The sequence below is a fragment of the Vidua macroura genome, chromosome 1 (assembly GCF_024509145.1).
Source record: "Vidua macroura isolate BioBank_ID:100142 chromosome 1, ASM2450914v1, whole genome shotgun sequence".
Classification (NCBI taxonomy): Eukaryota; Metazoa; Chordata; class Aves; order Passeriformes; family Viduidae; genus Vidua; species Vidua macroura.
In genome coordinates, this window is record NC_071571.1 from 88,264,770 (window position 1) to 88,336,858 (window position 72,089).

General features: G+C 40.7%; 1 protein-coding gene across 2 annotated transcripts; it reads left to right on the top strand.

Moving 5' to 3' along the window:
• The first annotated feature begins 369 nt into the window (after window positions 1-369).
• INO80C (INO80 complex subunit C) lies at window positions 370-30,473 on the top strand. Of its 2 annotated transcripts, XM_053994073.1 has the most exons (5): window positions 370-540; window positions 20,490-20,600; window positions 23,543-23,654; window positions 25,347-25,414; window positions 29,749-30,473. In XM_053994073.1, exons 1-5 carry the CDS (start codon window positions 406-408, stop codon window positions 29,878-29,880), a joined length of 558 nt encoding a protein of 185 aa, XP_053850048.1. In that variant the 5' UTR covers window positions 370-405; the 3' UTR covers window positions 29,881-30,473. The 2 variants fall into 2 exon arrangements, with proteins under 2 accessions (XP_053850048.1, XP_053850056.1); XM_053994081.1 differs by lacking the exon at window positions 20,490-20,600.
• Window positions 30,474-72,089: the final 41,616 nt, after the last annotated feature.

Genomic DNA, 72,089 nt, shown 5'->3' on the forward strand with positions numbered 1-72,089 from the left:
TAATATCATTAAGTCCAACTGCAAAGGCCTCTGTGCTATAAACGACTCAGACGAAGCGGCTTTTCCAGCCCCGCTCACCCTCTACGGGGAGAAACCCCTCACCTCGGCACATTTTGCAACCTCCCACGCACAGGGGCTACCCCGGGGCCGAGGCTGCCACCGCAGCCAGGTCTATGAGCAGGGGCCTGCGACACTGCAAGGCAAGGAGGAGGCGGCAGAGCCGCTTCCCTTCGAGCTCGAGGCCTCACAAGCGCCGGCCAAGCCCCGCTCGCCCTCGGCCTCCCCAGCCAGGCCCGGCCCGCGGTGGCGGAGCCGCGCTGCCGCCACTGCGCATGCGCGGCCGTAGCGCCGCCACAGCTGCCGAGGAACGGGAGGGCTGCCGGCCCGGGCACGGACCAGGGCGGCATGGCGAGCCTGGTCCCCGCCGCCGCCTCGTCTCCCGCCGGAGCCGCGTCCCGCAGCAAGAAACGCCCGGCGAGCCCGGGCACCGGCGGCGGCCCTGCCAAGAAAAAGAAGGCGACGGCGCCTGGCGGCTCACAGGTAATGGTGAGAAGGGGGCGGCCGGCGCGCATGCGCGGTAGCGACCTGCCTTTCCCCGCCCTTTGCCGCCGCGCTGGGAGCGTGTCCCGCAGCCCCCTCTCGCCGGGCTGTCCCCGCTCCCGGTAGCCGCGGGTATCCCGGCACACGCCCGCCTTCCCCGGCACGCCTGCCTACTCCTCTTCCGTCCCGCCCGTGGCGGCGCTGGAAGCTGCCGAGCCTGCTGCGGTGTCCCTCGGGCCGGCGGGGCCCTTCAGAGGTCGGGACGCCGACTGTCGGGCCTTCCTTCACGCCGCTGTAGCGTGGAGGTTGTGTCCCCTCCCCGCCGTGTGCACAGCTGGACCGGTGGCGTCGTTCTCCCCTCTTCCCCGGCCGGGTGTGCGGCCGGATGAGGCAAAGCTTAACCGGGATGCCGTGTAAGCTGCGTTTGTGACCACCGAGATACCGTGTGTGGTGACACTTCTTGACCAAGCCGGCCCGCAGCTCGCTGTTCCCCGCGCTCGCCTCCAGTAGCAGCTCTGTGCGCGGGGTTGTGCCGCGCCTGAGCTCCGTGCGTACCCCCAGATTCACAAATCTCCGACCCTGCGTGATGCTGATTTTAGTGTGAGGCAGCTGAGCTGTCGCGGAGGAGGGACTAGTGCTGGACAGAGCACAGTTCAGCAGCTGCTGGATCTGCTGCGTGCAGTGCACGTGGCCTTCTCTCAGCTGGACAGAGCGGATAGAAGATTTACGTGTGAAATGAAAATGTAACCTCAGAGCCTGAGTTTTGGGGAACAGGGTCAATCAGGGAGGGAGAAGGGCTATTAATGTCAGTTTGTCCTAAACTCCAAACTTCAATCCTAGTGGGTGGTGCAGCCTCATTTTCTGCATTGTGCCACACCAGCACTCATCCCCAGTTGATGTCATCTGCCTCTTGATGATGAGGTGTAGATCACACCATTATAGAAATAAGCAATCACTCCAAAACGTTCTGTTCTTCATCTGCCTCTTGATGATGAGGTGGCATCTCATGCTCCAGAATTAAGTCTTAGAAGAGTTTCAGAGTCAGCATGTATAGACTTTAGATACTGTTATGTCTTGGATTATTTCTAGAAAGATTTTGGTAGCTACAGTGGTCAAAAGAGGATTGGAAAAAATGGCAGACTCCTTTCTTCCACCTAGAAATGATTCCTCTCAGTAATATGTAATGTGCTTTAACAGTAGCATAGCTACAAAGTCTGCCCTACTGCCAGTTAGGTTGCTTGTTTTCACATCAGGAAAAATGCTTATGCATTTTTCAGCAATCTTCTCTCCAGGCAAATAAAAGCCATTTTGCACGCACGAGAGCAGAGACGCAAACTCTTTCTCCTTTGACTGATGCTCTTGTTTCACCCCGTGGCAGTTACATGGCTTCATTCCTGGTGGGCTTATCTTAGGACAGGGAGCACACACCACAGTGCTTAATGTTGCCAACAAACTGCATCACAACTGTGAAAAATTACTGCCTGACATGATCATATTTGACAACTTTTTCAAGGTGTGATAAAGATGATGATCTGAATTTTCCAGTGTGGAGAGGTCCGTTCTGTGTGTGTGTGTGTGCAGATATAAAGCATTATATATTGATATATAACTTAACTGTGTATAAATAATTTATGCTTAAGATTTCCCCACACCCTTCAGCCTCTAAAACTGTTTTCCAAAGTTCACACCAAACTTAATCTTGTGGACAGCTTCCAGTGTTATGAGACAATCCATGATTTCTTACTCAAGCTGGGTTTCAATAGCGTGTGATAAACAGTTTTTGTAATTCTTCTCACAAGTCATTTCAGTGGAGAAAAAAGTAATTTCTCAACACAACATCCAAGTCATCCTACGCATTCATCGACCTCAGCAGTGCAGATCAATCCCACAAGGAAAATAAAAAAATGTCTCAGAAAATGTGTAACCTTAGGAATGGGACATGAAACAGCTCATTCTAGCAGTCTCATTCAGTGTTGCTGGCTAGCTCTGGAGTAGGCCAGTTCAAACAGAAATGAAATGGGGGCTCTGCATGTTTTGAGTTAAAAATAGCTCACCAAAACATGTCATGCCATAGCTCAGCATTAAATGATTTGTATTATAAGTAAACTGACATTATTTCCTTGGTTAACTAGCAAACTGCAGGTAAGATAATCCCTACTGGAAGGTTTAAAATTACCTGCAAGGGTCAACTTAGATCTGGGGTCCCCCTTTGTATTAAGTAGTAACTTCTACTGAGAGCCTTGTGCTGGCCTATATGAAAATACACTTCACATTGTGCCAGCTGTGAACATCCCCATGTCTCTGATCCAGTCTTTGTGAAATTAAACAAAAAGGGATTTTTGTTAGTTCTGCAAATTGTATACTTCATGGGCTCTATGTCACAAGCAGCTGTCACCATGCTCACCGTGAAAGACACGCTGGTCTGGTAAAATGGTAAATTTTAGAAATGTGTTCATTTATTAGATAACAAATTTACTTAAGAATAGCAGTGTAATCAACTAGTTTGAGTAACTGTGTATATCCTACAAGAAGGCACAATTACCTCACAGCATACAGATCTTTATAAACCACATTTTGATTTTTTTTCTTCAACATGTGAATTGCTACTTTCTCTAAGATACACCTTAGGAACATTACCAAAAACATTCTTCATCTTTTTTTTTAGAGCATTGTGCTAATAACACCAAGGTTGTGGGTTCAATTCCCATATGGACCATTCACTTGAGAGCTGGAATTGATGATCCTTGTCGGTCCCTTCCAGCTCAGAACATTCTGTGTGATTTGTGTGAGTTACCGACCCAAAGGTATTGAGTCATATTTGTTTTGGAAGCACATTGCTCACAGGGCTTGTCAGTCATGTCTACAGAAGGAGACACATGCTTTTTGGACATAATGCTGGTATTTACCAAACGTAATATTAAAAGTGAGTTTACAGGAAAGCATGATTGTAAATTGATTACTCCACTTTCATCAGCATTACACAATTATTCCTCCCATGTCGTTGTGCCACTGCATAATATCTCAGTCTTTGCTGCAGCCATGTTGAGGATTATTATGTATATTAAATGGTAACATTAATGTGTCAAAACCAGTGCTGTGTAGTGATTTATACAGCACTATTCCCTTAGATATCCCTGCCCAGTGGTTCCCAGTAGCTGCTGATTCAGCTCCATCCCTGGCTCCTGTGCAGACTTGTTTCCAGGTCTCCTGTCTCATTAATTATTATCACTTAACCTGGGATAGAATCTTTGATACTGATCTCAAAATGCCACCAGTTGCTCTATCTTAATGTTCACATCATTATTTTTACAAATTACACTGCAACAGGAAGCTTTTAAAAGAGTATATTCTAGATCAAGATGTAACTAATGAAGTAAAATGCTTTACTGTGACAGCTTACAATCTTTAAAGATAGAATTTGCAGTAAGATAGGAGAATGATTTGGAAAAAAGTTTCTGATTTTATTATAGGAAAAATTAAAGAGAAAAATTATACTAAATAATATGGTAAATTAAATTGGCTTACATTATTTGTGAAATAACTTCAGACAAACCAGTGAAATATTTATATTGATTTTATCTATAATTATTATTATTGCAGCAGTACTACTGTATGTCTGCTTAATGCTTTCTGTATTTCTCATTCTATCCTTAAAAGCAAAAACTCTACAACAATGTTAGAAAATAAAATCAAAATTATTTAGTTACTATCCTGCTAAATAAGCTCATCTAATGTACCACACAAAAATAAATGGAGTGACTCTGATACAATTAGAACTCCATTTTTATTTTAGATGTATCTGTATTATGATGTTTTTATCTCATAAACTGAAGATCATCAGATTTCACAGTTCTGATAGACCCGTGTAAGTCCAATAAGTGGACTTAAATAGATACATATTAAGGTGGTTACTGTTGTGTACTAAAAAGCTGCCCACTAAAGGCAGAAAGCTTATCCTAGTACATAAACAGCACAGAATTTAACCCTAAATATCAGTAAATTTAATCAATTCTCCTGTCATGCTATTTTTCCAAGCCTAGCACTCTTAGTAGGAAATCATCAAATCATTTTAAAATAACTTTATTTTTTTAAGAGCCCATTTGATCTGGCTGTTCCTGAAAATCAAGGTTAGGGTGAGTGAGTTTGACTACAGAATTGGCAAGTGACCACTAGAGCTACTGAGCTGAGCTGCTGCTGTCACCATGTTCTGGGACAACCTCTTAGAGGACCTCCTTCAGTGTGGCACACTATGACAACTTACTGAGTGAAAATTAAAAATTACCTACTTACCACTTCAGACCTTGTTTACTGCAGTCAGTATGATACCAAACTTATTATTTTAGTATTATTCCATATTAGACTTTCTGCTACAGAAAAGCATGATTCTCCTTTGTAGTTTGAAATTTAATAAACAAGTAGCATTTCTCACCAATCCACCTGCCCTGAAAGGCAGAAGGAACCTGACACAGCATACTAGTAGGGAGATATAAGTACATATCTATTTGCCAGTTCATTAAAAAGCTATCATGTCATTATGCTCTAGACTACACTTTTTGTTTTAAAACCTCTCTCATCCTGTAAGATTGTAACAGTAACCAAAAATACATTAAGTTTAATCAGTGAAGCTGTTCCAGTCTGAGGCTACTGCTTGGCTGGAATGATGTCTTTAAAAGATACAATGTGTTCCCATGGTATGTTAATTCAAATGTAATTAAATTGATTTAAATGACACTTCCATTGGATAAAATATAGATATCATGATACATTGCAGGTGATTGCTAGTTAGTGATAAAAACTGCTAAGGTGAGCTCTTTGAGTTCAGCCACTTGCACAATTGTACCAAACCCTGCCCAAGAGTTTTGGCTCTTATAAAACTAGCAGCCAGTTCAAAACAAATTGCTGTGTCTTAACAAGAGTTTTAGCAGGTAGCATTTCAATTGGCAGATCTATCCCACACGTATCAATGTGCTCTGGCATCACAGATCATGTCACCAGACCACAGGGCATTGAAAATCCTCCAGACTTGCAGTTCTCGGAATGAAGCTCTCAGAGGGTCACTGCTTATATCCAATCCTTTCAGACTCTGCACCACAAAGATACTTTCTGCAACAAAGCTGATAGTGAATAGCTGCAATACTCTTCCCAAAATACATCTTATTTTCAGGCAGTCCACTAAGGAGAAACAGGATTATCTCGAAGCACCATTTTTTGTCACTTGCACATTTAAAGTTAAATCTATTAAAGAATGAGAATCCCTCCAGTCCCTGATGGGGAAAAATGGTAATTAAAAGACAAAAAGCAGATTTTCTACAGAAATCTGGCAAAATTTATGTGTGTTTTAAGCTTAGCTTTATTTTAAAAAATGAATTGCTTTTATAGAGCAATCTAGGTTAAAATGGAAACTGTCAAAACAGAGCTAAGAATTAACTTTGCTTGACATTTATCACATTTTGAAGGCTTCAGATGATCTGTAATCATAAAAGTATGTGAATTTCTAAACCAGACTATGCCAATCTCAGAGAATTACCTACCTCCCCCAACCAAATGTGTATAGATTTTAGTTTTAGAGTAAACACAGATGTTGTATGTTGTAAAAAGGCAAAAGCATATGTGTGTTGCCTTTTACTATGGGCATCAGTATGCTGGTGTCATGGGTTTTTTACCCTTCTTCACTTGTCCTAGCAGACAATTTTAATCTCTCCTTTAGCTAACAGAAGGTGGAGTCTTAACTATGATCACACCTAGTTTCAGGATTCATAATAAACATGCAGGAAATTTAGGAGACTTAATAAAGATGTTTCACCACTTCTATCATAAGGAGATAAAATAGGATAGGTTATTTTTTGAAGGAGAAAGAGCAATCTAAAACACCTCATACATGTACTTTAGCATGAAATTTTCTCTTGAGAGATAGTACCCCTAAAAAGTGATCTCAGAATCCAGTTAGTGCTATAAAATATTCAGATTAACAAAAGAAAATTTGCAATAACTTAACTGTCTAGATATTGCAGATTTGAAAAGGTGTTAGACTGTTTTTCACATTTTTCTAAAGTGCAATAATTGTGTTTGGTAGTCACTGCAACTCTTGCTGTAGCAAGGCATTTGTAGTTATTTCAATTATATATTATATTAATTTATTCAATGTGTTTGTTTTGGATTAGAAAGGCTAATATTAATTTATTAGTTATGAGGGTTGTGAACACATTTTTCAAGCATTCCAAGAAAGCAGAATGGAGAGATTGGATTTAAATCTGCAGAAGGCCATAAAAGCTTGTGACACAATGTGTTGTAAAGTATGCCTGGCCCTGACACAAGAATTCATATCCATAAACAGCGTGTCTTGCCTCACTGCAAAGCACACCTGCAACTTTAAGAGGCTCAATTAGGCAAATGAATAAGTTTCTCATTATTGGAGTCCCAGTCTCCTCCTATCTTCTTCCCTCTTATCCACCTCCACAAGTCTCAGTTGCATGCTCCTGCTGCGTGCATCATGCCAGCTTTGGCTCTCCCCAGACCTGTTCCCACTGATAGAGGTCTGCTGTCAGGACTTGCCAAGCATTCCCCCTCTCCTGGAAGCTGCATTGTCTGCTGCTGCACTGCTGAACTGGACTGATTCACAGGGAAGGCTAACAGCTGTGGGGTGTAGCACAAGGAAGAGGCACGACCAAGTGGCAAGGAAAACCACTTGTCCACTACAAGCAACCTACTTCATGAGCTTGCATACTCTTAATTCCAGATTTCATTAGTTGACTGAAACAGACTAAATTAAATACTTGATCCCTGTCCCTGCCTGCAGGAAGGCCTGAAAAGTAACAGCTTCAGCTGTCGTATTGCTTGTCTGTCAGTCTCTAAGTCCCTCAGCTGATTCTGCTAACTGTGAGATGCCACCAAAATAAGTTATCAAGAAATATGTAGTGGTCCTAATTATACTTCTCCCTGAAGATTTAGGAAACTCGTTCTACTTGGGATTCAGAACCATGAACATCTGCCTTCTTGAAAGCAGGTATTAAATCCTTTCTTTCAAAAGTAGAAGCACACTTACACACTTTTTATATCATCTGTCCTTACAACTCCTTAGTCTGTCCTCCACTTGAAGTTACCTGTTCCTGCCACTGCCTGAAGGGATTCAAACCCTCTCTTTCCCAAGCACACCCTAACCACTTGGCTAAAAGCAGATCTGGTGTGGGAGTGTGGAAAGGTGTTCTCCTCTACAGGCAAGGGTGGAGGTTTTCTCTCTGTTCCAAAGAGAACAAATCCATAGTTTAGTAATGAACATAGTTATCAGAATGGTCTGCTTATGTATTTTAGGTCTTTATTTCTGTTACATATTTTGTCTTATGATAATTTTAATACAAAATACACAGTTGTGCAAACAGGGATCAGAACTAATTTCCTTTGTAGACTCTAGATAAAAAGTGAAATAGTCATGCCATCTAATAAGATGTGTTTATGTAGTAGTAAAAATGTAATACTGTTAATTCAAGAAACAAATTTGAAATGGATGGAAGGAAACTCTTTTGTGAGTAATACATACTTACACTGTGGTGGAGCCATCATTTTGGAAGGAGTGAATGTCTGTGACTACATGTCTTGTAATTGTCCTGCCCCAGGATGTAAGTACTGGTTGACTCAGGAAGAAAAACTGTCCTTGCTGATTAAAAGACCCTGCTGTGGATAAGGAGTGTTTTTGAGAATTAAAAGATAAAATTCCTTTTATAAAGCATATAAAGGCCATTGCTGGGATTTACCATGTGAAAAGAGACTCTTAGTATCTTATCTGCCTTTTTATCATTTATTAAACAGAGAAGTATGATTTGTTGTGTATCATAAGTCCTTAATTTTCAATAAACACAAAAATTTCCATGCTTCTGTGTACAACCTACCTAATAGGTGTACTACATAAAATCTGATGTAATTAGAAAAGCTCATTTTGCAAACATCCACAGGCCTAAAGGTAAAACCTTCTACACAGTTTTAAGCAACTTAGGTTTTTGAGTTTTTGCCCTTGGAGAGTTGACATGCTTGTAGCTTTACTTACCCCAGTGTTCATATGGATGCAGTGTGCTTATCATGACAGCCTTATTTATTGCTTCCTCAGATTTTTACTTTTCTGAGTTAATGAGAGAACAAGAAAAAAGGCAGGAAAGGCTGAGACACCTATGATAGTTTCTGCATAAATTAGACAAGGTTTACAGGTGTGGCTAGTGTCACTTAAGCAGTACAGCTGGAAAACTCAAATCAAATTTCAGGCATTTAAGTATTTTTTCATATTTGAAAGTGAAACAGCAACTTCCCAAACTAAATACAGAACTACTGCTTAGAGTTTGGTTAGCTATGAATCAAGGAGACCATATTTGAAGAAAAGGTTATTGGCATCTCAGGAGTATAGGCAATGTTCATCAGATGAGGGGGAAAGTATTGTGAAAACGCTCATCATTTAGGATAAAGGTGGAGGGAGTTAAAACCCTCTAGGAAACTATGTGAAAGTAATGTGCAAAAAAAAATCTTTCTGTTGAGTTTGTGGTGTATTGGTATTCAGTCCATCCAGAAGCTTGTCTTAATTTTCCAGATAAAGTGGTGCCTTTAATAAAATATGACTCCTCTGTCTAAAAACTTTGTTACATTTATGCTTTGAAACAATCAGGACAGCAAAATACTGCTGAATTGGAACATGCAGAAATTAGGGCAGTAATTAATATAAGTTATATGACTGCTTATGTCCAAAAGAGCTTTTTGTTACTAAAACCAGTATTTTCTATTTTATAAGATATTGATTTCTAGCCAGGGAGACTGAGAGCTGCACGGAGAGTTGTGCAATCTCTGCGCTTGAAAGTGTTTGGGGCCTGCTGGGGAAAAGCCCCAGGAATCTAGTCCAAGGTCAGTTTTGACCCTGCTTTGGGCAGGAGGCGAGCTGATGACCTCCTGAGACCCCTTCCAGCGTCAGTGACTCAATGTTACTGTGTCAACTTCCAGATGTCTGGTTGTATGACTAAGATGGGTGTGTCCTCTCCCTAAACAAAGTCCTACACTCTTGTCATAGGCAGATTCAAACGTGAAAATTACCACAAAAATCAATGACTACATTCAGACAGTATTAAATCTCCCTATGCTGTACAATGGTTATGTTTTAGTAGAACTGCTCTTCCCTTGAAAGGACCGGACAATGTTCTGACAGCAAAATTAGCTGTTAAAGTCAACAAACTGCAATAGAAGAAGGCCATTTTTCCTTGATGTATGTATGTATGCACAGTGTACTCAGGCTCCTCCAAAGAAAGCAGTAGTCGGAAAAGGTCTTATTCTTTAAGTTGATTATCTTTATTTGCATAGTCTAGAACTAGAAGTGCTAGTTTAAGGCTCACATTAATGAGTTGGAATTTTCTCCAGTCAGAAATGCCGTTTTCATCTGACTTTTTGTTAAACCTACTTGTTGCAGCCAGAATTGCCTTTTTTTACAGATATAGACTTGCCTTTTTTTATGCTTGTCCTTTTTTTATCTGTCCAGAAGGTATTTTTTTATTTGCTGAATAATTCATTGTGGGAAATGTCTTAAAACAGGATCCTGTTAAACCCACCACTACATTTCCCCTCTCACCTACGACTGTGGATGTGATACCAAAAGTTCACTGATTCTAATGTAGTGGCAAGTCAAGTCTTTTAATAGTTCTGTTCTATTTGAAGCAAAAAAAAGGCAGTTGGGATAGAAGTTTATTTGAAAACACTAAACTGTCTGGCACTTTTCAGATCTGCTGCCGTTCCTCAACTTCAGTATATGGTATCAGGGTGAAGTGCCACAGAACTTGCATAGCTGAGTAAACAACCACCTACTTGTACAAATGTTTCTGCAGAAATTTGCCTTCAAATTAGCTCTACCATACAACTCTGTCTTCCCTTTTTCTCCTGAGCTGCCTCAAAATAGTCTACAAGAGATACTTATATTACCTTATTTTTATCTAAATTAGTATTTGTCATATGTTTGTTTTGGTTCAGTTGTCAAGTTTGGTTTGTTTTTTTTTTTTTTTTTCATTATCCAGTTAAATGTATGTATCCATTGGATAATGCACCTACAATTCTGCTGAGTACAGGAAACTGGTGCACTATTCAAAGTTGGAATGGTTGGTAGTGAGTTTACTAGAGAAAGGAATGTGAATACAGTATTCAGGGCATGTGCAACCAGATTTTTTTGTCCCATAATATGAGACAAACAATAAAGATGACAGGTTTAGCTTGAAGAAGTTTAAAGTCTAAGGTATAGTTTATTTTCTTGTTTTCTTTAAAAGACCTTTGGAGCATCTGATAAAATTACTGCTCTCTGATACATTATACCTTTGATAACTTCTTGAAGGTCTGTAGTAAGAATGTTTTTATTCTCAGTTCCTGAGCATTGCAATATTTCATAGATCAGTGTACCCAAGCTTTGTGTTTCTGACATGGTGTCTCGGTATGGCAGTCTTAAATAGCTGTGCACAAATGGAAAAACCTTCTTCTAAGTAACTTTAGACTGCAATGCACCATGGCAGAAGTAGTGTGGTTAGCAGAAATTAAATAAAACTATAATTTTAATATCCTTAAAGTCACAAGACAAACAGAAATCAAGTGCTAAAATGTGCAAAAAATAGGGAAAATGCAAAAGTGCAGATTTGTTTTCTGTATTGGTTTACCCAGTAGTCCATATAATTTTGAAGGTAAAATTTAACTTCTCTAATTCAGGTGTGTATTTTCCTTAGCAAAATAAATAGAGTAGGAGCTCTGAAAGATACCCCATTTCAGTTGAAACTATTTAATTGCCTTTCCTTGAAGAAATGGCATTTCGTTTTTCTTTGTTACTCAAGTGTTATTTCCCATCAGAATGGATAATGTTCTACAGAATAAACTACAATCAGGAAACTGAGGGTTTTCGTTTCGTTTTTTCAGAGTGAAATTACTCTCCCATCAATCATAGGAGCCGATAACTTTTTGCTTTCCTTGTCCTTGATTCAGTCACGTGTAGATGAATGGACTTGGATCCTCCTTGGCTGAAGGCTGTTACTGGGTACAGGGATTCTGGTATGCTCCCTAAGCAGCATTACAATGTTAATGGCACATGAGCATATTGTAATCCTCCACACTTTTCTCCAGAAGTACTTTGACCTTAACTGTTCTGTATCAAATGATGTATTTTAAACTTTAAGATGCAGTTTAGCCAAAGTCCTTGACTGATTTTTTCTGATAGAGAAAGGAACACACTGGCATTTTTTTTATAAAAATTCAATTGTGATTTACTGTAGTCTTTTTTGCTAGTATGCTTTCATCCATTTTCAGTCTTAAAACCCATCAATTTAGGAGACTTTTTTATTTAGAGGGATCAAAATATTCTGTTAACTGAGCTCACTTTTACCCTTGATGAAAGTACGACCCAACACGTGCTTTTGGATTCTAAATATACTGAAAGTTTCAGCTCTAGGGCCACTTTGGCAATGCCATTCAGCTTATGCTTATGAATTTGTCCAAGGTAAATTTTCTTAATAAAGAAAACTGTCAAACTTTATAAACAAGGAGTAGTCCCAATCCACCAAATGAAATCTACAAGTGAGAGATCCCTTGCAATTATTTTAGCCAAAGGGAGCTTTGTGGCAAATGCAAATTAAACCAAGCTTTTCTGGGATAGCATGAAGCTATTCACAGTTGCGTCCCAATTACATTTTATTTGAGATTTTTCCCCACAGCAAATAGTAAAATTTTTCCTTTAAATATCTGTAAGTTATAAAACTTTGCCTATCACAGTACTTAAAAGTCTTTAAATGGGAAAACATGTTAGGCGTTTGAAATCTCTTGAGAATAAATCCAAGCTTTTTACTGAGGCTTGTTCATCTTATTCTGTGTTTGACTGTTTAATAATTTTGAAGAGAAGAAAGTGAACTTGAGTTTTCTTGGTTTATTTGTTTGGTTTTTTTTTTAAGTGAGCAGTACCATTGTGAAAGGAGATCTTGTGTCATGAAATTGCTATATCTTTTTCCCCCAGGTTTTTAAGAAATGCTTGAGAGGTGGGGAATGTAATTAAAATCTTATTCTCCCTTTGCTTGCATTTTTAATTTTGAATTCTAACCCTCACACGTCATAATAGAGCTTTGCATTAGGGTATTTTATACCTCTATCAAAGTGACTAAAGTAATTAGTATTTTATACATTTTGGTAAGTATTTTGTCACTGAAGCCACCAGTGCAGGTGAATGATAATGGTTTTATGCTCAGGCACTGACAGGACCCTAAATGAGAATGTCGCCTTTTAATCAAGAGCACTTGGAGTCTGTGGTATTGAAATGCCCTACAGAGAGCATAGAAAAGCCATCCATCACTTTGTGACAGTCCAATCTTTTAGTGCATGAGTAAAATTTTATTCAGCCTTTCTGAGGCAGTTGGAATGTGAGATGTTTAACTCGCCTCAGAACAGCAGAAGTCTGAAAGCATGATGTCGAGATTGCTATCTGGGCAGCTTATGTGTCTTTATGTATTATGTTTATTTATTTAAATTGCAGTTGAAGTGTTTTCTGTGTCCTGCTTCAAACACCTTCCCCCATACTCTTATATATCAAACAGCAGACATTATGTCTAAATTTTAGTCATATGTTTGGAGTTAATTTGCACAGTTGATTAACTCTTGATGCTCAGTGGAAATACTCAGCAAGTCAGAGGGAAAAGACCTCTGCTTTAGCAAAGGCAGGTTTTGTAAGTATTGTACATGTAAGTAGTTTGACACGTGACTCAAAAATCCTATGGGAAATGGTTAGAAGAAGTGCAGTTAGTGATACATGTACTTGGAATTGTAAACTATTATTATAATAATCCAACAATCTAATTTCAAACTTTGTGTTGTTACGTTTGCTTTTAACAACCCTCTTTCAGCTTTCTTTATAAGTGAAAACAGCAGTAGTATCTGAGGACAATGTGGTAATTTAAGCAAAAATATTTTTGTTGTCAGGCGTTTGGGATATTTACTTGTGATATCAGTGGAAGCAGAAACCTATACCAGGACCTTTGTCTTTTAAGACGAGTTGACAGTGATGAAATCCACTGACTTAGGTGGATTTACTCCCAATTTAAACTGTGTACAGAAATGACTTGCCAACTTGCAACTCAAATCGAGGACAGTGATCTGCACTGTACTTAATAGCTGGATACTACTCAGGATTTCAGGGATTTTTAAGTAAATTCAGTTTTTCAGTGACCTGTGGAACAGAATTTGTTGTGAATGTGCAAGATTAGGGGTGTTTCTTTTCCTTCTTGGCATTTGAACATTTTCCAGCTGAACTGGTTTTTGTCCTATGCCCAAAATAAGGTAGGACCTTCTGTGAAGGGAGAATGTTCCTAAAATACTACCGTGTACCCCAGTGCTGAGAGAGAGAAAAGGATGGGGAAGTTGCACTGGGCTTCATTTTAGTGAGTAGAAAGGAAGAGGGAAAAAGTTTTTCCTGCTGAATCCAAGAACTAGTAAAATGCAACTAGATGAGGAAGACACGTTTATGTGTCTTACTGAAAAGGTCTTTCCAGCAAACTCTTCTGTCACAGATGTGGATAGAGTTACTCATGTTCTAAACAGTGCTGTTTTGTCAGTTCCTGCATTGTTACTGAGTCTTCAGTAAGTTTGCTTTCAGAAATGTATCATGGCTATAATGTTGGCAATGAGAAATTTTTTAACCATCATTTTAACTTGAGCTTAAACACATCTAATTCTGACACCTTTCTCAGTGAATTATTCCCAGCAATGTAAAGAGCTGCATTTTTGTCTGCCAGAGGGTACGTGTTCAAGTTTTAATGGCCCCTGTCATGTCATCATGCAAAGTTAAATGATTTAAATATTTAGAATGTGCAAGAGCCTGGGCCAGCCTTGTTATAGTGAGAGCTGATATATTAATCAAGCAACTTAATATATGTTCCAGTATGAGCAGTATTAGCTGGCACTCCATTAAATAGCTGACATTCAGGATCTACTCCCAATTTTAAAAAGTCTGCTCATATCATCGCTGCTGTCATCTAGTGACATTCGTGCTCTGTTTCCACATGGCGTTCTCACTCACTGTAATTGTCTGCTAGTGAAAATACAGGTATTATCCATTGATTTTCTAAATTACCATTTTCTTCCCTGGCTGCATGCCACAGCTCTTGTCAGGATATCACAGAACTTACACACAACTAAAAGCCAAGTAAGTTGCTACAGTTGGAAATTGCTGCTTAAGAAGTAACCTACTACAGGAAAAATTAGACATGCACCATTATTGAAGCTGAGTTAAAGCAACATTGTAGTAGTGACTATGAATTGTGATTATGAAAATCAGTTGCCAAAAGAAAGTATAAGTAATTTAAACTATTTCTTGAATTTCACATAGAAAGGTTGAAGACAAGTGGGTTCCTCAGTAAATTGGGTGCTTGGGGCCAGACTCCTCTAATTACTTCTTTTTCATTGGTGACATACAACACTCTCATCATCACTATAAGACAAAGCCAGCATTTCAGCAATTCAGAAATTTCTGAATCCAGAAACAAAACCAGACCAGAATCCCACCTGTGCAGTCACTTTCATTTACAATTCCTGTACTCAATATATTGTCAAAACTAACAAATAAATGATTTGCAGAAAACAGAAAGAATCAATGTTTTCAGTATTGATTTTGCTTCCTTAAATTAGAAACTCCCTTTCCAGTTCTCATAGAATTTATTTATGCATTTGAGTTTTGATTTACCAAGACATTGTTCAGTTACCTTCTGGTTTTAAATTTTGTTTTAGCATGTAAAACTGTTAACACCTAGTGAAACTGGCCACTGATGGTCATAGTATATCTTTAGTGATGTGCAAATCCATTTTTTTTTGTAAGCCATGACATGCATGGTATGCAGTGATAGGATGCCAGAAATGCACACATTTACATCTTGACTTTATGTTTCATATTTTCATGGGTTTCTAATACATAGTAAAATCCTGTTAGTATAAAATAACTTAAAAATTATTACAGAATGTAATCCAGAAGTAAATAGGTAAGAAATTTTACTTCAGTATATATCAGCTATTCTGATATATACTGATGTTGTACAGTTTTAATCCTTGCTGGGGGAAATAAAAAAAAAAAAAAAAAAAAAAGAAATTATGAGTGGAATAAGCACTTTCATAGTAAGCTAATTTCACCTGGTATTTAGTGTCATTGCAGACACCCATCCCAAACCCCACAAAGCTGATTCCACCTGGAAGTAGCCAAAACAAAGAAATCAGCTTCCACGATCTACAAGTTTTGTTTGTCCTCTCTAAATAAAACCAGACAGATGGCTCAGTCTTTGGAAATCATGTGAAAATATCTGTGGTAGGGAATTTGGAACAAAATATATACAAAAAATTAATAGACCTACCAAAACCTAATAGTGAAAGTAGTATGTGAATAGGCAACCTCCCAGTGTGTTTCCTCCCAGTATAGACAGTATATACAGCAGGGTCCAAGCTAGGCTCATTCCTGAGGTTTGGCTTTACTCAAAAGAAACCAGTGTAAAGGTAGCAAAGCTTTGGTCAGGTCTCTTCCCCAGATTTGGCTGCTCATAAAACAAACTTATTAGGACTTCCAAGTGTTTGCTGCAGGTTTTCAGTCTCTCTCAAATTTTTGCTACCAAGTCCTCTGCCATCTTCCTCCCTTGGGCGACTGTCACCTAGTCCTAGGACATAACAGGGAAGACATTGTCCCACCCAGCAGGGATGCTCTGAATACTCGATAGATGGTCTTGTGAAAAGAACTGCAAAATAGAAGCTCATCCCCTCACTATTTCTCTTGTCTATCCCAGGAGGGATAGAGGTTGCCAACTTGCCATACTGTGGTTGTAGTTAAAATTCAGCTGAAGCACATAAACATGACTTTACAGAGGGAATAAAATTGCACAAGTGCTCAAGTATTTGACCTGCTGCCTATGACTTTTAATACATCCCATTCCAGTCAAGGTGTTCAATGCCTGGGGATACTGGGAGGAGGAGGAGAAGAACAGAGAGGGGTAACATGAAAAGTGGCAACATGGACTTCAGTGGGGATTAACAGCCACAGAAAGAGGTGCTGGGAGAGGATGAATTACTGGTAGTTACTGATGACTTAGCTGCAGTCATTACTGCAGTATTTTTATCCTTATTTGAGGTAAAACTAGCATAAGCATGTTCAGCAGTACTGACGTCACATCTTAATTTTTCCATGCAGGTGTACCCTGTAAACCTAAAGCCACTCCAAAATCTTTGTTGCTATGATCTTCAACAGACTATGGAGAAAAACATACTGCTTAGTGACTAATGTAGCACAAATTCCCTGTAGCCCTAGTTACATAAACTACCATTTAAAAGACACAATTTAGTTATAAAGTGCACGTTAAAAGCTGTTCTCTCCTTGAAGTGTATATTGAATTTCCCATAAAGATTGTTTACAAGATCAGTTAAAAAGAAACTTTAAAGAAGCTTTTGAGCATGTCAGCCCTTGGTTGCACCGTCTTTTTAGCCCCACAGCAAAGCATTTGGGATTATCCCAGGAGTCTGGGGTTGAGGGAGTTAGCTAAGAGAGTGGCTTGGTAGGGAAAATGTGCTGGGGATGGGCTGTGGACTGGGCAGGAAGGGGAAGCTGCCCCACACGTGACTGGGGGTTACAGCACACATTGAGCAGAGTGTGTTCCCTGGTGACAGACACTTCCTCACTGTGCTCACGACACCACCGTCACTTCATAGGACTACAAAGGGCATTTGTATTCTTCCTGTTTGTTTGTCCCAGCACATGACAGTGAAGAATGAACTGTCTTCCAACCTAAACGACCAAGAGAACAAGCACATTTGGGAGAGATGTTTTCAACTGATATTAAAAGTTAAATATTACCTTTACTGTTCTGTAATTGTTCACTGAGGAATCTCTTTTCAGGCTGTAAATAATGACTTGTATTATCACTGTATTATTCTCTTTCAGGAAACGTGTTTGTCAGAACAAAGGTAGATCCATATCCCCTGCCTTTAAAAAACTTTCAGAAAATGAACCTGAAAAATTACATGAAGTTTCTGGTGCTTTAAATCCTGACATTTAAAACATAGGCCAGAGAGATTTGTAGATTTTAGAGGCACTTGCAGTTTGTGGCTATAAAGCTGCAAAGAATATCAGCTGAGACTTCTGTAGGCTGCATGGGAAGAGCTTTTCAAAGCTCTGTACTGCCAGAGTTCACGCCTCTGTGCAATAGCACATTATTCGGGAAGCAGTGCTTCTGCTCAACTCTTTAATGTTTTTCCAGAAAGAGAAGCACATTAGCTGAGTGTCTCTCTGCCATGGTCCCATTGCTGAAAATCAGAGTTTTCATACAAGCAGTGCTGAGTGAGGAAAGTGGCATGCCTCTACAGTATGTCTTTATCTCAGTTCCCAGCATTTAACTGGAATCATAATACTCAGTCTTATTTGCTTCACAGTCTGTCACAGGGCTCTGAAGTCAGGGTATCAGCTGCATGCCTCAGTGATACGAAAACTGCTTTACAGCCCTGCACCCTTTGCCTTGGACAGGAAACTGCTGCTCTCAAATTGTCCATGACAGATCCAGAGGCTACTGCTGGCATTATGTCTCCCTGGCACTGGAAGATGACTTGGGTGATCCTATGAACCTGATGCCTTGATGGGCAACAAACCCAAAAAACAGCAGTTGCTGCTCTAGATCCTGCTGCCTCTGTCACCATGCAAGGGATACTCGCACCAACAAAATCAACGTCTGTCCTGTAATGAGGACTAGCCTGACTCTTAGCAGCTCTAATACCTGAAATCCCTTAGGAGTTTATACGGAAAAGAAAATACATGTAGTATTTACGTTCAAGAATTGTCCTGCCAGGAACAATTCCTTACTTTCCTTCCCACTGACCAGCAAAATTAGCACTGAATCCACACAGAAAAAGACACTGAAGACAGGGAGGGTAGTATGTAAGTATGTCCAGTTGCAGAAATTACAGATTATATGTATAAGAAGTTTCTTCCCCTTTACTATTTAACTATTTTTATTTGCTGAGTCTCAAAGTACTAGTTACTGTTTTGGGATATTGTTGAAATACTACTCAAAGCCTGTTTCACAGAAACCAGAATACTTAGGAGAAGATCACTGAAGGGACAACAGTGATAAAGTAATTATCTGTAGAAGTGGGTTTAAAACCAACCAGATGGTACCAAAGAAAAGGCAAGAATGCTTTGAAGAATAAATCTGAGTGTTGATTCTTCTACCTAAGAGAATTTACACTGATAATGAGCAGTATCAGAGATAATGAATTCATGAAAAATAATATTGTATCTCAAGCCTTGTATTTCTCAAAGCTGACTAATGTTTGCTGCTGAAATCTGAAGTGCTGGAAGCATGCATGTACAAGAATATATTTTGAAACCTAGGAACTCAGTGTATAAAGCCACTTTATTCAGGATTGATGAAGATATTTTCTCTGCTCACTGCCACATAATGTACATGTTTCCAAACATCCATCTGCATTTGTTCTGTTTCTTTGACAGTCACTGCCTTTTAATGTTTTCTGTCCTCAATGGAAGAATCAAGTTTAAGCTACAGGCTTCAGTGTAGCTTCTGCTAATGTTATTATTGCCTTATCTCCTGTAATATGAACTTACATAGGACCGTGTTGTTTTGAAAACAGATTATTTCTATTCATATTTTTATTTTAGTAAGGCACTAGAAACATTGCTTTTTTACTTTATACTTCCAAGTATTTAAGACCTCTCTTTGCTGTGTTGAAAACAGGCACTGTAGAATGACTGAAGTATTTCCCCTAAGAGTTCAACTTGCCTAGTCCCTAATCCTGTAATTACTTTTGCATGTATTAAAAGTAAAAACGCTTCCCTTGTAGTCACATGGAGAAAGATATGCTAAATCATGGCCTTTGCTATACAGCCCAGTTTGTAGAAGTACTCCAATAAGCCACAAATAATAGCAGTCCTTTTTTTCATACTTAAATGAGTATTGTATCAACACAAAAGGTTTTTACAGGAAAACACTTTTTTTCCCTAAGTATTTTCTCTCTAAACATAACATGAAAGGACATTTTAACCATCCACTCAGTAAATACTGACATAGCTTTTAGCCAAGCTTTTACTCCAAGTAAAAAAAAAAAATCAAGGTATGAATTCCTATTGACTAAACTACCAAACTCAGTGGCAAAATTTGCACTGACTTTGGGATAGATGAGGATTTCAAAGAAATATTTATGTGTGTAGCATGGGCTAGTTCTGGTAATGTAGAGCCTTACAGGTCACTAACAAATTTTAAAAACCCCATAAACTCAGCCATGCAGAATTATCAGAAATTGCTTAGACTGCTACACAACTTTTTTAGCTTTCCAGTCACACACATCTTTTCTGACTGCTCTTCCTGCTAAATAAATAAACAAACCATAAAGAAAACCTAGAAAACCCTAACTAGCACCCGTCTAGATTTTTTTAAGCTTGTATATAAAAATAATATATAATAAAATACTTTTTCTCAGTCCTTGCTCAAGCACAGCTGGCACCAAGGGTGAAGAATAAAATGATTAATAATTTTTTCTTTAGAAAGTTGATGAAAAGCCTTTTTATAAATTTTATATATTCCTGTTAATACTATACAGAACATTCTAAAACAGCGTACATTTCTGCTGTTTTGGGTTGCACATGCTGTCTTGCACTTTATAAAATAAGATGAGGTGGCTTTTATTAATATTGCAATAAATCCTATGCAGTCTTTACTCAATGGGCTTCGGCCACTCTATTCTCCTCCTCCCTTTTGTGTGTCAGTTGTAACTTGATTGAGAAATACTCTGTTTCATGCTTCCCCACTCTTGGCATACAACCTCTTTCGATTCAAAAGAGATAGGAAAGCTAAAAAGGCAACAGGTAGTACAACAGATGCCTCTGTCTCCAGTTAAACTTGCTCACAGTAACAAGCAGTAAGACTGTATCTTTTCTGCAGAGTGCAGGTGGAGAGGCTGTGAGTGAAAATAAATTTCTGAACACAGACTCCAGCACAGGATCAGTGGAAACTACTGCCAAGCCGTTACCATTTAAAGACCCAAACTTCATTGTAAGTATATTATTTTAACAATTTGAAATTTCAAACTTTTCCCATAAAAGACTTACTAGGATTCTGTTTAACCATGTTCCTAGTGCAAATATTAAGAAAAGAAGCTTAATAGCCAAATAAAAGGTTGACAATTTTTAAGAAATTCACCTCAATCCATGTAACATCGTGGTCTAAAGTGCGCACTGTATTATAGCAAGAAAACAGCACTAGTCCAGAGGCAGAACTATTCTATTAAATTCTGGAACAGAGTGAGGAAACCTGTTAAGTGCAGGTAAGTGTGGAAGTTTTATGATATGGTATCTCACAAACTACCACAGCTAGAGAGGAACAATTAAGACTATGAATGTATGAATCCCATGTTCCAGTTCCTAGTCAAGGCAGGCTGCAAAGCAGTTGAGCTAGAAATTAGCCAGAGAGTCATTAGCAAATGGCATTTTGCTCCTCTTCTGGTCCCTGAAACTCTTAACAGATTTGTGGTGTCTTCTTCCAGTTAGATTTAGAAGCAAAATGCTCTGTGCTCCCTTTAAGTCTGGCCTGCCAGCATTCAGTCATGTAAACACTGACAGCTGATGAAATGCAGGTTCCTAACATTCTGAGGGTTAAACTAGGAGAGAAGGTGAAGAAGATTAAATTAATAATGCTGAGTTTGGTTTTGATATCTTTTTATCTTGCTGTGCCAAGGCCAACTCATTGGCACACTGTACAAATGCATTCTAGACAAGCAAACCTCTCAGACTGCTGGTCCTAAGCCAGTACTTAGAAAGTAGGATTTTATCCCAGATTTCACTCCGCATGAACAAGATACAATATCCCACAGCACATAACGAGTACTCAGGCAATGCACAGCTCACTAAGCACAGGTTTGGCAGGGGATATGAAGTTAATCTCTGACATGTGAGTTGCTCTACATCAGCTTTGCAGACAGCTTCAGTCATGAGAGGGGCATTCAAAGGACCGTATACTTTGCTCACTAATCCTCCAGCAAGCACCAGCATCTTTGAGAAATGAGACTTACTGCAAAAGCTCCTTTTGTGCCCAGAGGCATCCCATGTAGCTTCCACATAGGATTTAAATATCTATGAAGCCCTGAGCTGATCCTTCAGTTCTTAAGAGGCATGTCACCATTTCCAAAGAGGCAATACTAATGTCTGCATGCTTGAAATAATAATAAATGTACAGGGTCTTTGGCAACTGCTGCAGAAATAATAGGCAGTTATAATAAAAACCATGAAATTGTCCCCTCCAATACAGTAACTAATTTGAGAATATATGCATTGAGTGTTAATCAGCATTTCATTGGTATGACCTGGTAGTAACAATTTGGATGGATTTTTGCATCTTCCCAGCCTAATTTGCCTTAAAAGGAAGAAAATAACTCAAATAGTGTCTATTTCTCATATGTATGCCCAAGTTTGAACCATTAGCTCACTGCAGAGGATAGACTTAAGAGAAGGAGGAAGAAATTACCTTTTCCTAAACTTTTTGACTGGAATTTACATCCTTTGGCAATGGGTGTGGGGAAAAAGACTTTCTAACACTAGTGTAGAGCAATAGCTGCTATAGAGCAGTAACTCCACCTGTCCTAGCTCCAGCTTTCTCTGAACTTTGTTTGGTTCATACATATGAACCATACATATGAACCATACATATGAAAAGGCTTGGAAGTTGTTGCCTTTTCATGGTAGATGTGTGAGGTGATGCTCAGCCCCATTTTTAGGCGGCATAAGTTCATATAAAAACAGGTTGGTTTTGAGACCACTGAACAAAAAATCATTATTCAGTGATTTGGGGGAAAATTCATGCAATGAATTTGAATTAGTAGTGTGGAAGTACATGTAGTTTCATCTCATGCTGTAGCAGTCTCTATTATGCAATGATCTTTAGATGACTAATGATACCCTAACAGAGCAAATATTTGCTTGTGTCTTTTAAGTCAGATATCCATCACCAAAACCCAGTATATCATCAGCTCGTGAGCATCTTTTCTGGATATATCTTATGTCTACAAAAAGAAGCTTTCTCATTGAATCCTTCCTCCTGTCATCCTCATCAATTTAACTGGTTAATTTATAAGCATTCAAAGCAAAAGTGTGTTTACGGAACTTCACTGAGTTTCAATGAGACTCGTGGGACACGTAGTAATTATTAACAGAAATAGCAACTTCTCAATTGTAAGAATATTTTATTTTTCTGAAGTTAAGCCATAAATCTGTGTCCTTTGATCATTTAGAAGTAGTACAGTATGTTGTGCAGCTTGTGTCTCTGGAGGGACATAAATAAATTACTCTGCAGCAATCGCATTTGATAACTCCAACTGCCATTATAGTACCTGTGGCAAGCCTTCCATTAGTGTTCCTTTCAAAACGCAAAATTGTCTTGGCAGCCAACATTCTATTTATGATTCTTTTCCTATTATTCTGTCTCCTAGCTTTTGAAAGAAAAATAAAATTTCCAGAAAGTTTCTCATAGTATTCATTACATTTTGCAAGATTAGTTGTGTTTTCTGCAGTCACAGATAATTTGTAAAAGAGCTGCACCTGTAATGTGCCATAAAAAGGAGAGAGAAAATTTAGCTGTATAATCACAATTTTAGAAACAACTTCATAGTAATAACTTCTAATATGATAGGAAGTACATACAAAATCCTGTAATCTCAGGCTAAGCCTAACCACACTGATTTTCTATTTCCATGTAAAAAACAGATTTTACTTTCCTTCAGTTAATCGGAAACATAGAAGCTTTGACATAGTCCAAAAAGCTGTTTTTGCTTGCAGCCAAGATTCAAGTGTACAGTATAGTAGCCTGCTGATGAAATAAGTGAGAATAACAAATGGTTCATGACAAGATGAGACATATCAGAAAGATTATGAAATAGAAGTGTCATGCTCTGAAATAGTATTCTTTATTTATTTTTTCTCTAAACACCATATTTTTAATTCTAGCACTCCGGCATTGGTGGAGCAGCAGCTGGCAAGAAGAACAGAACATGGAAGAACCTAAAACAAATTCTTGCTTCTGAAAGGGCATTGCCATGGCAACTAAATGATCCTAGCTGTAAGCTGCTTAGATGCTTTGCATGTATTTATAAATAATAGAATCCACACAAATAACTTTCTTTAAAACTAACCTAAATTATTTCATCAGTGTATCCTGCTTGAACAGGGTCCAGTAGTACATTTAAGATTTCTCCAGTCACACTTGTCAGCCCTAAGTGGAAATATGAGGAAGCAAATTATTTGGAGTATCATGTCAAAGTTCAAATACATTTCTGGGGAGAATTTAATAAGGAAAAAATATTTATTCAAACCAAGTCAGAAGCCCTTATTTCCATGAGGTTTTTGTCACCTTTTTACTGGTTAGGTGCCTCCTCCTCTGTGTACAGTCCAGAGGTCTTTTGGTGGGTGGCTGCTGCTTGATTAGCTATATTTGTGCACTTTTCAAATAGTTTCTGCTAAGCCACATACCTGCAGTAGCTTAGACCTCAGCCCAAGCTTCCTATCCAGCTCCTTATCCTAGATTCTTGGGAGATTCAAATCCTACATCCTCTCTTTAGTGCAGCACAGCTGAAACTACACTATTAGCAGTGCTGATTAGGAGTCCTAGCCAGTTACATCCACGGGAGCAGAGTTACAGCAGTGGTCTTAATCTAGATATTCTTCAAGTCTGCTTGTAAAGTAGGATACTATTGAGCGTAGCTGCCGGCAGAATACAATCCTCAGATTTTATTTAGGCAAGTGGAGGCATTTCAGAACTGAGCATATGCATACACTTTTTGTCAGACTTGGTGCTTTATCCAAAAATAGCTTGCCATTTTTTGAAGTGTTTTAGATGCAACTGTTACAGAAAAATGCAGACTACTGTGTGTTCCTGGCCATTGTAACTGACAATCTGCTGATGTTGCTATTTCTACTATGCTCTGTTTGCAACCAGAAATTTACAGGATTTTTTATAAGAAGGAGGAAAAAGAAACTCAGTTTCATATTTAAAACCAGCTGTCTGTGGCATTAGGGTCTTTTGAATTATGAGATGATGGGTTAGAAATTTGATATGGATGGAGTGTTTGAATTGAACATAGCATCTGAATGAATTGCAAGGGAGATCAAGAAAGAGGAAAGAAATCATTCAGGTACAAGATATTTTTGTAAACATCCAAAATTGAGGATTTAACTACTTAAGCATAGCAACTGTATCTTAAAAAATGTTTATGAATGATAATTGCTATCTAAAGGGCACCAAAGAACAGCAATTTCCAACCCTCAGTTTAAACATTCAGACAATTTTCTAGGTCATTGACTAGGCTTAAAGTGGTACATGCTTAAAGATTTAACTGATTTAAAAGATTACTTTGCTTTTCTGGATTATAGTATTTCAGAGCTGCAATCTTGAGCAATGTTTCACAGAATTAACATACAGTACGCATTTGATAATGGCTATTCTTTGCACGTGACTGACTGCAAGGGAACTCATTAAGACTTGGAAGAAATGGACACATTTCAAATGTCTCTGGCATTTTCCTTTTGGGGAGGGCAGTTCTGTTTGCTAAACTCTATTAATAGGTGAGCAGGATCAGGCTGTGATTTACATGCTAACAGGCTAAATGGTTTCAGAGGTAATTCTGCTTCATATTTCTTTGTCTTAGTGTTGCTAGTTAATAGAGACCTCAGAGAGTAGGTTTATGTTATAGAACATATGTATATATATATATATATAATGAGACACTGAATTTATGCCTTTCTTTCTCTCTAGATTTTAATATTGATGCTCCTCCTTCTTTCAAACCTGCTAAGAAATATTCAGACATCTCAGGACTTCCGGTAAGTATTTTTTTTTCCCCTTAAAATTGGCATTTCACCTTCCACAATGAAATACTGCTGGTGCCTTGTTTTGTAAAAGATGTATATGCTGAAGTTCCTATTCAGACTTGGGCTTAATAATTATCCAGTGATTTAGGACCAAACCCCAAATACTTGTCACTACATCGCAAAATCCTGAGGTTGTTAATAGATGTCAGGACAGACTAAATACCTTGTCCTGCCACGTAACTCCTATGACACCTCTTTCTCACCTGTAGAATCTACATTGGTGCCCACAATTTCTAATTCTTAAGATAGCTGCAGGGAAAGCTGGTAGTCCACAGTCTCCATTACTGTTGACTTTGCCAAGGTATACCCACACTGACTGAAACTTTCCATGCTATTTGCCTGGATGTGAATTTATTTCATTGTATCTTGCAGAGGAAGTTTTAAAAAGATGGCTCTGCAATTTTCAGTAATGAAATTAGGCAAAATTTTATTGTTTGTCCTCTTTTCCACCAAGTTAGAAAAAAAAAATCCGTTGTTATCATTGCTCTCAAACTTTGCTTCAAACAAATCAGCCTGAAACAGATACTTGGCATAGACTGCTGAGAATTTCAGATACCCCTATGCTTCAGAGCTGGAAGTCGGAGTTTGGCAGATGTATAGCCTGTGTGTCACAGATGGGCTCTTTTACATGTTTTTGTTAAAGAAAGAGGAGAAAGGGGAAAAAAAAAAAAACAAACCACATTTGACTAGATACGGTTTGCGCATGCTCCAGAAAGTCTTGGTAGTTACCATTTGGTGCCCGAATTCCCCAAAGAGTCTGTTGGCACAAAACAGAAGTAAAGTCATTGAATTGTGCCCAACAAAAATTTTGTATCTCCTGTTGAAACTGTTCCTATCTTACATGAATAATTTTACTTACAACAAATCAGGTATTAATAACAGCATATCTTTTCACTTTTCACCTTCAAATGCCAGTGATTTATTTTGCAGAAGTCTGTGCATTTCTTACAATTGAAATGAATGGGAATGTTGTATTTTGAAAAAAAAAAAAAGTTTAAGTAATGGTTACGCTAAATAGGTACAATAATGAAAACTTTGTAATATCAAAGAGCCTTGCACAGAATTTCTGTGTAACTTCCCTCAGTTTAAACTGTTTCTCAAGCATAGGGCACTAGCATACCTTCACAGGCTTGATATCACCTCCTGGAGATGTCCTTAAAGGTACATATTTGTTATGCTGATGCAGGTTAGCATAGCACCCTGCATTCTGTGCGCTGAATTAGGCAAAAAGTCCTCATTAGGACAGAAAATGCATGAGCACTTAACTAAGGGCTGCCTCATAGGGGATATTTAGTGTAAGGCGTCAAAGAATAGCTATAGCTCCAATTGTAATCCTGCACATCCTAGCATTTGATCTTGATGTGGTAGCATATATTTTCTTAGACTTTATTTTTTAAGTAACACATTTAAATGAGGCACCTAGGAGGTGGCATGTGTCCAGCCTGTGCCTCTGAATGTGGTTTGGAAAGGGAGTGAGTTGCTCAGATAAAGGCTGGTAACCCTTGGTGTTCAAGAGGGAGTGGAAAAGCAACATCTCCCTCACAGATGAACTGGCAGACAGCAAATGGAAGAGAATGCTCACAAACCCAGGGAAGATAATTCCCTCCAGCCAGGCAGACTCCTGCCCCATCTCCAAGGAACCAGATAATGCTTTCCAGCACTTACCTTTGGTGTATTTCAAAACTAATCAGTCGTTGCACCTATAGTGAGCTGATAATGCAGGGTATAGATGGGAGTGGAGACCACATCCCTATCAGTTAAAGGTCAGTTAACCTTAGGAAATTCTCTCAGTTCTTCAGCTTTTCTTTACCAGCACCTCTTTTTCATCAGTGATTTATGTACTATAAATATTCTAGCTTCATATAGATACTCTCTATACAAATCCATTCAGTGCTGCTTTTGTTTTCTTTTCTTCTCTTTCCACTTTTTTTTCCTCAATTTTCCATCCTCTAATTGCATTGTGAGTCAAGTTTCCTATTTTACCAGGCCTGCAAGGTTTCTCCAGACTATGATAAAATTACCACATTTAAAAAAAAACCTTTTTTATTAAAATAGCTGAGACAGTGTGTCCTTTAAATTGCTAGGCTAGAAATGTTTCATAAGAAGCACTAAATATGCTTTCAAGATCATGTCCTAGTAGGAGCATATGTGGGACAATAGAATATCGTAGAAATATAGTATTAGAAAAATGTGCCTGTACTTTCTGTGTAAAATATAAAAGCATTTGTGTAATAATATATTTTCAGTGGGAATGCTGGATTCCCCTTGTGGGGGAAAAAGAATTCCTTAGCATTACCCATTTAGGGAAGAATTGAATTGTCTACTAGGTACAAAAAGAGAAGTGTATTAAAACATCTCAATCAGCATACTTGCTCTTATATTAGATGCCACAATTAAATTCTACTGATCCCCTTCTCTTTCTTTGTGTAGCACAAATGGAATTAAATTTACCAATGGTCTCAGCAGAGCAGCCAATTTATATTTGTAAGGCAGCCTAGAATTCTAAAGCTATTATATACTGTATTGACACTGCAAAATAAACCTATTATTTCCAAACTTGCAAAATGAGTATTTAGATATTTTAACATTCAAAACAGAATAATTTATTGTAAAGCAGATTTAAAAAAACACCCCAAAACTTCAAATGTTTATATTTCTCTTCCTTTTCTGAAAATGGATCAGACCTGTTACTATAGAAACAGATTGAGATACCTAGTTTATTGTATTTTAAGAGCATGTCTCCATGGCCTTTGACTTAGTTTTTAAACAGGACAGAGTTTTTTCTTTGCAAATTAATCTTAATTTAATATTCTAATCTCTAGTTATTGCTGGAGTACTGGTGAAGTTTGTTTTTAAGCTGAAGCCATGGCATGAATGGCTGGTTACGATACATCAGTGTCTGCAAACAGTACAGCCCAATACATAACACCAGAGCAGTCAATACCTGCCATAATATTTTTAACCTAGATCAGTGCACAATACAAATTACAGATATTGCTTGGTTACTCTATCACAGAATTATGCACATTTGAAAAGCAGTCTAATTGCTTAGCCTTTTCTTACATGAGGCCAGATGTAGAGTGAAATAAAAGTAAATTTATACCTGCTGTATAAATTTATACCTCCTAATGTTCTAACTTTGCCATTTGTTTGAAACTTAATTGATGGCTTGAACTGTTAGCTGACTGCATTTAATTAACCTGGCAGCATTTCTTTGTAAAGAAAACAAAGCTACAAATAACACTAAATTTTCTAAGTCATATCAAACGAAATGATTGGCTGGATTGTTACCATGGTCAACAGGTGCTTTCCAACATAAAAATGTAGAGAGCTCTGCACTATAGCCAGCTCTTCCTGGCCTTTCCTATTTTTAGTATCAATGTCTTGAGGGATCTCAACTGCCTGTGCCTTGCAGCCTGCCACCATCTCATGCTAAAGAAAGGCACAGAAGACACTTTTGGAGCCTTGGCAGGCACTTGGTAATCCAGTGCCGAAGAGGCAGGGATTGTCCTGGAGGCTGAGCGTGGAGAGGCAATGCCCTGATGCCTGCCTTCTCCCAGTGCAGCCTCCTGGCCTACCCCTGAGCTCAGCCGTGCTCCAGGTTTCTGTAGCAACAAGGAAGGAGAGAGGATAGAAGGAAACTGGCACCGCTCCCAGGCACCCAGCGTCCAAATATAGCAGAGGATACAAGCGTAGCCCAGGGTGAGCTGGCCAGGCTGCTATCCTGAAAGCAGGCATCTGGAGCAAACCACAATGCTGGGTTCAAATCTCTTATCAGTGCAGTCACAGAACCATAAGCTGAGACTCCCTAGCTTTAACAACCACTTTAAAGTAAATTAAAAGCTAAGTTGTATGCAGCAAGAGAAAGGCCGTCCAAAGCTATCAGAGCACCCATAATTCAGCCTCTTTGTGGGTAATTTATTGGCAACAGCCTGACTCTTTGGAGAGCTGCCTTGAGAAAGACTGCACAAGGCACAGAGTTGCTAGGGTGAGTTTAGAGAGTTGAGGAATTTCTTTTGCGCTGTGTTTTATAGGAAGCTTACTTCAGCCCTCTGTTATGTTGAATGCATTTCTAATCTGATTTTTAGGGGGTCTGTTAACTTCTCATAAGTTCTCACATGAGGAGAAAGAAAAAAGACAGACTTGTGTCTGCATAGTAGAACAGCAGTGCTGTTAACTAGGAAGAGAAACTCACTGCTTTGTGGTCTTGTAATTAAGATACTTATTTTACTATTATGGTTAGAAATTTTATTTGAATCATATCTCTACCATTGTTTCTTTTTCAGGCAAATTACACAGATCCACAGAGCAAGCTAAGATTTAGTACTATTGAAGAATTTGCCTATATTCGGATGCTTCCTTCAGATGTGGTTACAGGATACCTGGCTCTAAGGAAAGCAACAAGTATTGTTTCCTGAACAGACTAAATATTCTTGTATACTGCTTGTGAACAGTGCTCATTTGGAGTATCATGATGGAAACTGACTGTGGGACTGAGATTCTTTAAAACTATCCATGGATTTATACATCTGGAGTTGATGATACATACATTTGAAGAACATATGGATTTAATTTTCACAAATGCTGATATTTGTTAGTTTGCCAATTTGTTAGCAATTAGTTTGGTGAACAGAACAACTTAGACCATAAGGGTATGTATCTGTACTATAATGTCTCAGGTACTATAATTTATATTAATTTCTGTAAAGACAGGATTTCATCTCCACCCTGTATATTTTATGTACTACCCTGGCTCAGAGGAAACTGTCATTTCATTTAAGGAAAAAGTAACAAGATATCCAAATATCTAAACCTGCCTTACCAGATGTGCTTGCCACTTGGCTATGAAGTTTGTCCCGTCTGTAAAATGAAGCTGAAGTACCCAGCAAGTGCTGCTGTTGTGATGACTTTTCAGGGTTCTGTGGCACTGTGGAAATGAAGACACAAATGGTTGTATTTAATTAACTGCCAGCATAAATAAAGTTGGACTCAAACTTGCTTGTAAAATGCATTGCTTGTTACATGTTCATCTGTGAATATGTGTAACAGGATCCAGTCAAATCACTGCGTAACTCTTAATCATGACACTTTGGAGTTTTTGAGTGCTTCATTTCACAGCCAAAATATTCTTCTACCTTTGATCTCCTAGTGATTACAGTATTTATATTAATTAGTATGAATAAAGTACTAATTTCCCAGTCTTTTAAAAAATGGTAAGAAGCAGGAGTTCCACTCTCCATTGGCATTCTGACATCCATATGGCCTTCAGCAAGGCAAGACCTTCTACATTAGAACAAACTTAGCACCATGAGACACCAAAAGAATACTTGAGAGCAACAGAACATTGTCATACTTTAGAAGAAGGAGACTTAAAGAGAGTTTGTACTCTTGCTGTGGGGATGGCTGACAGGTACATGCCAACACACCAGCATAAGAATGACCATGACTTCTTGAAACTAAGTCTAGGGGCAAAGGGGCAGAGGTTTTCTGCACATTCTTTCTTTCTGTCCTCTTTCTTATGACAAGCCACTGTCTTCCCACTTCTTTGTCCCAGCCTTAAACTCTTGCTAGGTTGTAATCTGGACTCCAGGTTCAGGCTCAGCTGTTCCTAGCCCCCAATTACACAGCCTTCACTCCCACACTCCATCAACAGTCCTGTAGTGGTGGCACTAGAATTGGCTGCTACACAAGTTACCACTTGCTGTGTGTAACCACTTTTCCAATGTGCAAAACTGCTCAGTGGAGCACTTCTGCCATAGTTAGTCCTGGACTGCCCCAGGTCATTGGGGAGGTGAGGTGCCGATCAGGAGACAGCACTCCTGACTCAGCAAACTCCACCATGGATGTCAGGATGTGTGCAAGGCACACCCTTCTCTTTGCCTGCACAAGCAGCACACAGGAGTGACTATTCATTGTCTAAGCTGTGTTTTGAATGCATATTTCTAAAGATGTGATAATAATTAAGATCATTTTTTCTGATTGAAAGAATAAATATGCAGAGTGTTATTAATGCTAGTTTAATTTCAACTCTAAAACGGGAAAAACAATAATGGGATACATTGTTTAATGAAAGTTGGTGGGACTCAGGAATTCCTCAGTTTTTGTGATCTAATGTTGCCAAAAACAAATTCTAGAAGTCTTTGGCATGCTTACAATAGATCCTTCAAAGCCCTAGATATGTGATAATGCTACAACTGTATCGCAGTACAAAAAAGAATAAGACAGGATATCTCTCTGCACGCCAGCAAGCATCCAAGCCACATTCTCTTTGCATTGAGTTTTATAATGGATATTTTAAATTTACATTACATACTGAACATGTGTTTATAAGATCAGCTTAACACTGATATGAAAAGGAAATACATAGAACTGCTGTAATACCATTTTTGTTTTAAATAAGCAGAGAGCAGCTCAGAAAATTGATTTCACAAGCTTGTTCTCTCCCACAGATATTTTTGACATTCTTTGGGAATGACTGTGTAGGAGCTCAGGCTCCTCCACTGTCAGAAGTGTTCCGTGCACTCCTGCACTCTATATTAAGATGTTGCTTCTCAGCTAATTTCTCCCATGCAGCATTTATGCATTCTGTCTTCAAAATCTAAGTGTCTCGCTGAATAAATCAGCATCAGAAAATCAAATACATCTTAAATTTGGCAAAAAACTTACTGACTCTTCTCTCAATGCTGTGTCCATATGATGGCTATGAGATTCCCTTTTCTTCCCTTCCATGTTTCTTCCATTGTTGACTTTTTGTTCCTAGTCAGTAGTACCTCCCTTTTATTCATTGGGTTGTGCAATGGTCAATCCAAGAGTGATCAATCAGCCACCAGCACCATTCAGCATTACATCAATCAACAACAGTTTATACTGTGTGGAAGAATCAAACCAGGTTTCATTTAGCAGGAAGCTGAGAACACAACAGATCTAGTGGCCAAAATGTGCGATGGCACTCAGTCTTGCTGGGTTCCTTTTGAAAACCGCACTGGAACCTGCTGCTCTCATCAGTGCCTTCTATGAGAGAACTGAGCAGTACCTCCCTTGCTTTATTTTAGAGAAAATATGGATGAGTGAAAAGCTTATCTGTGCCACAGAGCAGTTTTAAAATGTTTTATTGATAGCTTTAGAAGAAATAAAAATTGAGAAGTACATTTATATGTAAAAGCACTTACAGGATATTATCTAGATAATCATACATAAGTTGAATTAAAATTCAAAAGAGGACAAAAGAAAAGCTTTTGAAAAGAGAAACAGCAATGAGTACCATTTCAGACTTGGGGAGAATGTATTTCGGCTAATAGCACTGCCATAGCACTAAAGCAAAAGCCAGCAGTCAGGGTGAAGACTAATCTGTTGGAGTACAACCATTAGTGTGTGGGAAGTATCACCAGAGTGCATTACTTCACACAGATCATGGATGCTTCAGCCTCACACACATTTGCATCGTGATGTTCCCCGTCATTCCCCTGTAAGGGCCTACAGCGCACCAGTTGCTAAGTGCCCACAGAAATCCCACTGACCTTAATGAGACGTGAGCTTGTCCAGCAGCTCTCAAGGTGCGGTCCAACTGGCAGAGCTGTAGCCACAGCCTTTTTGGCAGGTGGAAAGCATGTTTTCCATGCCTCATTTGCCCTATCCCAGAGGCCAAGCTCCTGTTTTCCTGTGCAGCTTCCTGCCCAGCACACACCACTGGTCCAGTAAACACTGGAGATGGGGAGTTTCTCCAGCTTACTGTGGGGTTTAATGTTTTTGTTTAAGACTGCAATAGCTTTGGGTGGATCTGCTTGCCCCTGAAGGCCAAGACAAAGCAGGCAGCTGTTGCCCCAGGGCAGCAGAACCACTATAGCTGAACTGCCTGGTGTGGCCCTAATGCTGAGCCGGGGCAGGGGCTGGGCCAGTGGGGTCAGGGACTGCAGAGCCAGCTGCTCCCAAGGGAAGGGATCTGCTGGGAGCTGTGATAGGAATGAAGCAATCAACAGCCACAGCTGCTGCCTCCATGCTCTTTAGCGGAAGGGAAAACAGGGTGCTGGAGCTCCATGGCTCTTCCCTTGATTATTCACTGCTGTTTCAAACAGCAGGTGTGTGCCCATGGAAACTTCCTGCCCCAGCCCTTCCCTGCTGCATCTGAAGTAGGAAAGACCTTGGCCCCACATCCTACAAAGCTGCAAAATTCAATTGAGAGAGGCCTTGGGCCAGCTCATTTTGGAGCCACTCCATTTCACTGTCCTGTATTTCTTGGCTTTCTCCCATCATAGAGTTCTAGATCCCTATGGAATTGCTATATATGGGCTTCCGTAGAGGACGGGAGTAGCAGGCATACTCAAGGAGATGTGCCTTAATCTCCTTTGACAGAGGAAAATGAAAGTAAGCAAAGGGAAGGGCTTTTTACTGGTACAAAATATCAAACTGAAAATTAACCAGTATAAGCTTAAAAAGGTTTTTCCAAGTCCACCCTATTAAGAAAAAAAGCTTGAAAAGTATGATTACAATAATTTTCCTGAAGGGCTAAGTAATCTTTAATAAATTCATGCAACAATAATTTATTACTATAAAACTAACCAATGTTAGTTAAGTCTCTTATAGGTTAGTCAAGGTCTCTTATAATCTCTAACAATGTGTGTATCATACATTCTCAAATAGCACATAGTTTTTCTTCCTAAATCGCTTTAAGAAAGGAGAGTTTCACAGACTTGATGTCAGGTTTCAGGATGAAAACCCTGACTTAGTGCTCTTTTAAACAAGAATCAAGTGGTATCTGTATTGTTACTGAACATTCAGTCACACTATGATGGTCATACCACTAATATTACAAGTCACAGAAATTCCTTCATAATTCTCTTTTTTTATTAAGTGTTCCCCACTGAAAGACCACTTTGTCTGTTGACAAGTGGATGGGTGGAACATAATAAAATAATACATCTTCAGACAATAAAAACATTTTAAGTCCATTTGGTATCTGTAAGTATTGCTTGACTGGTTTTTGTATTACCTGAGAAGCTTAACAAACTCAGTATTTTCAGGTGATTACACTACTGTAAATCACAGCCTACAGTCAGCAACAACACTAAGCTCTTGGGAGAGGTAATAACAACAACTAACAAACACTGTTTAAACTACTGTAGTAGCCTGTGTAATTGCACATGGTTTATGACTTATGAAGTCACTTGTACAGACCACTGCTGTCTCTTGACACTGTAGTCTAAAATCAATAATCTCTACACAAAAAGCATAGAACTAGGGGACTAGACAGTAAGCTGGGGCAGGCTGTGGTTTCTGTTTACCAGCGTGTTCTCCTCTGGACGAGAGGTCTCCTCAGGTATTGCATGCTGACTGCTGTGGCTCTGCTACTTGACTCCAGTACTGCACCCAGCATTGCACTCCAGGAAATTGCATCTGGCTCATGGACTGCCTGAAGCCTTCTCCAATGTCCCCAGTCTGGGATGTAAATACTACTCATCTCTCAAGTGAAGAAATCATTTACAAGTCAGAGGCCATGCAAATAGTGTCCCTTTTCTCAGTAAGTCTTGAATCCAAAGCACAGTTTATGGTGAAAGGGAAGACAGCTGCCTACCCGTGCATGGGAAGAAAGTGTTTCCTGCCTCGTCATATTGAAATAAATGGAGTGTGTGTGCATTCAGTGCTGCTGTATAGAGCTGATAAATGTGCAGCAGTAAACACTTGTGAGCAGAGACACAGGCCCGGTCTGCTTGGCTGATGCCTGGCGTGAGCTGGGCACTGAGCAAGCAAGGGTAATAGGGAGTTTTTGATTTTTGCTGAAATCCCACTTATATCCTGGGGAACAGCAGCTTCTCTCAATTCTCTTCTCCCAGGAGGAAGAAATGCCTTTAAAAGGACACCATAAATACATGTACATTGCCTACATACTGTGCATCTGGTCATTAGTTCCATGACTAATGGATAAAGACGATGCAAAGGGGACAGAATTAAGGATCTTTTAATAAATTGTCTGTGGGCCCAAATCTTATTCTTGCATCAGAGGCAGTGTGGGATCTGATAATAACCTTAATAAAGAAGAATCTCAGGAATTTCAGCAAGAGCCGGACATAGACTAAGGTGGAAGGACTGGAAGTAGGACTGTAGAACAATTGCCCTGACAGTATAAGGCTATGTTGAAGAGAAATCATTTATAAAACACTCTGTGGTGTGATCTGTAATCCTCTGAAGTAATACATACCACATTATGGTGGCCTTAATATTTGAAATAAAGAATATAAATAGAGTTTAAATGACCACTTCAAACTCTGCCTTTTCAAGAAGGTGTATATATGTCATAGCTGGTGATGTGAAGTCGATGGCTGACACCAGTCTCATGTGCACAAGTGGCAGCAGCTAATAGGCACAAAATTTATTCTCCTCCAAATAAAGTGGCTTGTGTTTCTGAAACTGGTGGTAAAGCACAATCAACCAAACATTTCTGGCCTCTAACAACCAAGAATTAATTTGTTATGCTTCATCTCTTCTACCAGGCTGTACAAAATCAGAAAGCTAATAAGTACCCACAACTCCTTTCCAGTGTTATGCAAGCCCTTCCCATAAGCTATGTAAACTGAGAATTGCTATCAGCATTTTAGTGAGGTACAAGGTGTTCCATGTCCATGGGTTTGGCCCATGCCTCCTGAACCCTTGGGAAACAACACATTGACCCCCACTGTGGAAAACAGACATGAAACATATGAAACAGCTTTCTCCATATGGGTATAATTTACCTAATAATGAATTGGAAGCCAAATTCTCTGTGGACCTTGGAATGTCCTTCTGAAGCATCACACTGGGGCAGGGAGTGCAAATGCCATTCTTCTGTATATTTCCTGTATACAATGCCACTGGGACACACAGACTTCTCCAAAGCCTTTAGGCAGTAACTGTCACCCCAAGGTCTGTTTATATCTTTCATGAAAAGTAGGCATAAGTCACAGGGATGATTTCTGGCAGAAGCAGTGGAATCCTGCTCTTCCACCTTTCACACACATGCCTTGCTCACTGCACTTCACAGGTTCTTGATTAATCCTTCCAACTCTACAAACTGGGATTGTACCCACTGCAAATCAGTTATACACAACCCTGGAAGTTCAGACATGCCCCAGGGAATGGGAGAGCTTCCTTGAATCTGTTAGCTGAAACAAAGAAGCTGAAAGATGAGAGGATGAGGCTGGGTGCAGGGAAGCATCCTTACCCTGGGTGGTGGGATAAGGAGAACAGGAGCCGCAGCAGCTGCAGCAGCATCCCTGCTATACTTCAAACAAAGGCAGTAGCCTACAACAGCCTTTTTGCAGATGCAGTCTGGAAGAGCTGCATCTGCTCCTGCAGGACAGACCTGGCACTGGAGCTGCTCAGTTCTGCTGAGGGTGACATGCCTCTAGGCATGTCCAAAGGCAGGAGCTTCAGCTAGCTTGGTAACACCAAGTCATCCAGTCAAGCAGCTGTGTGAGGATAGAGGAATGCAGATTTGGGCACAGGCTGTCTAAACTCCAACCCAGATTCTATTGGGGATCTGCAGTTCTCTGAAGATTTGGGAATGAGTCTTACCAATTCAGTGGATTTTGACTCAACACCTTTATCATCTGAAAAGCTCACAGAGCACACAATACCAGAAGGCACCTGGTATTGCTCCCAGCACTGGATCTGAAGTGGTAAAACATGAGCATTAGAGAAACAAAGAAAATAATTGAGGTCAGACAGGGGTCCTCTTATCATTCTCCCAGAACTTCTCTGCCTATGTCCCCATTACCTTCATGATCTGTGCTGCACTACCCTCTACCTCCAGCTTTTGCCAACTTGACATGGATAAGACATAGATAAGGCTAAAAATCCTGTCCTACAACATACATTTCTAAGGAGTTCTCAAAAGACAACCTGAATCCAGCAGTAAGAGGTGTCCTAAAAGTACTCCTTTGCACCTCTGTACCGCTATAGGTGGCAAAGTTTTGGCAAGAGGAGGGCTGCAGGCATGGCAGCTGTTGGAAGGGGTTCAGGGGCTGTTAGGACTCATAAGAATTACAGAATTGCAGTTCCCTGAACCCCTACAAATGAATGTTTGAAGTAACAGCTGGCTTTTTGGGTCACAGAGAAAGAGAAGCTTTCTTTTGTCCTAAATAGCACATAGGAGTTTGATCAATTACTAATTATATCTGAGCCATGAAGTAATAATCTCCAAGGCATAATTAGTAACAGCACCTTCCCTGGGAGATGTGATTCCCTCCATCTCTCACTTCCTCTCCCTGCTCCAACAAACCCAATAAGCCACCAGCCAAAACCCTTCACAAACCACCACAAATCTGTGATGTTCATGTTAAGAATGAGGACTGAAAAATACATGACTGATTTAATAAAAGGAAGGAGTTTATACAGAATCATAAGAATTCACCTGCAGATCTGCAGAAACTGCTTGCTGAAAAGAGAAAAGAACTAGAAGAAAACTCCCAAGCGAAAAGCAAGAAGAAAAGCTGAAACCACAAGAGGAAAGCTAATGGCCCACATTCCCAAAAAGACAGACTTCTACAGAGGAGAAACAAAATGCCAGGGTGGGCCAAAGCCAGAAGCTTCACCTGAAAATAAAAAATGTCTTGCCATGGGGCCAGCCAGCTGTCCTAATGCAGGACAAGCATACTTCAGCAAGTGTATTTCTGCTGCCCAAGGCTTGCAGTTACCACTTGAAAAACTTAAACCATCTTAGCAAATAAAGAAAAAGACGTATGCACACACTAAAACCCTCCAGACTTCACTCAAGAAGGCACATGGACACTTATTTTGTTCTTTTAGAGTTCCTGTACTTGCTCTGTTCTTTTCCTGCCAACTTGTCTAGGTAGGGGTATTTGTTACACCGTAACTGTATCTACAAACCCCGAGTGTAAATCTATGTACAAATCCTGAGTGTAAATATATACATTGTAAAAACTTTGCCAGGAACTTAATAGTGAATGAGCACTTCAGGCTCCTCTCTAGGTAAGGACTTCCATTTGATTCTGCTAAAACTAATTCCCATCTAGACCAGCCCACATCCAGTGCCGTGCAGCCCGCAAGTACCAACCTCCAGCCTTGGCCTCAGGCTCCTGTAGGAAGCAGTGCTGGGGATGGCACAGTGATCATAGTCACAAGAGTGACAGGGTTTACTGGAAGATTTATTTTTCTTTGCTCCAACTTCATACACATCTCTATACAGAACCCCCTACAAGACATTTTTTATAAAACAACATGACTGGAAAAAGCATCTGCATAACATAGGGTTGCACCTTATAAATAATTTATTGTAGTTAAGCAAAAGCTAGGGGAAAAACTATGATTTTATTTGCTAAAATATAATACCTGAAGTTGCTAATAGGTCACTAAGAGCTATTCAAGAGACTGTCTATTACATGAAATCTTGCTAGAACCATGACACTCAAGTAGTTTATGGCCATCTCGGTTATCTGGGGAAAGGTGAAATGGGTCTAAGGTTCTTGAAGTTTTGTGGGGTTTTGAGAAATCCAGACATGTATTTTAATATTTGGAAAATCCTGAGGTCAGCAAGACTATCGTCTGCAGGATTTAACCACAACTTGGACCTACCTCTTAGCAAAACTAAAAGTCTTAAAATTGCTGTAAAAAAAACCACCACCAACAAAATACCCCAACAAATAACCCTAACCAAGCAAACTAAAAGACCCAAAACAAAACACAATCTTTCTTTTAAAAATGTACACATAATAATGGGATTTTTGACATAAAACATTTATCTTTAAATGACAGAGTAGAATATCATAATTCATGCTCTCTTCATAACCAAGCTAACTGGATGTGTCACAGTGACTGATGTAAGTAACTTGCAGCTTTTCGCCCACTTGTCTGCAAGGTGTGAGAGAGGTGAGAGTATCTGAAAGGCTTTACAAGACTCAGGCCCACAAAGCTCTCCTCCTGCCTTCTAGATGGTCCTGTCACCCAACTACCATCACATCTACCTCTCATGCTGGGATATTTTTTAAACATGAGATATGTGGTTCAACAAAGAGGTGCTGCATGTACACAAGGTTGTTTGCTGTTGGACACAGTCTTCAAAGCTTAGCATTTCCTCTCATGTTACTTGTCCTCTCATATTTGAAATCCGGGAAAAATGGGAATGCAGGCCCAACTGTTCAGAGTATTTGAGATTTTTAATTGAGTAGGACATTGAAACACCTCCAATGCTGTCAGCAGGGACTTCCAACTAAAAACATAATAACACAATGACTTCCCTTTCGATGTAAGAATCAATCATGCCAAGCAGTCAGATTTACACATCCCTTCATATGTACTAATCTACACCACCATAACTGCTTTACACATTTCTAGTATTTACTTTGGCTTCCTACATCCTCTGTTAATCAAGTCTTATTTTTCCATGACACAGGCAGCTGTCTTGAACTTTTCTAGAAGCTTATTATGACACACTCTCCTTTGGAAATGAAATTATGGTTGCACAGCTAATGCAATAGCTACAGTAGAGTCACTGCTCATTAAAAAGTGTAAATAGTGATTGTGCTGTGTGGTGCAGCACTGCTGTGGCAGCAATACAGCACTGCTCCAAAATGAGAGAAAAACCTGAAAATGTTAAAGCCATTTATGGCACTTATCTCCAACAAAGACACTAATTTCAGGTAATTGGAACAAAGAACACAGTGTACTTTACTCTTTTTTAATCTTTCTGCTCCTAGACTGGGTAAATTAACATTGTTTTCTTACCACAAACCTCTGGAGACATCATAGTTTAAGAATGTTTTTCTGAACTCTCACACTAAAAAGCAATCAAGCATCTACTGAGCTTTGCAAGAAGGGGTGGCATCTTGGTTCATAAATCCACCTTAGAATAAGTTTTCCTGCAGGGAGCCAGGCTGGATGAACTGAGGCTAGACAGAAGCACTGCAAAATCTTCTCCCCTCCATCCAGAGCCAGCGTAGCTCACTAAAGCTAATATTTCATACACACCATACTAATAAGCTTAGATTAAAAGACATACATGCTTCTCCAGCGTGCCTTATCATTTATATGCTGACAAGAAAAGTAGATAGGCATGTTGTCCTCTCCTTCCTCCATTCTTCAGAGGGAATGCTTCTATCCCAGAAAGCTGGCTTGCTGCCTCCTGTCCTAGCCCAGTCCCAATACAGCAATGAGTGGTGGAAGTTGCCTAAAACTTCAGTGATGGGAACCCTACCACAGAAAAAATGTATAAGCATGGCTAAGATGGAGAGAAATAGAAAAAGGAAAGAAACATGACTCTCATCCAATCTGCAACATATTTCTCTAGAGAAAAGCTATTTTTTAATATTAACCTTTTTTTTTTTTTTTTTTTTTTTCTTCTTCATGGTAACTAAGTTTTAGTGGAGCAAAGCTTCAGTTAGTTAGTTTCTGAGAAAGGAAGCAGAGGTTTGCTGCCTTGGCAGGGGTAGTGGAAGGGGGAAGAACCGAGAAAATACCCTTTGAACTTTTCCCATAGGCTTACGCAGGACTGCCCGCCAAACCCACCCCAAGCCAAGCAGCTGCGGACTGATTCAGTGGTGGAACACGTCTATCTGAGCCTCCCAGAACACACGGATGCTGGGCTTGCTATCTGCCAGACAGATAAATTTCCGGGGAAAACCCTTCCCTTCCCTTCCCCGCTTCCGTGCGTCCCTGGTGCCGCGGAGCGCCGGACGGAGCCACCCGCAGCCCCGAGCGGCCGCAGCAGCGCCCGCAGCCCGGCCGGGCACGGCGGGCGCTCCCCGCAGCACCGCCCGCTCTCCGCTCAGCGCTGACGCACCGCCACATTCCCCGCCGGCCGGGCACTCCAGGAAGCGAGCTGTTTGCCTTGGACACGGGCACGGTGACACACACACACGCAGGTGGCTCCATCTCTTGCGACACAGGGTCAGCCCTGCTGCAAAGGCTCCTGCTTTCCGCCGTTGTTTCTCTAGGGATGAGGAAACGGGGTGAAAAGCAGACCCCTTGCTGGAATTAAATTCCAGTGAAGTTCACTCTGTGAGTGCAGCTCCCTGGCGTTTCTTGATAAATCAGCCCAGGCCCCCAACAACGTTTTCTGGTAGTAAAATCTCATTTCTGTACTACATTTGGGGAACATTACAATCCAAAATTGGAATCCAGTTTGTGGCTGACATGCATTTGCACTGCAGGTTTGGCCAAAATCCCACTCCTTGCTGACTTCTGCTGCAGGACATTTGGGTCTGGCACGGAGTAACTGTGCCCAGAAGTAGGAACTCCCTGACTGAAAGATATACTTGTTAAGATGTGGGGCAATTCTGGATGTGTGCAGTTTTGACTTTGAACTATTTCTCAGCTGGTTTTCACCTCTGGATTTTTGGAGTAGCACCAATTTTAACATGTTTGCTGCCATCTTTTACCTGGTGTTATTTTCCTCCCGTGGGAGAAAGTATCAATGTTTTAAATGTACTTGAGGGAAAAACAGAAACTGAGCTCTCTCTCAGCAACAGGGGCTGTTTCCTTTTCTGGATGGTCTACACATGCTTCATTGCTGTTAGTAATTTTATTCTGAATAAAATTAAATTGAGACTCCTACCTGCCAGGCCTGAGGCAAGCAATTCATGGCTTGAATTGGCCAGCACATGTCCAACACTGCTCATAATAATGATTCTTCTTTGCCAGCACTGTTTGATTAGGATGTAGAAGGGAGATGCTCCAATTAATGATGGCAAATGCTGTATGAAAAGGCAAATTTCAGAAAGGGAAACAAGCAGAGTTCTTCCAAGTGGGGGCCAGGTAAAGTAAGGTTGCAGAGCTCAGCCTCAGTGGTCGCTTCCCTCCTATTTCTGTCTGCAGGCTTTTTGGCCAACACGAGGGGTGATTCACAACTTGGAGCTTGTGTCCCCCTCACCCTCTGTCTCTTTTTCATCACTGGTCTGGCAGGGGAAAGGCTTCCCACATGATCCTTGAGCCAAATCCTGCTGGAACTGCAGTTGTCTCATGGTGGTTTCATTCCAAATATCTTAGCTGCTATGCTGTCTTCTGTAGTTAGGAACTGCTCAAATTTTCTGTTTTCTTAATAGAATGCATCTTTTGATAGGCACAGTGAATCTGTGACTGGGAGCAGGACTATGGCCTGAGGAACAAAAAGTCCAGTATTGCACAATTGGTTCACATATCTTCTAAAGATTTCATTTGTAATGTTTTCCTGGAGTTAAAGCAAATCCACTGCCAAGTACAGTAACTGAAGTATTCACTAAGCATAATTTGTTGTACTTGATACTTCTGACCACAAATGGATAATATTTCTTACAGTCTTTTCTGATGACCATGTGGTGAAGAGGTTCAATAAAATCTTTTTTTTTTTTTTTTTTTTTTTTTTTTTTTTTTTTTTTGCCTATGGACTGCTGAATGGTACCAACATCTCCAAGCATTTTGTTCAGGATTCAAATATGCTGCATGACTGGTCACCGGTATTAAACAATATGGTTTCTACTCCCTACCCAGATTCTTATAGAGGCCAGGACTATCTGGAAAATTTTAAAAGGCTCTGAAAGGAGGGAGAGAGTAAATTTTAGAAAATTCAGCAGTCTTCTCTGCTCTTGCAAAATAAAGTACCTCATATAAAGCTGGACATGTGCAGTTCAGACTTGAAAATACCCACCTTCTTTCTGTGCTTGCAGATACACCTTTCAAGATGATGTTTTACTCAAGACATCTACTCCAAGTCCTTCCTTGTACATGTATACCTCCAATTTTTTATTGCAAAATGTGCAAACAGGTGAATTTTCTGCTTTGAAATATAAATGCCAACTTGAAGGTTCACAGAGAGGCTTACTTTCATATGGCACATACTTCAAACTGCTTTACATATTTATTGGTTCTCTGAATGTCTGCTTTATATCATGATGTGGCTGGCTAAGTACAGCACTTCAGGTGTGTAAGGAGCATAGAGGGTCTGAAGCCCAAAGGCCTTCTTGGTTGCTGGGATCTTCAGACCTCACCTAGCTCAAAGTTCTCTTCTCTCATTGACTTTTTGCCACTACAAAGAGCAATGATGAGCTGGAAGCAATTGAGGCCCTTTGGTGTGGTGTCCAGACAGAAGTCTCCAAACTGGTGAAAAATGTCAAACAGGCAGTGTGTTGTCTCCTGAGATTTCTGCCTTCTGTGTTTTTATGCTAAAGAATGTGTGTTTAATGCTTTTAGGCAGAGGATCTCTCTTTCTCCTCTACCACCCATCTCTGTATCCTGCTTTTGTGCACTCTGGTATTCAGGCTAACAAGTTTTAAAACACATCCTAAGATGTATCCATTAGATAACAAGATTAACACCCAAATTCAAGCAATAGCAAAGTCAATGAACTAAACTGTCAGCCTGTCCCAAAAACCTTATCAAAACAAACTGTTTGATGTCTGTGGCTGGAGGCAACTTTATATTTTATCTTGTAATGCAAGCTCTGTGACTTCTCCTTCTAGAGACTGCCTAGGATACTAAAACTCACAGCTTCCATGAGGGTGTTATTTCTAAACCTACCAGTCAATTAACAAAAGCAAAACAAAACAAAACAAAAAAAAAAAAAAAAAACAAAACCAAACAAACAAAAAAAACAAATGAAAAACCAAACAAATGCAAAACAAAACAAAAAGACACCTATATTTTGATTGTTAAGGCCTGTAGTCTGCATCTATGACTGGTGATTATGTTGTTTATTAACCTCAAAGCCATAACTACTTTTCTTTTAAGCAATTTCATAGTCATTAAGGTTGGAAAAGGTCTCCAAGATCATAAAGTTCAACCTTTGACTGAACACCACATGCCCCTCAAACTATATCACAAAGTACCACATCTCCTTGTTTACTGATTACCTCCAGGAACTCCACCATTTCCCTGGGGAGCCTGTTCCAATACTTAACCACTCTTTCAGTGAGGAGATTTTTTCCAACTGGACCATTGCATGGTATAAAAAGATTTGCAAATTTCTTCAGTGTTTATGCAAGCAGCCAACACTGCTGTATAGGATAATTCTCTGTAGCTTCACAGAACAGATAAGGAGCAGTTCATTTTGATAAAACCTCTAGAAACACAGTATTGTTGTTATTGGTCTTTAAATGGTAGCTGGCTCTGAGTGCTGACCATCTATAGTAACACTGCATCAAGCTCAGTGAATATGGATAAAGTTTAAAAGCCCGTGTTTCATTTATTTAAACTTGCATAAGCATACTTAAAGTATAAGCCACCCCTAACTTAGTATTTTTTATCGTGAAAACATATTTAGGCTTCAAATAACTGTTTTCCTCAAAGTACACAGGCTGCTGCAGAACGTCAGCTGTAAGGATGGTACATACAAGCCCTCAAAAAGTGAGGCAAATAACAAATGAGGAATATGCAGTGCTGAGAGTCAAGTACTGAAAAATAACCTCAATAAACCTTGCTTTACATAACCAGCTGTTGGGAAAGCATTTCATATGTTGAAAAGAGATTGAATAACAAAAGCTGAATCCTGTCTGCCTTTGCTACTTATACAGGTAATCTTCTGGGGGCTCAGATGACTTAAGTAGTGTTATATAAATGAAACTGGAAGTTTAAACACCCTACATGGGTTTCACAACCTCTACAATATTCTAAATGCTTTCTCAGATAAATCATTTGGTCAACCTAGAATATTATATCACCAAAAATTACATATTTTTGTACAATTTTTGTACAAATGAAGATTTGGTTAAAAACCCAAACAAAATCTCTTCTGCATATCAGGTAACAGAATACGTAAATTAAACTCTTTGAAAATAGTAAAAGAAAGCGAAACTAGTAAGCATGCATATTATCTGTGCCATAAATTCAGTGACAATACGTGTGCTATGAATGGAATCTATTATCAAAATGCATTTACTGGGCACCAAAGCAGAAAATGTGTTATCATTTGCTGGAACCAGCGCAAATAAGTATCTTCCAAAGATTAAAACAATCAAGAAGGGGACCTACCTATGTCTAATAAGACTATGTGTTTAATAATTTTTCTTTCTTCATATCGGTGTTTGAACTGGGTCACATACATTCCTCTTAAGGTGACAGTTTAGAACCTATTTATAGACACTCATCCTGTCTAGAACATCTTGTTTCAATTAAAATTTGAACTCGAAACAGACAGAAGGATGGAAGTAGGGGGACATGCTGTACCAGCTACTGATGATCCATTAAAAGTTTTTTCTGCCCTTTCAATGGAAGCGAAGGCTTACAGGAAAACACCAGCACAGATGCACTGCCCTGAAAACCTGCAAAACCTACCTCTAGGGCAGGAGGACAGTCCCAGATGCCTCCACCCCTTCCACTGGCACCACATGCTGCCCTGAGCCTTTTTTGAAGTAAGTTTTGCTCTGCAGGCCCTGTTGTTCACATGCCTTTTGCCTTTTTATGCGATGCTTTTTGCTCCACTTCTCTGGGTTTTTCAGAGTGTGAGACCACTGTCTAGTTTAGAACAAGCTTTTGCAATTCAGACTTTTATTTATCAAAGGTCTTTGTAGATTTCTTTTTCAAATGTGCTTCTGGGACACAGGTAGACTCTTCTGAGTGTCACTGATCTCAGGAATCTTAGCTAGTTTGGGATATTTAATGTACTCCTGCAACTCCAGTTCCTGTCTCCCAGTCACAGTGAACTCAACCTTCCCAATAATAGTGCTACTTCTCCTTTCCATGGGTCTCCTCCTTGATGTGTTACTTCTGGCTGACTCCCAAGTCCCCTGGGTCCCCCTTGAGAAGGCCTGAGATCTCCACATTTCTGTCTGGCTGAGACTGACACATATGGATGTGAGCAGGGTCAGGGATGAGATAACATAGGAAGAGGAAAAATTGATAGAAACATCAAAAGGCCTAAAAATATAATCTGTAAATTTAAAGCTATGGCACCCCCTTGTAAGAGAAAACACCTTACTTCAGGTTGCATATGGTACAGTTCACACTTTAAAATAGTTGTTCTCTTTTGAAAAAGGCAGGTAGATCTGCCTTGGGGCATCTGGAAACTCCCTCTGATCGAACTCCATTTCCACACAAGCAGACAGTGCTTTAATATCTAGTGACCCTCTGCCCTCTCAAGTGAGGCTGAAATCAGCCAGCTGCTTCAAAACCTGCAGGAGAAATGGTGGAGAAAACTTGCACAGTACAAATGTAAAATAAAACCCTCAACACTGCTGCTGTCAGTGCCTTTACCAAGCATTGGCAGTGGGAAGCAAGGGGATTTGGGAGCACTGCCCTGAACTGCCAAGCACAAGCCTGGTCTCAAAACCACAGCTTGCACCTCATAACAACAGGCACTCAGAGCTGCCAAAACACATAATACACATTTCATACCAGGCCTGAAGAATGGAGAGACACTTGAGCATCTCTACTCTCACTCCTGGGACTCCTGCTGCCCCAGGCCTCACACCTCTCCTTGTCTTGTGCTGCCCTCCAAGGTCACAGCAGCCCCCAGCTGATTCACAGCTCCTGCATCCTACAGGTGTGGGGTCTCACCATCCCAAGCCTCCTTGCACTCATCCCATGCTGACCCAAGTGCTCTTGTCTCTTCCTTCTGCCTCGTACATTACCCCAGACTGCAGTATTCCCTCCTGCATGCACACACACACACAAACACACACACATTTCCTTGCCCCATTTTTCTGTGTCTGAAGTTAGACAATTTTAATGTTTTTATGTTAATTGCTTTTGAATAACAGCCTTTCTGGAAAACAAAAGGTTTCCCAGAGTACTGGTTTCTTTGGAAATGTTCCCATAGCCAACTGCAAGCTGAAATAATAACAGTAATAGGAAAAATTCCACATAAATATATAAGACTTTTTTTCGACAACTGGTGAAAAAGGTTGTGGAGTTCTTTTTGGCTGTTTAGGGTTTGGGATTGGTTTATTTTTTGTCATTTTCAAGCAAGTTTTCCCCTCCAGCCTCCCAATTCCCCCCTCCTGCTAGGACAAGGGCACAAAGCGGAGTCTTGTTGCAGTTTGCTTCAAGAGAGGGAGAGGCAGTGACCTTGTTTACTGAGAGCAACCTCAGTGTGTATGAGCAACGAGCTGTGTGGAGAGGCTGCCTGCCTTGGCTGCCATTCCTCTCTTGTTAAAGACCACAGGAAATGATGGACATTTCTAAACCGGAAAAATTTGCATGCAAGCTTGGGCTAACCACAAGAAAATAAAGCACACGGCAAGAATCATAAGGCTCATGGCAGAAGAGGAAAAGCTGACAACTTTTGATTCATGTGCTGTTAAAGGTTATGATGCTGCCATCTGACATTATGGAAATAAAGCCACTGTTTTGAACACTAAGCAGGTAGCTGCTTCAGCAAAAAAATGCAGGGTTTGCTCTTTTCCATATATTTGTATGTGAGTTGGTGGTGAAGTTGGGCTGGTCTCAAAGAGACAGTGACACAGGGTTGGAGAGAGCCAACTCATATGCAGAGCATACAAGCCCTTGCTTGCTTTCCTGGAGCCAAACCATCTGGAGCACAAGCCTGCTAAAGTCTGCCTTAGTCTGGCTTCCATCTCCCTGAACTTCTGGAGTCTTAATGTCCCCTTCCACCGTTATAAAGTGAGGGTCCAACAGGCAGGGGCACAGAGCCAGCAGCCCCATTACAGTCAGTGTGAGTGGGTGAAAAATGAACAACCACATGGATGCAATCCTACCTTTTTGCCTTTTGCTCTGATAGACACAAGCTTGAAGATTTTCCTTTCAGTTGTTTCTTCACAGCTTATCCTGTCTTTCTCTGTTATGCTCCAGTTCCACCGGCTTCTTAAAAAAAAAAAAAAAAAAGAAGAAGAAGAAAAATAATTTAAAAGGTATTTTAAAGGAAGGCATACATTACACACTATCTAATTTCCATGTAGGATTTTTCTTATAGCATGCACATGTTTGTTAACTACTAAAATATCACAGAGTACAACCATCTCATATGTTGTGCTGGCAGGAAGAGAGGAAAAGCATTTCAAATCTTAGCTTCCACTAGTGATTGGCACACTTAGGGGCTTGGCAAGGAAAGGAACTACTGAACAATCTTCTGCCAGTGCAGAGATTCCCCCTGAGCTGGCACTGGCATGCTGTTCTGGGGGTTGTCTACACATGGGGCTGCCAGGAAAGAGGGGAGAAATCATAGAAGGAAAGGATCCTTAAGATTATCTAGTTCCATCCCCCTGCCACGGTCAGAGACACCTTCCACTGGACCAGGCTGTTCAGAGGGAAGAAAGTTTTGCTCATCACCTTCGTACCAGTGATCCCATGCATGCACAGGGTGGAGGAAAATAAAGCAGAGAAGGACAGTGGTACTTGGTGCTTTACATATCTCTACCTTCTGACAGGGCTGAAGGGCTTCATGAAGGTTTCCCAGCACACTGCCACATATGGGTACTGCAAAGAAAGTTGCTGTGTCCTCCACCAAATTTTTCTCATTACCAATTCTCTTAAATCACGGAGGGCATTAAAATGAAAGAAGAAAGGAGCCCAAAGGGGAAAAAAGGACAGGAATACTTGCAAGATAAGAGAGAGAACGAGCACACTGGCAAGCAACAGCTGCTACCAAATAAGCCCAAAAGGCTGAAGCTGTTCATTTTTCTCTAGGTTTAAAGCAACAGCTTGCAGGAAGGCTGCTGGAGCTTTGCAGGGGGCCAAAGAGCCAGGCAGGGATCATCAGCTATTTTCAGTGTGGAATATCAGCACAAGCACAAAAACCAGAAGATATCATAGAATGGTTTGGGTTGGAAAGGACCTTAAATATCATCTAGTTCCAACTCCCTAACCATGGGCAGAAACACCTTCCAGTAGATCAGGTTGTTTAGGACTTTATCAGCCTGGCCTTGAACACTTCCAAAGATGGGGCATCTACAGCTTCTCTGGGCTACCTGTTCCAGTGCCTTGCCTCACAGTGTTTTTACTCCTTTCCAAAAGTATTTTCTGTGTTCAGTGATAGCCTTGATCTGCCTGCTAAGTAAAATTTCCATGAGGTTTGTGAAGCTGTCTATCTTGATTCCATCTACAGTGAAAATGCAGCAGACTTCCCTGAGAGTCAGGTGAAAATATGGTTTCTAAGATGGGGATCCATACGAACAGCATTTTGAGACTAAGCCTGTTGTTAGAGAGGAGTTTCCATTTCCTTAGACATCCAATGTTTGCACCACATTAAAAAAAAGACAAACAGCTTACAGTGAGGCCCCAGTGCTTGTTTGACACCCACTGCCTGTGTGTGCATCCAGACTTGAGTGCTGACAGAATGGTAAGGCACAGGAAGACCTCCTGAGTCTTACCAGTACCTGCTGCTAGGAATTGTGTTAGAGCAGGATCCAAAAAACCCTCAGTAAAAAATTAATCTCCCACAACTACTGACCTTTGTTGTCTCTGCTTATTCTGGTACAAACTGGGTGTGGATAGACAGACAGAGATGCTGCAGACCCTGGTACTGTTTTTACAGCAGACTTTTTACACAGACATCAGGGTCTGTATTCCCGAAGGTACTCAGGCATCTTGTACACACCACAGCCACAGGGGTCAGCTTCCCATCTGCTACATGTTCCTATTCCCGTAGTGGCTTTCTCCTTTCAGATCCCAAACTCCAGGGAGTGGATATCAATGTATATCTTACATTTAATGTCTCTGAGTATCATTCACAGTAAAGGTAGATCCTGAAGGCATGAAACAGGTAAGTGAAAGCTGGAGGGAAGAGTTAACTGAAATTACAAATATTTGGGAGCCTGAGATTATGAGCATACAGCTGCTGAGAAAAAAAAAGCTTTATTCATTCAGAGATGGAAAAAATAAACAGAAAAATCAATACATTGTCCTTCTATGCTGCACATACTCCGATTAAAATAATTAAAATGCCTCTGCCTCCTGTGCAAATTTAACAAAGCATAAATGGACTGTGCTCTCCTACTACTCTGGAGGCATGGAGGAGGGATGAATTAGTGTCAGACACCGAAATGGGTGAAATAGCCACTTCAGCTCTGCAAGCTAGCACAAAGCAGTGTGAGACAACCACCAGATGTGTAAGCACCAGGCTGCCTCCTGGCTGAGTCAAATTCCAGCATGTAGAGAGCGCAGAGGGACAGGTTACTGCTGCTGCTGCTGCTGGTGCAGATGGATCTGCACAACAGAGATGCACACTCACTGCAAGGCAGGGAAATGCTGGTCGGGCCTGGAGACGTGGAGAGATCGGGAGCAGAGAGGGACTTCAGCATAATGATCTTCATCATTGTAGGAAATTGCCCTTAATCTCCCCCACTTGCCAAGAGAAGCTACAACCAACTCAAGTTATTTAAGTAGGGACTGTCTACGTGCTGTCAGCAAACTGTTTGAAGTTCTTGCTACTGAGGGGTAAGCAGCTTTTATGCAGAAAACTCTGGCACTTCAAAACTTTTAAAAATTCAGACATCACACAAGGAAGTCTTTAAAAGCTGCCACTGATAGAGATTTCGTGTAAAGAACAACTGCCTTTCCCTCAAACAGCAGGGAGGTAAAGAAATGGCACTCTCCTCTCCTAGTGTGCTGAAAGCAGTATGGGCTAAACCTGTCAATTTACAACAGAAACTGAATGTAAATGCAAGAATCCAAAAATGTGTTGGATGGCATGCATATAAAAAAGGTTGTCAATAATTTCTACTAATTGTTATTGTATATGGAAAGTAATGAGTGCTCAGCCCTCTGAGTTACTGAATTGTCTCAGCTCTGGACATCCACACAACAGTGTGTTATTAACTATTGGTTTCAGGCAGCTTGAAGAGTGTCACAGTACAGATAACCCTGACCAGCTCTCCTGCACACTCTCAAACACGTGGGGAGTAAGCAGTGTCTGCTCTCTGCCCTTACCCTACTAGAAATCAGTCCTTTATTAGTCTGGGGAAAGCCCAAATCTTTTAATGGACACACATGAATCATGTTCCACCTGTGTGCTATACATCTATTCTGCTGTTTAATTTACTGCACTTTCACTTAGTATCAACATTATTCACATATTGCAAACAGGAAAACTGAGTCAGGAAGTTTGGGAACTTCTTTTATGTCACGGATTAAAAAAATACTTAAAACAGCACATCAGTTCCTGCATTGAACAACAGACTAATAAATTCTAGTATTGCATATGCTATATAGTAAAATTTAACAATCCCTTATTCTTTAGATTAAGTGTCTGCTCACACAAAGTACACCCTGAAGCGCTCAGCAACAATATTTTTATCATCTATCCAGGTTCTTATATGGCTCCCATCACTGCAGCACCTGCTTTTATGGTAGCTGTGAAATACAGAGCCATAGAATCTATTATGGAATCAGAACCAGGAAACATTGTTTGTCCAACTACTATACAAGCCAACAAAGGAAACTAAGCTAGAATTCCAATGAGCTCTGAGCTCTTTTTATGATGCTGGATCAGTTGACTTTTACTTCATTGATCACAAATTGCTATTGTTAAGATTAGGTATAAGAATCATCTGGAAGAAAGTTACCATTTCGTGAGAGACTTCATTTTGCAGAGAAGGAGGGAAGAGTGTGATTCCTATTTCTTCTCTTACAAACCCCTCAAAACAGAGAATATTTGTCTTGCTGTCAGCCATCAACTGGTATTGATGGTTGACAGCAAGACTCCTAACTTTTCTTCTAAAAAAAAAAACAGGGAAGGAGAAATGAGAAATGCACACAAGAAAGTAAGTGCACGTACATCCCATCTGTTATGACCTGCCTCTCAGAACAAAATGGTATTATCTCCTCAGGGAAGGACCACTTCATTTTGCTCCCACAGTCATTAACATCTTCAGAAAGAAAATACAAGAGACAGCATTGGGCATTGTTTTGTACTCTGCAGGGATATGATTGATGGTACAAGACTGTGGAAGAATCAAGACTGTGAGAACATAAAGCTTTCATATGCCCCTTTCTCTTGTGAATGTGGTGCACTTTGGTAATGAACATGTTCCATTATTCTAATCTCAGACAAAACCAGGAGTTTTACTTCTGAGGAATCATTCACGTGAACAGGACGAAGCAGCCAATGTATGGGGCTGAGGTGCAGCTCTGCCTGCAGCTGCAGCACACCAGATCTGCTGCAGAGAGTGGAACTGCACAGGGATTGTGTGGAAAGTACCCTCAGAGCTGAGAACAAAGTGGATGAGAGGTAAAGTGGGGTGGTGGTGTCCCTTTGGCAATAGGGAGGTGTAGGGAGCAGTATGTTCAAGAGGGAAGGGAGGTTGGGAGTAAAATGGACATGATATAAAATCATCCTGAGAACACTGATTAGCTAGAGAAGAACTGCTGCCGTGCACATGGAGATGCCTTAAGACTTCCCCTAGGAAAGGATTCCCAGGAACCCCCACAACAGACAGGATGCAGCAGTCAACCATCTGAGCAGTAGGTCAATGCAATCACAGGAAGCTCTCCTCCCAGATTCACCTCACTCAGTCATGATCAACATTACTTTGTCAAGGATCAGTCTCAGCTTTCATGAGTGTCTCAAACTCTCAGTCTGCAAAACACAGGAAGTCTAGACTGCAAGACAGAGAAAGAGCCACCCACCAGAGCAAATGTGAGGTCTGGGCCAGGAGGTGTTTAGCAGGGAACATTATGACAGGTCAGAAAATATGCAGAAGCAAACGTGGGGCTTGAGACAGAAACAGTGTTTGTGCTGTAAGTGCTGGATTTAGGTCTATGTTTCAGACAAGACATTTCTCATATGCTGTAGCGAGCTCTAGGGCAACCAGCCTGTACATGAAATCTGTCTTTCTTGATTAAAATAGAGGCCAGGATCTTCTTAGTTCATCCACTGAAATGTCAAGGAGCAAGTGGAAATGAAGATGTTCCTTCATAGGAAAGATATCTCTCTGACAGTGTCACTTCACAAAGATGTCAAAATGAGACAGGGAAAACACCTGCAATGGTGCCTGTTCTCTGTTTCTGAGGCAGGGGAGAGAGGAGGAGAGAGGGCTGACAGATGCCATTTTGAAAGCAGCTTTTCTGTGTCCGAGTTACCGGGCCACCCATGGGTGTAGGTGATGCCCATTGCCAAAGGGTGAAGCCAGGGAAGGAGGCACAGGTTCTGCAGCACCTAGGATTACCCAGAATCAAGCACTCAGAGTGGGAGAGCATAACAGAAGTGCAGATCCACTGTGGCTGTCAGAGTCCCCTTGTCCAGGGAAATAGGTCCCACCTGTGCTCCAAGGCTGTGGAGGGTTACACTTAGAAACAGCCCTGCACAGGCAGGGGGGCAAGCCACAGTTTACATAGGCCCCAAAAACTAACACTTTCTCTTCCTTAGCTTGTTTTTGAGGCTTAGTGTGGCACCCTAAGTGGCTGGAGGGATGGCTTCCTCTAAAGCCCTGGTGCTCATCCTGTTCTGACATGGCAGCTTCTGGGTAGGTGCTTTGGGGAGGGAGAAGCTGGGGAATTCCATCTCCACTGCAAAGTGACTGCATGGTGGAGACAAAGAAGCAAATGGGGGTGAGGGTCATGGGACTTCAGGGACTCTGATACTTGTATGGTTTGGGCCACTGCTTCTAGATAAGAGCCTGTTTCAGAAGCAGTGACATGACCTCCCTCCTGCCCTTCACTGGCTCTGGTCACTCTCTCAGCCACACCAGCTGGGAACAGTCTTTTTCTGACCTCAGGTCTCAGCCTCCGTGACAGAGAGGATGTCAAGTGACAGAATTTCCTACTTCTTCCAGAGTTTGTCTCAGAAAGAAAAAAAAAAAAAAGTTAGAATCCCTGTGTCTCTCTTCTATCCTCTGATGCTGGCACCTCTCCTCCCTGGAGAATTCAGGGAGGGAAAAAAAAGATCAAAATAGTCTGGCTAAGCCTGTGTATCTTTTTACCACAAACACCTTCTGTTCTGGCCTATGCAGTTGCTTTCATAGCTGGAAAGGGAATATTTTTTAGCTTAAATAAAAAGAAAAAAATGGCTGGACTGTTTTCAGTGTGCTCTAGGGAGCTTCAGGAAGCCACACGAAACTAAAATGCTCTCCATCACACCTCTGGCACTTCTCCACAGCTCCCTGGGTGTCACTGTGAATTAAGTTATGTTGGCTACGCTTACAATTTTTTTGCAGGACATAACTCTTCAAAGGTAAACACATGGAAAATCTCTGGCTTTGGTAGTAATTAACAGAGATATCTTGATGGTGAAACCACATGTTCATCCCTCAGGCCTGGCCCGAGGCATTCTGCCTTAGTGTGCCTGCACCATGCTCCAAATTTTGAGGTGACCTTCAAAAGACACTTTCTACTGCCTGCTTCAAAGCCTGGATGAGAAGGTCTAAGGGGAAGCTGAAACCTGTAACAGCTGAGATTCTGCTTTCAGTGCAGATGTCAGGTTCAGAGCCCTACAAGGACACAGGCAGGAGGGAACAGAAAGTGTGCCCACTCTCTATAGAACACTCCTCAGCTATCAAGCATTTCCTGTGATGTTCTCCCACCAGAACAGCCAATCCCTCCAGTAAGCTGGGTGACCAGTAAGCTGGTGTGGTCCTTCCAGCCAGTTTCTCCTCACTGGCTCTTCCCATGAAGAGCCCAGCTCCTTCATCTGCCTTCCTTCAGAGGCACCATGCAATGTCCAGAGCAGTTCTTTGGGTTTTGTTTTCTTCCCTTGCTGGCACCCCCACATGGCAGTGACTCAGGATGTAAGCCATCCCAGCCCCAGGAGCAGCCCGCATGGGAGCACAGACAAGACTCTTTTGCAAGAACTAAACACTGCAGCCAAGGGCTCTGAAGAATTCATGTGGCTTATTCCTGAGGAAAGGTGAGGCAAGAAGAGATGTGGCCATGGCTGCTCTTTTTCCATGTGGCTATTCAAAAAGATAAAGTCTCCTTCCCCATGCTGATGTGTGGACAGGGTGGTTAACATGGCCTTCATTTAGATAGGGCTTGGGACTGAGCAGTTTACATTTTCTCCCTCTTTTCATTACATTATTTTTAAGAGACAAGTGTTTAATACACTGGGACTGACCCTGACCTTATACAAGTACAACTTGGACTTCAGTGATGTGTTATTTCTATTTATACTGGAAGAAGAAAAAACAGAATCACTTTCTACTCGTAGCAGCACTACAAAGATGAGAAGAAAAAGGACTGTGAATTGCTCTAAGACGAAGTTGTCATAGCAGCATAATTACATTTGAGTCTACTTTGTACAAAAGCAGACTGCCAGAACCTCATTTTGGAGGGAGAATTGCTGTCAGGATAAAAGGGGAGGGCTGTGCTGCTCCGACTAAATTGTGTTAGACAGCAAACAGCAAACTGGATCTGCATCTCCCTACAAATGAACCTCCTTGTATGAAACCTAGCAGGCCATTTTCATCTGCTGTGAATTCAGAAAGAGATCACATGAAACATTTCTTCATGGAGTTTGAGGGAAGCAGATCAAATTTTAAACTACAGAGCATAACAATCTATTAATTATAGATGCAAGCAGTGTTTTCCAGAGGTTACATTGTCACTGAATTAAAATTTAAACAATGATGAATTGGTGAGATAAATAACTGTTGAATAAATAATTTCAGTAATCATGTAAATGATGGCTTCCCTGACCATCAACTTACAATCCCTTTTTTAGATGCTCTGATTGTGTAAAAAAAACCCAAACAGAATATCCAGAAAAAGACAAATCAGACCAAAAGGCACCCCTAATTCCTTATTCTCTGGTATGCATATAGGCTGGCTGCTCAGAGCAGGTTCTCATGGCATACCTCAAAATGAATTTCTCATGGATGCCAGCTCTGGCAATTTTGTACACCTCTTTGCATCTTGGCAAAGCATCCTAAGGAGAGACATTTTCCCACTGTAACATGGCCGTATTCACACCACATGCACAGTGTCTCTTGGAGGTTAGGAGACTGGCTTTACTGCACACACCTACAATGGGCATCTCAAAACCCTCGGGCAGTGGCTGCTGGGGTGGAGATTGCAGGCAGCATGTTCCCTTTTCTTCTGAGAGCCTCACACTCTCCTGGTAACCCTGAGTCAGCAGAGCAGGACAATGGATACTTAGTGCTGTCAGGGCAATTTCTTTCAACAACTTTAAAATCACAGAGTCACAGAATGAGAATCATAGAATGGTAGGAAGGGACGTTAAAGATCTGCTAGTTCCAACCCCTCTGCTGAGGGTAGGGATGCCACCCACTACACCAGGCTCAAAGTCTCATCCAACTTGGCCTTGAACACTTCCAGGGATGGTGCATCTACAGCTTCTCTAGGAAACCTGTTTCAGTGTCTAACCATGCTCACAGCAAAGAATTTCTTCCTAATATCCAATCTAAACCAAATCTCTTTCAGTTTGAAGACATTCCCCCTTATCCTAGCACTGCATGACCTTGCTAAAAATTCCTCTCCATCTCTGTTTATACTCCTTCTAGGTACTGGAAGATGCTAAAGGGTCTCAACAGAATCTTCTTTTCTTCAGCCTGAACAACCCCAGCTCTCTCAGCCTGTCTGCATAGGAGAGGAGTTCCCCCACTATGAGCATCATCTTGGCCCTCCTCTGGACTCATTCAGAATTTATGTTTTGTATGAATAATTTGAAAATTTTCTTTTTTATAAAGAAACAGATAATAAGCGACATAAAACAAAAAATGAAACATGCTCCAGATGGCACAAGATTACCAACCAGAAATAAGAAGACACACAATTTCTGCAACAACCTGAAGCAGAAGAAAGCAAAACTATACAAAGTCTGAAGTTGAAGGTCAGAGAAGTAAAAGAAGGGAGGCTATGTCAGCAGTAAAGCAGAAAGAATGTATTTGCTAGCAGAGAAATTATTATAGCTAACCAAAACTTTCATCCAGAGTAAAATAAAATTCCTCAGTAACCTTTTTTTTTTCTTTCATTTGACACCATTATTTCTTTTTCAGAATATAAAGACTTTTTTTTAGTTGATGGTTTGTATAACCTTTCTGCTTTGCCTGTGAGGAAAATCTTTATCGTGAAAAAAGGTGTAATTGATGTGGTGTCTGAAAACAGCACCTATCATATGCTGAAATAGTATTTCTGAATCATAAGCAGCTTCATTCATCTCCAGAAGACATTTGTGCTGAAGCTTCACTGTGACCATCTAAGTGTCAACATTATTAAAAATTTTGCAGCCACTTTAAGTTTACTTTCAAGAGAGGAGAAGTGTCCTAACAATCTTTCTTCCTATATTGATGGCTGCATCTATATTTCTGAACAGTCAATATTGTCTGTGCTATATTTTATTTTTGTGGTAAACACTAGATAAAATGAAAATGCTATTAGTTTTCTCTTGAATTTTCCAGTCTGGCAAAATACCCTGACTTACTTTCCAGGTAAATATTCACATTAAAATACATCTTATGGGCTCCTACATTTTTATTCTTGTCATTTTACAGTCATTAACATTATCTACCTCTGAGTTAAACTTCTTTTTCTTAGGAGTGACATTCAAAAAAAACTTCAAAAGTTTTGTTTGGTTGGTTGGTTTGGTTTTTTACAAAACATGGAGCTGGAGCTTCCTGACTGTAGGTTGGATGTTGTGCTGGGGTGGAGTAGGCTGATATTAAGAGGACACCACCAGCACTCAGCAGAGCTGCCAAAAGAAGATAAGACCTAATTTTCAGCCATTTGGTTCCTTTTTCAAAAATGCTGCATGCCCAAGTTCCTTGCTAGGGCTGATGGAAACCTTGGAATGTCCTTGGGGAATCAAGACTGTGAGGAGACTCACGCTGCTGCCCAGTGCTGCCCCACAGAGCCCTGGGGGCAGAGGGGAGGTTGTGGAACCACATCAGATCTTAATGCCAGATATAAACTCCTCTCTCAGTCAAAGCATTTGCTCCCATTTCTAGTAAAGATTGTTTCTATACCCTCTGTATGTTTTCTAAATCTTTATCTGATCACCTTCTCCCTCTTTCCCATCTGTTTTGAAGCATAAGAAAACACACTGAAACCAACAGCTGTTTGCCCAAGCAAGAAACAGCAGCTGCCCATCACATCCTGGGGACAGCAGAAAAGCCACTGACTGAACACAGCTGGGAGCCACAGCATGGCCTCCCCCCTGCAGGAGTCCTAATACAGCCAATTCCCCAATCCCACAGCTGCAATTCCCAGGCTGTGACAGGGAGACAAGGAGATGTTATTTAGGGCTCTTAATTGACATCACCTCCCTGGTTTGTATCCAGAGCTGCTCTGAAGAGCTGGTGTCTGAGCATGTAACTATTTATTATTGGGTCTCTCAAAGAGATCTGTGTCTGCTCACAGAGCTGCTGTGGGAGAGGCCCCTCTCGTCCCAGGATGAGCCAGAGCTGTCGCAATGCCCTACTTTCCCCTGCAGCCTAGATCTGCCTGTAGCTCCAAGGACACAGCTCAACCCACATGTCTTCAGGTTCACTTTGTCCTCATCTCTAATGATCTCATTCTTGCCCCTGTCCTGTGTTCTGTCTCTAACTGTACTTTCTCAGCAGCTCAGCATATCAAATTAGGAATCTGGTTCACCTGGCAGAAAAACGCATTATGTTCCCCTGTTTATTCTTCAGCTGGATCAGTTTCCCAATGTGGTCCACTGGATGGACACAGAAATACTTCTCCTAGCCTGAGCATAGGGCTACTTTGGGGTGAGGAACAAGCACCTGGGGGACAGGAATAGGTTTCAAGACACATCAGCTCCTTTAACCAGACCTCAAGATGTCTATCCCTGCATCAGTGCCTGCCCAGTGGAAGAAGCAGGAATAAGAGGCAGGGGTAGAGAGGATGGCCAGAAGCATGGTCTTAGATTGACTTAATTAAACCAACTTCAATTACTAAGGGAAAAGAAAAAGAAAATACTTACCAGCTGCTTACATTTATTCTATTTTCCAGGAAAATCACTTAAAAAGATTGGATAGCTGGACACCCTCCAATGATCATGACCTTGTAAATCTTTGGGGTTTTTTTACTGTTGCTTTGTCAGACTTGATAAACATCCCAAGGCTTGTCTATCTTTCCCTTTTATATTACTGGATGTAACAGAAGAGGCTATACCTTTATGCAAAGCTGGTCTCTCTGTTACTATTCACACTGATCAAGAACACAGTGAATCCACTTATTCCTGTGGGCAGAGGGGCAGTTCCTGGCTTAAGGAATTCAGGACCTAAATAGACCCTGAGAGAGGAGGTCAGGAAAATTATTTTGAATATCAAATTCCAGAGAACAGCAACAGCAATTGAAGTCATAGCTCAAAAATGGTCAGAGTACCATCTAAAACTGTAATTTATCATCTTTTGACCAATTTAATGACAGGGGTTTGACAGGTTGCTATGTCAGGTGTGCTACTGCTGCAGTGACCCATGGCATGGGACTGACAGAGAGAAAGCACCCTAAACCTAATCCTAACCCAAAGAAAGCAGCCTCCCCAGCATGGATCATTCATGGGTCTAAAACAGGGAGAAATTAATGGAGTAATGGCCAGAACTTTCTTAGAGACCCAGAGAAAACTGATCCTTATTTGTTGCAATCTTGAATTGGATCTTGAAGCAACTAAAATACACCCAGTTTACAAAATGACCTCAGTTAGTGTAGCTAATTCTGAGCCTCATGGGTTTTTCCAAGTCAAGCACACTCCAACATCTGCTTGCAATAAAATCACATGACAGTCCTCCTAAAATCACATACAGCAGAAGATGCCTCCCCCTTAAAATAGGAGCCCCCCATCCATTAAATACAGTGTAACTTCTGACTTGGTTCATCCAGATATCAGTGGATGTAACTTAGAGGGTTTGAGATCTGAAACAAAGGAGGCTAAAGATGATCTTTTAATATCCCTTTCTATTAAAAGTGTGGATCTTAGCTACAATGTCTGAGTATCAGATGGGTAAAAGTGCATGGAAATACATTCCCTGCTCCACAACAGACAAACCCACCCACACAGCGGTGAGAAAGGATTTGAGTGCCGTGAGTGGAGCATGGTTATTACCAGCCAGCTTCAGCCTGCCTGATGCTGAGTTAACATGCCATTTTCCCTGTGCTGTCAAAGCCTTTGTCACGGTAATAGCCTGTTTCCTCTTTTTGTTAATATCTCTGTCAAGTGAATGAAGCAGCAGAATTGAAAGTGCCATGGTGTGCGATAGCACCATTCTGCTCAGGCTGTGCTGGCAGCCTGCTGTGTTTTGATTAACTGGATGTTCCTCTAAAATTTGTATGAAATTATTTTTCCATGGAAGCGCAGGGTGATGAAAGGAAGAAGTGGAGGGAGCTGGAGGCTGGTTGTCTGGTCACTCAGGAACAGGCAGGGCTGATCAGGCTGTGCCTGAGCTGCATCTGCTCCTGTGCCTTGCCCGTGACCTGAGGTCTGGTGAGGAGAAACTACTCTGGTCCTCACAAGACACCTCCAGTTTCTACTCAGCTCTCCCAAGAAGAGTCTGTCAATAAGTGCATATTGTGACCTGAGATACATGGATGGCAATTAGGAATGCAACCCTTAAAGCCTTGAAGTACAAAATCTTTAGATATCTGGCAAGCATACTCCGTCTATCAGCCTGTACGTACTGACACTGTCATCCCCATAAACACCACAGTACAGGGGGAAGGATGTGCTGACTTACAGTTCTGCAAATTTCTCAGTGACCCCAGATCTTGCTGAGGCCCTACAGCACAATGCTGCTGGCATGACACGCCTCTCCTCTGCCTCTCCTGCCAGTAAAACCAGCAAGGATTTTGCCAGTGAAGGGCTTCAATTTCCTTCCATGTCTGGTTGGGCTTTGCAGCACACACCAAAAGAAACCCACTTCACTTTGCCTTCTCTTGGCCTCTGTAACTGAACAGGACAAAACTGATGAACAGGGAGTTCTAAATTTATTTCCTAGGGCACCTCACCACTCTGGAAACAGGGATCCAGAATCCAGGATCCCATTTCAAAGATTAAGCACAATTCACAGGCAAGGTGCAATGAATCGGAAAGTCTGGTATAGAAATTGCTGGTGTAAAGACCTTGTGTTACTTGCTGCAGCTCAGAGAAATTGATAGAATAATCCAAACTGACACATTCCCATTCTGATTTAGCACCAATGCAAATGACATGGGATGTAAGATAGCCAGGACTCAGGCATTCCTGTTGTTGATCTCTGGTTTTACTGCCTCACTGAAGTTGTGGAGGGCTTTTGTGTTACAATCTGATTGGTTTTCTGCTCAGAATTCATGAGTAAAACAGTTCTGACTTGTGCAACATCCATATAATATTTTTTTTACTTGCATCTACAGACTTTTTAAAACTATTGCTCTGCAATCAATTGAAAATTGGTATGAAATTAACTTTCCCACCAATTACAAACTCAATCTCATGTTTCACAGAATATTTCAGGGTTTTTTAAATGAGTTGGTTTGACTTTTCAATCTGCATGCTTATTATAAATTTTTCAGAATATTTTATGTATTTGATGTATTAATAAAAATATTATTCCTAATGCAAATTTGGAATGTATTTGAGATTATGCCTCTCTCACTCTTCTTCCCCCTTTCCCCTTACTTATTACACATACTTGATATACTCTCTCTTTTCCAGCAGTTTTGTAACACATAAGAAATTTGAGACATGGGTTTTGTTTTAGTAACTTAAAGAACTATATTTAAAGAAAAAAATGTTTTGAGGATTGGGGAAACACCAATGAAACCTGATGTCTGACTACCTAAAGAAAATGTGCCACTCCACACAGGCAACTTTCAGCTCTCCTGTCTAGGGCCAGTCCTCCCACACCCCTCTGCATGCAGAGGACTGAACATGTCTTGGACCTCTGCAATTCACCATAATAGGAAAAATTATTTTATTTTGTCACCTGTTCCCATTCCATTGTCTAACTCAATTCAAAGGAGAACATGCCTGCAAAAAACTTCATATCCTACCTATAGCAGAAATTGAAAGTTGTTGCTGTTTATGAGGTTTGACTACTGCTAATTTCCAATAAGCAAGTACTGACAGATGGTTTTGATTTTCTTTGGGTTTTCTTTTTTTTTTTTTTTTTTTTTTTTTTGTATGTTGCTATTTTGGTGTGGTTTTTTTTTTTTTTTTTTTTTTTTTTTTTTTTTTTTTTTTTTATAATGGACAACAAATATTGGCATGGGATGGAAAAGCAGGATACCATTTATATGACATGTTGTACTCTAAGGACCTTTACCAGAATATGGAGACATACATCCTGATGAAAGAACATGCCTAGAAATCCAATCATTTCCAAGTCAGATAATACTGTGCATTTAAGCATAATCATTACTGCAATGCTTGTAAACCACTGCTTCTTACTAAAGATCAAGTGGGCAAAGATAGGAATGAAAAGAGTATTGAACAAGGCTGCAATGCAATAATAGCACAAATAGCTCATGGCTCTGGAAGACACAAGAACTACACGTGTGTCAGAAGTTAAGTATGACAAATAAAATGTAGGAGAAGAGGACTTACATATATCAAATCCAACAGAGATGCACCAGAAGAGAAAAAGAAAGAAATGTTTACGAGGAATGGGATGGTTTTGCATTTCAAAACACCAGATAATTGTGCTGGATAAGAGGAAACAAACAAAAAAAAAAAAGTATGGGAAAGATGTGGGAAAATGACAAAGGAAGTTTTGCAAGAGGAAACTGCCTTGGCAGGGAATGTGGATAGGATAATGTGTGTCTATGGAATATAATAGTTAACTGCCATAAAGCATTCACTGCTCATAGCCAAAAGCAGCAAACCTGCATGGCTGGGCTACAGCACAAGTGGGTATTTTGGGTCACAGCAGGAAACACCACACACGGTATTTTGTTAGGCTGCTGCAGTGTTTTGCAAACAGGGAGAGGAGGGAGGATTGTAGGTATGAAAAGCCAAGGCAGGTTGTTTCATTTGTTTATATTGAAAATAAATAGCTTTTGAAAATATGACCGAGTCAGTAAAGAGTATGAAACACAATCCTCTATTTGTTATGATTTAGTAAGTAGGAAGCAGAGAGAGGTAAAATCCATGCAACAAATGCACACAAGAGCTTTCAAAATTCCCCTCAGTCCACAGAAATTCTTTCAAGAGATCATGCCAGTATTGTTCTAAGACCAGCTTGATTCAAAGTCCAGCAAAAATAGGCAGGTTTTTATAAAAGAAACAACAGCTCCTGCCCAGGACCAGGCACAGTACACACCTTAGGAAGGAACACTGCCTAGCATGATGCCAAAGTAGTTCAGTGGTAGAAAGCCTCTGGCAGTGCATTGTGTCACTAAATTAAACCAGAGCACCCTGAGGGACTACAAAGACCTGTCAACTTTCCACTCCCCAGCCTTCAGAATTGTGTTGGTTTAAGAACATAATTCTCAGGTTATTTCTTCTGATATCACTGTAGCTTTACCTAATCTCAAAAAGTTATTCTATCTGCCCTCCAAGTGGCAGAGCTGTGATAATCTCAGGATATTAGTGAGGTAAAACTCACAGAGAAAGATAATATCTTTTATTAGTCTAACCAACAGAGCTGAAGAAACCTGCCAAGTGTGGACAGAGCCTACATTCATTAGAAGCAGATACAGTGATTTCCAGCTTTGTGTGCTTCAGGAATGCTGAGACTGCAGTTTATATGGGTCACAGGCAAGCAGGCCAGCTCAAGCATCACACCCAACCTAGCAAATTCCTTGTGGAGCCTCTCCAGCCAAAGTTTGAATGGCTAGATTGCTGCAGATCTTAGGCTGGGTAGGTTAAGCCTAAACTCTGTGCTCTGCATTCTGGGAATGGATGCTTGGGCACATTTGTCACAGAAGAGCAGCAACAGCCTCATGCAGCGACAGGGTCTTGCCTGGCCCAGACTCCCCCTGCTCCTGACCCAACCATCAGCAGGACTGAATCAAGACTGGGGCAGGGGCTCATTTTAGTAGGGCTGTTTCTCTGAATTCATTCAGCTACTTCATTTATTTCTTCATTTCATTTGCACACTCTTCAAAAGCACCGTAAATGTACTCGTCACATTTCACAACACTCAGCAAATGGGAACAGGATGAGGCTGGAAGCTCACGTTGCAGTGATCTCTTTTCCCAGAGGATGAGCATTGGGGAGGCTCTGTAATAATTACATCTTAAGATAAACCATGGAGAAATTAGAACTTACTAGATGAATAAAAAGCTACAAGCAGTTTTTATTAATAGAAGCCTTTGAAAAACTCCACAGCTAGGTTTTAAGTCAAGACCAAGAGATATTAGCAACATTTTGCTTTGTTTTCTTGTAGATATCTTTGATTTTGAGGTGATGATAATATGACTGCTGGGTGACGTTCTCTTTATAGTTTCATTATCTGAAATGCATAGAGACTTTCATCCTTTTCAGCATCTTTTGTTGCAAATATATGTATACAAACTTGTATGTATTTATACATATAAAGAAAAGCATATTTCAAGAATGAACACATAATATTACAGAAATGGTTGAGACCTGAGAGACTTTTGACACTAAAGGTTTCATCCTGTCCGTTGAAGTACCAGGTTTAAGGGGTGAATTGCCATCAACTGCCTTCTTTCTTTATCTTTAAATTAGAAAGTGCAGGTAAGCTTTAAGGTCTGGCTGCCTGGACCTATCTCTGCTACTCCTAGGAAAATTATTTCCTTCAGGCACACAAATTATATAGCTGAAATCATATCTCTCATATATTAACTTGATGATAGGCCAGGATCTTTGTACTATGATCACATAAAAAGGGATGGAGAATTTCCCACAAAAAAAGCACTTAAGCAGTAATCATATATTTGAAAGTAGAAAATGAAAGTGCTCAGTGTTACCAAGCTTCAAGAAAAGACTGAATCCTCTGTTTTAGATCCATTACACCAATAAATGATTAAATTGTCCTCAGACTATGGGAAGCATAGTTGCAGCAGTTTACAGTAGAGAAGTCTCACCCACTTAATTGCAATGGAGTAGAAGCAAAAGAGGGGTACACTTTACTCAGAACAATGTGATCACTTTAATTTTCCTTTATAAAAACCTAGTTTTACAGAGGTCAGCCTAAGGAACAGATGTGTTGGTTATGGCTCTCATTCTGAACTGTAAAATTGAGAGCACCCTCCAGATTGTGAGGGCAAAAAAAGACCCTGCAGGGCCTTCTCCCAGCTCATGGAGCTTTTTCTGTAGCAGACACATGGAGCTTGTAGGTGTCTTGCTATTGATTACTTTTGCTCCTCAGTGCAGGCAGAGTCAGCTGCAATCAGTCAGTCAGTCAGAAACCTGTAGCTTTAACATTTTGGAAATCCTGGCCTTTGGGGGATATCACGATGAGCAAATTTTAAAATCAAAAACAGAATTAAGGTCAACCCACTGAAAGGATGCATACATACACACACACACACACACACACACACATACATATATATATATATATACAAACACACATACACATATGTGTATAGCCCCAGGACAGACAAGGCATAAGTCTTTTTTAATTGCTTCCCTATTTTATTGTTACTAATACTGTAACTCTACCTGTGTTACTTTAATGAAAGCTAACACTGAAATAAAAATAATTATGAGCCTCCCTCCTCCCTTTTAATATTCTTCTTTTAACACCTGGGGTTTAGAATAAATAATACAAACTGTTTATTGGAACATGGCCATAAATTACAAATTGCAGGCCATGCTTACTTTTAAGACCAAAGAACTGTGGAAGGGAAAATGTGTAGTTTTAGATCTGCATAGGAATGAATTCTTGTTCTAAACACAAGAATATTGTATCACTTCCCTCACCAGTCCATTGACCAGTCATGTAGGTAAGTGCTTCTATCAACACTTCATCCTTCAGGGAACAACACATCACCATTTTTGTTGTTTTATAAAAAAAGAAACCAAACAATTTTGTCTCATGCAACAACCCTGTGATTATCACTGAGGGTCACAGAGTTCACAAATGAGGTCAGTTCTTCCCTTGAAATTTTTCAGAACAACACACTGAATTGTTTGCAACCCAAGGTCTAACCAAAACAACTGTGGACCTGCTTTTTCCTGTTTTATCATCCCTCTTCTTCCTTTCTTGACATTTTAATGAACTATTAGATGTTCCCTGATTCCCAGATTCCCAGCAGCACTCAGAAGCACCTCATATAGCACATGTGTAGTGTTAAAAACATGCCTATTTTATTAATTTAAACAACTTCATTCCTTGATCATTTGAATGAGTTCCAGCGTCCTTACAGTAGAGATTTGGCGTCATACCTATCAGAACAGAAAGTGACCTGTAGTCAGGAGGAGGTTGTTCACAATAAACTCCAGTCCCTATCATTCAGTAAGTTTAATTATTACTCAGGTCCAGCTGAGAAATGGCTTATCTAGTGTCCAGGTACAAGCATGTACACACGTGCTTCTTCTAGCCACTGTGCTTATCAGCCTAAAAAATTCTAGAAAGTCAATTCCATTGGATTCTTCTCTTCAATTACATAGGCACATTCTCTTCAGTTACAGAAGAAACAGGTTGATAAATAAGTCTCTTAAAACCACTGTTAACTGATAATGCCTGGCTTTGAATTAAGTAAAAAAAGCCCCAAACCACCAAACCCTTACTAAATGTCTGTTTCTAGTATAACATGCTTAGAAAGAAGTCCTACTGTTTCTGGTCACCCTCCTGGAGAAGATACATGGCTTTATGATCACATTCATCTGCTTTAATTCATCACAGGGGCATCAAACATGTCACTTAAAGTATTTGCTGCAATCTGGAATTGTCACTAATATGGTGCCTGGAAAGAATTAAAACTCCATCCAGGATTTCCCACCCTTTTTGCCCTTATCTGCTACCATGTCTTTGCAACGAGATTCTGCAGCTGACAGAAAATTCTGCAGCTGCTATTCTCTCCATGCTCCCAACTCTTTAAAATGAGTTTGTGCTAGAAGAACTCTTAACAAACAGAAGAATTTTTAAGTTGTCAAGATGTTGTCATCCTGATAGCCACGCTAATAAAAGCATAGTTTTTACCTTCAGGAAGCACTGTTAATGGCAATGCTAATCTGTTAGGAATATAAAATTTAAAGAAAATTTCAAGAAGGTTCCAAAACCAAAGAGGTCCCAGAACAGTGTTATTTACAACACTGAGACAGAAGTGGCACAAACAGCACTGAGGTTCTAGAGGATCTTGAAGCAGAAGCTGTGAGAATGCAAATAGGCACCGCAGGATCTAGTTAAGCTGTGTTTGAGCACTGTGCCGTAAGATGAGGGCAAACTTCTCTGTAATCCATCTGTATAATTTATGATTTATGGTGCTTATAACTCCAGCTGTGCCCAGACCCAACACACCATGCCTCTCTTCTAGCCATGGTCTGTTAGTAGGAGACAGGAGCTGAAACTCAGCTTCCCAAGTTGCTGTATCTGTTGAAGGGACTTCACCTGCGTGGAAGCCATCAGCACAGACTGATGCAAGAGGGACTCTTTGTGGTAAAGTGACTGAGCCCAGACACTGAGAGACCAACACCCACTTTTAGTTTTATATTATGGGCAACACCACAATGTATTGCAGAAAAACAGTATGGATGCAGGGGATCAAGAATTCAATTGACCAAGGATTATCAGATCTAGGATTGTTCTTTTGGCACATTCAAAAGGATCAAGTCTTTCTGAAGTAAGGACCATGGCATAAGCTATCCAGCACACTGAGAGAAAGTGCAGAATGTAGGCTATTCAGGAAGCCTTGGTGTCTCTGTGAGATAGCTTCCTGTCATGGTTTGACATGGAAGTGAATTTTCTCAGGAAGTTGGTAGTCAAACCAATCAGTGGTTGGGGTTGGATATTGTCATTTAGACTGACCACTGAAGACATGGACACGCCTCTGAGAACACAGGAGGTTAAAAGCTCCCAGGGGAGCTCTCTCTTTGGTTCTGGTCAGTGTGGAGCGCAGATTCTCCTCTGCCCAGCCTCAGGCTGGGTGGGGCAGGGGCAGCCATGCAGCCCAGGCTAAGGTAGGCCGAAGGGTGAAGGGACTGGAACCGGGCCGGCCCCGCTGCGGATGGAAGGGTGGAGGAAAAATCTGGGATGTTTGCGTTCCCCCCCAGAGTCTCTCTGGAGAGAGAGAGAAAGAGACAGCGACGGTGCTGGCAATACACCGGCAGAGGTGGAGCGGGGGGGAGGTGCCCAGTCGTTGGAGTTGGAGGTCTGGGCAGAGATCCTGGCCATCCAGGGAATTTGAGACTTTTAACCCCTTCTTGGATGATGAAAGCTTTATGAAATATTACTCCTCCTTGATCTGAAAGAGAAGAGATGGCCTGGGAGTGAGAGATCAGAAGAAGATGGAGAAATGAATTATAGTGTGGGAGGAGATGATGGAGTGGCCTTGGCTGGACTTTTCTTTTATAGCCATAGACTGAACCAAATTCTCCTGCAACAAAGACTGCATTTTTAGGGGGATGCAACGATGAGCCAAGAGACCTGCTTCAGCAGCTGAGAGTGACAGGAGTGGAGTGAACAGAGAAAAGTTGAGAAGGGTGTGGTGATGCCCTCTGTCTTGAGAGAAGAGGAAGAGAAGAAGAAGATCTCTGTTCTTGGATCCTCGGTCCCAGAGGAAAATGAGGGGGACTGTTGTCCCAAAAAGGAGAAGCTGTTGGACCCTTGGCCCCAGGGGGAAATGGGGGGGACTGTGGTCCCAAAATGAGAAACTGAACTGTTGTTTTTCTTTGGTCCTTGGCAAAGCATCCTTGAAAAGAAACCCTATGAGCCGTCTGTCCATGCACGGTGGTGAGAGCACTGTGACATGGAAAGGAGAGTGTCACACTGGCAGATTTTCTCCGGGCGGTGCCATGTGTGACATGGAAACACCAGAGGTTGCAGCTGTGTTTCCTGGGGGTCTATAGCACAGGAGAGACTCCTCTCTCCCTTGATGGACTGAGTATTGATTATCTGAAGGGTGGGAACCTGATTGAGGGTCCGAGTTGTGTCTCACTGTGGTTTGTTGGAATTGGGGTGGGGGGGAGGAGGAATATTTTGGAAGGTTTTCATTCTGGATTTAGTGTGTGTGTCTTTTATAGTAGTAGTAATTTTTTCCCTTTGTTATTAAGCTTGGGCCTGCTCTACTCTGTTCCTGATTGCATCTCACAGCATTTATTTGGGAAGGTGTATTTTCATGGGGGCGCTGGCATTGTGCCAGCGTCAAACCGTGATACTTCCTTAGGGAATTCTAATGGAAAAGCTTTGAAATTCTGAGGATAAAATCCACTAGAAAGGCTTGGCTCTAACAGATCTAAAAGACAAATAATTTCAATTAAAGCCACCTATTCTTGATCAAACAATTATGCCTTGCATCCCTTTCCCTCGCTTACCCCAAGGTTTCATTTTGCCACCATCTCTTGCTCACCTGCATCCTCCCTCTCCCATCATCACAAAACATGCTGCTTATTTTCCCTTTCAGTCCATCCACTACTCTCCCTCATCAAAGGCCAACATTCTTGGCACTGACCAATGCTCTCTCTTGTCTTCTTACTGTCTGTAGTCTGTTCTGGTACCACATGGACAACCTGGCCAGAACCCCTCTTCCCATAGCAATCCTCCTCATTTGTGCTCCTCCAAGTCATGGAAATTATTTGACCTACCACAAACTGAGGTGCTTTGGTGCCTGTGAGCATTACTTTGCTCTGCCCTCTCAAAACTAACCAAGGGAAGCCAAGATGATTAGGAATAAATAAGAAAATAAGCAAGAGCTCTCACTCAGACAACTGCTGACATCTCTCCAGCATTAACAGCAATATGGTTTTGTAGGGTAAAAAAGTGAATCAATAGTGTTTCCAAAAATCCTAAATTGCTGAAGTTTAGTTTAGGTGTGGTTATAATCTTATGAGATACAAGGAACAAGAAGGTGGCTCCAGAGGAACCCATTTGCAGATATTGGTTAGCCAGTGCTAGCTACTCCACTGAGCCAGGGTCAGGCAAAGTGTCGGTGTCTGCTCTTGGGTTTCAGTCCTGCCTTCTCCAAGGTCAGTTGCTAGCTAAGTGTAATATCCTTTTGGGATATGAAGCTGGAAAAGCTCAGCACAGCTTTGTTGGCTGACTGGGCTGAAAATGAAACGCTTTATTTTCAGATCCAGCACATTACACACCTGCTTCCAAAGCTGTCTGACAGAATTTATACTCTTTTGATTGGCAAAAGAAATATTCTAATATTGTCTTTGAAGGCTGTTAAATGTACAACTGGAATCATCATGTTTTAAATGCTGTGGTATTAGCTGTTACTGTGATCACTGTCAGCAAAATACACAGACAGAAGTATCCCCTTTCACCTCTCAAAAGTGCATTTCGGAGAACAGATGGAAGCAGAAAGGTCAGGAATGGTGGAGAAAAGCCAGTAGTAGACGTAGCAGCCTCAGAGGGCTGCCTAGAAAGAATTTTCCCCTAATGACAAAAGGATGATTTCACTGAGACCTTCTCAGTAACTGTGAAAGCCACCTTATTAGGGAATGTGCTCCCAAAAAAGGCTTGAAACTGTCAAGGATACCTGATCACCAGAAGGCCTCCAGAGAGGTCAGCTAGCTTGTGCAGTCACCGCCATAAATGGGGGGAAATCTCAACGTAAATAAAAATGTGATCTTCTATTGCCCCTAACTATAAACCAAATTGTTTACCCCCACCTCTTCATCTTTTTTTGTGGGGGGCTAGGTGGGAGAGGGCACAAATAATTGACCTTTCAGCCTTCCCTATTCAGGAAGATATTTTCTCCAGCACAATTCTGTGCTCTGTCTTCCTCCAACACACTGTAGAAATACAGAAAAACAGGTTGGGAGGACATAGCTTTTAAAGGGTTTATGTAGGTTACAGGAAGAGGCACTAAATTGTTGGCAGGTGGAAAACCTGACTGTGGGTGATCCAGCCCTGATGATAGTGCAGGGAAAATACAGGGGGATAGCTGGTTTGCTCCATAGCACATTTCTGTTTGCCATTTCTTTAAGGATAAATAATTAGGATGTAAATGAAATGTCCAATCAATATTTTTTTTTCACAAGAGAAAGATTTTGGTACTCTACAACTATGACCCATGTTGCTTTTATCTCATATAAACAAACCAGATGCAATTGTTTCTTTCTAGTAAGCTTTGTGAATCTATCCCCATCTCATCATTCCTACCAGTTCACTTGGTATGATTTAAACTAAAAGCAAACACCTTGTAGCCAAACCCTTTTCTTTAAAGGGAAATATTTCTCCTTTCTGCTTTTAATGGGTTTATTTTCTAAACAAGTCTTAGTTGGTCCAAAACACCTTAAAACACATCCTGTGAGTTCACATTTGGGAAAGTATGCCACTGTCCATGTTTAAAACCACACTTAAAAATACTTTAAGACTCTAAAAGAATGCACAGCAGTTTAATTGATTCCAGCCACATTAACAGTCGCAAAAATCTGTGGTGCTTTACTAGGGAAGTAATGGGTTGTGAATAATTTATTTTTTATTTCTTACTTGCAGGTGATGGGGATTAACCTGGCTATTTCAAATGAGTTTTAGATTATTTTAGAGTGCTGAATAATATCCTGTTTGAAGGTAGCTATTATACGTCAACAAGCCAATGTTTGTGCAGCAGGTCATTCAGAAGTGAGAGGAAATTCTGACCATATACTCAGAGTTCAAGTGCTGAATATTTTATGAACTTTTCCTGTAATACAGGGAATAAACTCTAAGTGCTTTTCTTCATTCCTCTTCTTTCTTCTCCTAATTCCCCTTTCTTCTATGCCTTTTAACACTCCAGTGTCACACTAGGTGCTCCTCTCTGGAAACATAAGAATACAAGTTATCACCTC

Bases quoted from the DNA above. Each gene is read 5' to 3' on its own strand.
- INO80C (XM_053994073.1), top strand. From the start codon at position 406: ATGGCGAGCCTGGTCCCCGCCGCCGCCTCGTCTCCCGCCGGAGCCGCG. The intron at 23,655-25,346 runs GTAAGCTGCTTA...CTTTCTCTCTAG, and splicing joins GCAACTAAATGATCCTAGCT to ATTTTAATATTGATGCTCCT. The intron at 25,415-29,748 runs GTAAGTATTTTT...TTTCTTTTTCAG, and splicing joins CAGACATCTCAGGACTTCCG to GCAAATTACACAGATCCACA.